Raw genomic sequence first — 72,089 nt, 5'->3', positions numbered from 1 at the left:
TGCAAAGGACTATCATAGGAGGCATAAGGTTTGTGAGGTGCACAGTAAGACCACTAAAGCTCTTGTGGGGAAGCAGATGCAGAGGTTTTGCCAGCAGTGTAGCAGGTTAGCTTCTGATCGTTGTTCTTGATTGTTTTGTGGCTGTTAACTAAGTTGATTTTATTGTTTGGTGATTTTATCATGGATGGGCTGGGTTCTGTTTTGTTTTTGGCTTTGCGCTAGTTGCCATTCTCGTCTTGCAATACTCTCTCTGTGTTGATGGTTACGAATTGGGTAGGTGTGTTGGTTGGGTTTTGGTAATGGAGTTTTTCCTCCTTTTGCAAGGACGTGTGTTGTGGACGATCTTAATGATCGGCCTAATGATCAGTTTTTTTGTTTTGCCCTTATAAGAACTTTATTCGGTGAAGATTCTTGGTTTTTTTTTCTGGCCTAAAGAGGGGATTCTTGGCTTCTAATCAATGGCTAATTTTGAATGACTGAAAGGGATATGACTGTGAAATGTGGCTTCTTTATGTGCTCTTTTCTTTTGGGGATTTAGTTAAGCATTTTTCTTTTCTTTGAAGGTTTCATCCACTTCAGGAGTTCGACGAGGGGAAGAGAAGTTGCAGGCGGAGGCTCGCAGGTCATAACCGGAGGAGAAGAAAAACCCAACCAGACGATGTGTCTTCACGCCTTTTGCTTTCTGCAAACCAGGACAATGGGAGCCCTGCAAATCTTGATATTGTGAACCTTCTGAATGTTATAGCACGTCTTCAAGGTATATGATCTGGGGTCATGCTTTACTTTTTGTCATCATTCAAGACATATAAAACAAAAAACTCTTTCCCGTTGCTGTAATCATGAGAGCTTGACAAGTGAATAGTTCCATTACAAATGCAACACATTATGTTTCCAATTGTTCCCTTTTACCCTAATGGGTTTCAACTGTTTATTAACATGAAGTTGTTTTGTTGCTAGGTGTAAATGCTGATAAAACCATAAACGGGCAGCCTTTGCCTGATAAAGATAGGCTGATTCAGATCCTTAGTAAGATCAATTCCACGCCTGCGTCTGAGAGCTCTGGTGCAAGTTTGGCTGTACCTGAAGGCTTTGACCTTAATGTTTCTCAAACCTTGCATTCTATGGAGCACCCACTTAAGCCCAACGGAAACCAGTCTCCCCCATCCACCACGGATTTATTTGCTGTTCTCTCTGCTGCACTGGGGACATCCTCTTCTGATGGTCTGGCTGTACTCTCTCGAGGGCTGAACAACCATAGCACTGATTACAAGGTTCAACAGCAACCCCATCTTGCAACCAAGCTTAATGCTCAAGAACAAGCAGTTAGATCTGATATACAAAAGACTCCAGGGTTCCCATTTCCTTCTTCTGGGCTCGAGAGAAGTAACATTTTACCTTCTCAAGGAAAGGGTTATGATAACAATGTTGAAGTTTCAAGGCAGGGTTTGTCTTTGCAACTCTTTAGTTCTTCCCCTGAAGATGATAGTCCTTCTAAACTGGGTTCCACGAGGAAGTATTTCTCCTCAGATAGCAGTAATCCGATGGAAGATAGGTCTCCTTCCTCTTCTCCACCTATTGTGAGGAAACTATTCCCTTTACACTCGGCTGCAGAGAACATGAAGCAAGAGAGAATCTCAATTTGCAGAGAAGAGAACATGGTGCTTGATGCCAGTCCCAGCCATGGGTCTAGTTCAGCTTTGGAGCTGTTTAAAAGTCCAAATGGGAAAGCTGAAAATGGTAGCCACTCAAATTTACCATATCAGGGAATGGAAGCGAGATCAGCAGTTTTTCAAGCTGGGTATAGCTCTTCTTCCGGGTCTGATCAGTCCCCTTCCAGCTCAAATTCTGATAGCCAGGTAAAGATTTTCTGTCTCCCTAGTTTTTAGTTCAAATTAGGCACCGGCGTTGATTTGGGTTGGTCATTCTGTGCTTCTTATTTGAAGCTCCTGGCCATTTTTATCAACTGATAGTTTGCTGTCTCCCTCTCTCTCTCTCTCACACACACACACACACAGTCTGAGCTATTAAATATTGTATAACTTATGTTACATGGATTTGTCATTGTTACTTGCAGGAACGGACCGAGCGAATAATATTCAAGCTTTTTGACAAGAATCCCAGTAATTTCCCAGGAAAGCTTGGAACAAAGGTGAGAGGATTGAAATATAATCCTGGACGAAACATCCCTTAGTTTAAGTACTTTATATGACCATATTTTACCATCTTTTCAGATTTTGGAGTGGCTTTCTCATAGTCCCTCAGAAATGGAGAGTTACATAAGACCGGGTTGTGTGGTTCTTTCGGTTTACATATCAATGTCTGCTACAGCTTGGGAGGAAGTGAGTGCAAACTCAACTCATTGATTGGCTACTCGCTTCAATAGTAGTAAAGAGTCATTTTCAATCTTGTGGTGGTTTTTAAGCATGTGGTGACTGTACAAGTCATACTCAAATCACTTTTTTCCTTCAAACTGTTCATTAAGTGATGATGTGGCCATCTACAAAACTTATGGGCGAGAAAATTGCCATAAGGCTTCAATCCGACACCATTTTCTCCTTCTTGAAAACTGATGACCTGTATTGGCTGCATTTTCTCTCTGCTAGACACCATTTTTTTTTGTTTTTTTATTTTTTAAATTCTTTCCCGAGGTTGTTCACTGGAGTGATTATGGGTAAGGTCCTCTAGATACTTCTTATATTTCTTTCATTTTTGTGTTTTTCTGGGCTGAGTTAATGCTACATTAATTAGCACATGGACATATTTTCCCTATATAATGAATATGTTGATTGATTGAAGGATGCATTTTCTTCTTTGCAGTTGCAAGAAGGCCTCATGCAACGTATACGCTTACTTGTTGAGGATTCCACCACAGATTTCTGGAGAAGCGGTCGGTTCTTAGTTCAAACAGACAGACAATTGGCATCACATAAAGATGGTTTGTGTCTTGTCTTCATTTCTTCGTCTCTCTCTCTCTCTCTCTCTCTCTCTCTTTCTTATGCTTGCGTCTATTGGTAGAATTATTTTATTTTCTTTTTCTTTTGAGTTATAGCTTGGTTGCTATAATAAGAAAGCATAATCAAGACTGGTCGTCTTTTGCTCCCATCTCTCAGGGAAGATACGTTTGTGCAAATCATGGAGAACATGGAGTACTCCTCAACTAGTTCTTGTGTCTCCCCTGGCAGTTGAAGGTGGGAGGGATACCCAACTAGTTTTGAGAGGTCACAACTTGACTCTTCCTGACACCAAGTAAGTGGAAGGAATTCATGTATATGTTATGATCTTTTTCCTTAAAATCACTATAGAAAAGAAGAGCTTTTTTTGCTTTGAATTATTCTCTTTTTGATAAATTGGCGGGAAACCATTACAGAATTCATTGCGCACATATGGGGAAATACATAACAAAAGACGTTTTGAAAGATAGTTCTGTTGCTGTATACGATGAACTGGATTCAGAGACCTTCAACTTCCCTGGTGATGGGGTACCCAATGTCATGGGTCGTTTCTTTATTGAGGTGATTTGCTTAAATTTATTTTCATTAGATCTCTATAAAATAATGTCTAGAGCAAGTATTGCTTTAAGGGGAAGTAATTGCATCATGATCTTATTCTTCAGAAAGTATTGCTTTGTAAACCTGTTGATCTACAGGTGGAGAATGGCTTTAAGGGGAACAGCTTTCCTGTTATAATTGCTGAAGCTTCAGTTTGCACGGAGTTGAGAACCCTTGAACCCGACTTTGAGGAAGATCTTAGAACAGTTAATGGGGATGATTCAACTTGTGATATTGGTTGCCCAAGGTCTAGGGAGGATGCCCTTCACTTCTTGAATGAACTTGGATGGTTGTTTCAAAGGAAGAACACCCCTTCAAGATTCATTGATATCAGATTCTCTTCTACTCGTTTTAAGTTTCTCTTTGTTTTCTCAGTTGAAAGGGACTGGTTGGCTCTGGTTAAGACACTTCTTGATATTTTTGTTGATGAGAACTTGGGTACAGATGGAAATTTGACAAGGGAATCATCTGAATTACTCTCTGAGATACACCTTTTGAACAGGGCGGTCAAGAGAAAGTGCAGGAAAATGGTGGATTTGCTTCTATGTTATTCCTTATGTAGAGGTGGTCCAAAGAAGTTACTCTTTACCCCTAATCTAGCAGGACCTGGCGGCCTTACTCCTTTGCATCTGGCTGCTTGTACTCAGAACTCTGAGGACTTGGTGGATGCACTTACCAGTGATCCACTAGAGGTAACTTCTGTCTTTCGTATTCTTTGTTTGTATTTAGATGCGAATTCAAAGGTCCTAAATGAAATATTTGTCCAAACTTGTTTAAAATAACAAAGAAAATTAGGAGGCTGCAAAAAATAGATTATCTGTTTAAAGCTTATGGCATTTTAGGTTTAAGCTGATGGCATTTTAGGCTGTAAAGAAAATAGTTGACTTAGAAAATGATGAGACCCTGAAGAAGCCGTAGCATGTGGGGTAGACCAAGCTTGATTGTACAAGAATTAAGAAAATCCGAGCCGGTTAAATGCTTTAGCCCCACAAATAAATGGTAAACTATTTCTTAGAAAAACAAATGAACTTGTAGTTCAATGTAATTGACCGTGTCATTGTCAAATATACAAGAAGTAATTATACTGGTAGGTATTCCTAACTCTTGAGAGATGTGGGTAGGAATAAAATGATGAGTCAGGTTTATTTCTTGGAATATGTTTTATGTTTTTTTTCTTTTGAATAAGTGGATATTTTTATGTTAAATGGAGAACATTCGAACCTGAGTTTTTGGCTGTTGATTGATTTGGACATCACTTCTCTTGGTACTCTTTCATATCTTACAATTGAAATCCTTATTTTTTGTGATAGAAACTTTCTGATATTGGTAGTTCTGAAGCAAAAGAAAATTGCTTGATACCCATATATGCTTTGGTGGCAGGTTGGTTTGAAATTCTGGAATACAGTGACAGATGCGAATGGCCAGACCCCATATGCCTATGCCCTAATGAGAAATAACAACCATTACAACAGACTGGTTGGCAGGAAGCTTGCAGAGAGAAATGGCCATGTATCTTTAACTGTTATGGAATCAGTTGCTCCTTTAGAGCCATCTTCTATTCTGTCTAAATCCACTTCGTTACAACCTCGATCTTGTGCAAATTGTGTAGCCATGGAAGCCTCAGGAAGACGATATAGAATGCCTCGCAGCCATGGTCTTCTACATAGGCCTTACGTGCACTCGATGCTAGCTATTGCAGCTGTTTGTGTGTGTGTGTGCTTGTTCTTGAGATGCCCACCAGATATTGGCTCGGTTGCTCCATTTAAGTGGGAGACTATAGATTTTGGCAGTCTTTGAAAACCTAATTACTGGAACTTTCAACAAGTAGCGGTGGTGATTTTGAGCTTGTGATTAATGGATAACTGTTGCTTCTTGGGTTTCTCAAGTAAATGAGATTGGAACATGCAAAGCGGTATAGTATAATGATTGAGGTATGGAGAAAGTGATCGAGTGTTTATGAAGGTGTCACTTTTAGCTTATGAGCTAATGTGAAGCTGTTTCTGTGTCTTAGGGGTTTTTGTTTCTTGGGTATTTCGTCTAGGCAAGCTTCAAAACCCATAAGGGTATGGAGGAGAGAGGATTAGAAAGAGAGAATAAGAAAGCGAAACCCAAGTTCAATTGGTTATAGTGTGTGCTCCTCAGATATTCTTCTGGTTGTATCGATGGAATTGTTAGAGATATGATATTTTAGCTTTGTTAAGATGCAAGGGATGCAAATTCTTGGTCGAGAAAACACCCAAATGGCTTTTTTCGTTGGAGCAAAGCCCAAAGAAAAGAAGAAGAAAGTGCTACTGAATCAGCCTGTGAATCTTGTGTCATGCATGAATTGAAGTCGAGAGCGGAGCAGCGGTTTCAACGACAGTCGTCCTGGATGGATGGATCTCACTAATTGGGTTTAGTTGGCGATTTACTGACTCTGGATTTTGTCGTTGTAGAATCAAATACCAAATATATAGTATTTATTCAAAAATGTTACAGGAATAAATATTTTGATATTGTTGTTGGCATAATACCATTGCTATTCTTTTCCTCGTTAACCTTCAATTCTTTTTGTCAAATGGCTTGAACATTGACCATGTCGATTGGTAAAATATGTGAGATCCAGTTCGTTGGTTGAACTATTCTGAGATTCTCTTTAAGAAAGTTTCAATCTTATATTTTTGAGATTCTTTTGGCTGCTTAATATTACTGATATTAAAAGCAGGGTTGACCTAGAAAATGTAGATCGGTGATAGTAAAAATCGCTGTCCGACTAATGACCGGTCAGGGCCCCGTGATTCTGGCTCAGAAAACCTTCGGAATCACCTTAGTTTTGAGGATCTATTTTTTTTTTTAAAATAGCCTGGTCTGGCCGTGCTTGTCCCTTACTGAGTTGGAGCCAGTTTCTTATTTATTCTGGGGAAATTATTCCAATACATTTAATTTAATTTAGATTACGTATTAAAAAAGACTATTGACTTGAAATAGTTGCAAATGGTTCTCTTGGATATTTGTTTTCCTATATTCTAGTGATTTAAAAATCAGATTGGTGACTTTGATCCGGTATTGTAAAAACCAGTTTGGATCGGTAAATTGGTGGTTTGGATTGTCGTTTTACTTTGTGGCAAGACGGTGAACTGATGAAAAAAACTTGCAAAAGTAATGAACCGGTTAAAACCCGGGCTTGATTGGCGAATCAACATTTTTACAGTAGCATATTATTGGTTCTTTTCTAAGCTCATATGATTATCTATATATTGACAGAATTGGCTTAGGTGATTGATTTTTTGGTCAGACTGAGTGATGCGTGTCTATCCTCTCTTTTGTTTTAATAAAATTGATAATTATATATTACAAGATCATTTATCTTTTTCATAAGGAGGTCACAAATGCTACTAGTTATGTGGAATTGGATTGCTGCAATCTAATCAATTACACAACCACCCATTTGGAAATTCGATAATAAGTTACACGTGCTTGTACCTCTTCTTATTAAAAGTAAATGATCTTTTTTGTATATTTTTTTTATAGAACTCACTGGTCTGTACCTCTTCCTATTAAAAGTAAATGGTCTTTTTGTATAGTAAATGGTATTTTTATATATTTTTCCATACAACTCACCTGGCTGGTTTTTAAAAATTTGTTGTATCATATTACCATACAACCGATGGATGAAATGATCGTCCTTTTTCTTTATTTTGTTTTATTTTCTCCCTCTCTCTCTTGCTTGCTTGCAGCTGACGCGAATAATGCGCAGGAGTTACGAGAGGGGGGAAAGTAATTGCGGCGTTTGCTTTATTTAGAGGCCTTTGCCGTCAGAGTCCACCTCACCATTTGTTGGACAGTGAACCCAGTCGGATGCCGTGTGGGCCCGTGGACTCACAAGCCCACTCGCACCCACTTTAGGCCGCCGTAGTTGACCTTGGTTCCAAATCACCAAGTCCTATGTCCTAGAGAGAGAAACTCTCTCTCTCTCTCTCTAAATAAGAAAGAGAGAGAAAACCACTCACATGGGCTAAAGGTCTGAGGAGAGAGTCGGAGTGAGAGAGAGACCCTGTAGAGAGAGGAAAGGCTTTTTATCTAAGACAGAAAACCGCACACTTGGGCGAAAGGACTGAAGGGCTTTGACTGAGATGGACGGTGCTGATTTGGCCTCAGAAGAGTTTATCGTTATGAGATCACGGGTGACGTAAGGCCCACGACAGGTGGTAGATAAGGGTTTAACGGTGAACACTGATTGGTAGCCGTCAAAGAGAGAGAGCCAGGAGGCGGGAGAGAGAGAATTTGGCGACTGTGAATTCTAGGTCGGTGATGATGACCAACGTGGCAAAACCTATAAATTAGAGTGGGGGTCCTTCAATTGGGACAAAGTTTGCAAGTCGGGACTATAATTCGGCTCATCATAAAATCCGAAATAAGTCGTTGGGAAAATTACATAAAACCTTTATACTTTCATGGCACTTTACCCACCTATTGATTTATTTATTTTAAACATATTTTCCCCGCAAAAGGACCGCTCATTAATTTAGAAACAAATGCCGGACCATGTCTTCCAAATTTTAGACTGCCATTATGAAGTGTCAGAACGCTGACCGTTCGAAATAAGCGACTTAAGTGCCGACCGCCTCTTTCAAACGTCGGACCATTATGGTTAACGTATGAGTTAAAAGAGGGGTATTTTAGTCTATTTTTTTTGTTTCCTACTTTTTGAGTTGGGGGTATTTGTTAAAAAATATGGTTTTGAAAAAAAAGTTGCTAAAAAAAGTTAGGTCGGGAAAATTAATTAAAAAGTTTATTTTTGGGGTTTTTATGTAATTTTTTTTTAAAAAAAAAATTGGATGAAATAATTGAGTAAAAAATAAAGATCGGTAAAAATGCTTCATGTAAAGATATTGCAAATATATCGGACTAGGCTCGACAAATCTAAGTAAAAAATTCGGATAAGTTAAACAATATTAGAAATTTTGAAATACATACACCCTATAAATTTTGAAATACACCTACTTAGTAGGTAACAAAAAAAAAAACCAAATAAATTCTCTTTTTTTTTCTCTCTCTATATATATATATATATATGAGTTTTTCATTAAAATACGCAAATTTTTACGATAAATACACCATATGAATACATCATATGATAACTATGGTTTGGTTAACTACGATATGGTGAGTTGGAAGCATCGAGATATATGATACCGACGGTACGGTGAGGTGGTAACCCATTACTGCAAAATGGTAGCAAGAAGCATCCGGAGTTGTGGACATTCGTAACATGCAGAGAGGAAGAAGAATAAAACCCCAATTGGAGCAGCACGCAGAGATGGAGAAGCAGCACATTCCGAGAGAGAAGCAGCATGCACAGAGGGAGCAGCACACACAAAGGAACCATGGGTTTGGGAAAATATAAAAACCTGTTTGTGGATTGAGTGAAAGAGAGAAACAATACGCACAGAGGAACTATGGTTCTGGGGATATGAAAAAACCCATTTATGGTTTTTTTTTTTTGCTTTTGTATTGATTTTGTAATATAGAATTTTGGAAACTCTTTGAACCCTACTACTTTGGATTGAATTTTTTGTGAAATTTTGTCACACCAAATTTTCGGAATTTTTTATTCGATGGTTTTCATGCTTGTTTGTTTTAATTTGATTCTAACTTAGGATAATTTGGATGGTTTGAGCTTTAATTTATGATAATCTGGATGGTTTGAGCCTTAATTTATGATAATCTGGATGGTTTGAGCCTTAATATATGATAATCTTCATGGTTTTATGCCATAAACAGTATTTCCATAATAATCACATAAATCTGCATCTATTTTAGATTATTTTTTTTTTGGAAATAATACGTTTTTTAGATTTGTTTTTTTGGGAAATAATACGTTTTTTTATTTGAAATCGTATAAAAAGATTTGTGAAGGTTAATTTTTATAAATAAAAGTTTAAAAGAATGAGATAAAGTGACGAATGGAGTGATGAAATACTTAAAAGTGTTCCTAATGCCATTCAAAAAAAATTTAAAAATATTCTACATGAACTAATACGAAGAATAAGGGTTTTATATGATTTTTTTTTTTTATTTAAAATAAAAAACACCGTTTATTTGCAAAACTATATTTGAGAGAGAGAAAAGGGGTTTAGAGAGAGAAAGTGTGGGCTGAGTACGTGCATCAGCTAATCACGGAAGCTGAATTTAGAGAGGGAAAGAAAAAGAATGGGTTGCTTACCTGCATCCACCTAATCCCAGCCGTGGGATTTGTTTGAAATGATTTGAGAGAGAGTTACTCTTCGGTTACCATTCAACAAATTTCTGCCCCGCCTCGCCCCTTTCTATGGGATAGGCTGCGAGGACACGTTTTCGTATAGTATGGACCCGATATGATACCAAATGTGAAATCCATCAAAAAAAAAAAAACCAAAAACCAAATCTATAAATAAATCCAAGGAATACTTTACTCTTAGAATTCATGGAAGTGTCAACCCTCTCTCTGTAATAAACATGTTTGAGACTCTAGCCATCCACTCCATAAGGCTCTAAGACTTCATAAAAATCACAGTCTGATAAAAAATAGTACCCTATTAGAGTACTAAGTGCATGCCCAATCACATTAATAGTGGATCCACCTATCTCAAGATGTTCATGGAGTTAAACCGATCCTTATATGTTAATGGAACAAGGCATGAATTCAAGAGAAGAAAAGAACCACAGTATACCAAAGCTGATCTCAATAACAAACTGAGAAAGCGTCAAACAAAACTGATTAGATGAATGAGATTGCGCAGATCAAAACAAAGCATACACTGATAAAAATGAACAAGAAGACCCCATTATCAGATTGAGAAACAGAGCAAACATTCAGATTTCAGAATAAACTACTGTTGCCAATTGGGTTAACATTGTAATGATTTTGAAGACGATACTTATGACTATAGAATAAAATTCAATGCACTCTCTTTATTTTAATAGAGCATGGAGTACTAGTTATCTATTTGGGAAAAGGGCAAGCTTTCTATGCTTCCCTTACAACATAGAACTTATATACTTCTTTTTATCCTACCGTCCATTAGGAATAGATGGTTAAGATGATCCAAATCACAATGTCACGTCTCTACACTATTTTATTTTTACAAAATATTTTGATATCAAATTTTTTATGCCTAACCCTCTCTTAAACTCGCACTTGTTAAAAATATAAAAAAAATGTTCTCAATAAAATAAAATAACCAAAATACTCTTGAAATATTCTAAAGGTATTTTCATCATTATATTTTATTGAAAAAAAAATTTTAATATTTTTTTTAGGTGAGACCCATTGAGAAGATGACACGTACCAAATTTTATATTCATACAATTTATAGAGAAAACCTAAAAATAAAATACTCTAAGACATCGGATCTAGATCAAACAATGAGTGGCTCACTTGATCAAAATTGGACGGTTAAGTGGATGAAAAAACGTATATCTTCTATGCTGTGGGGGAAGTGTAGAAACCTTGACCTTTGGAAGGGCAAATGGGGCACCAAGTTTAACTGATACATCTTGCCAAATCGCCTGTGCAACCACTTTCTTTCAGGGGGAATAGTGAAAGGCGTAAGGTGGTGTTATGACTTGCACCCCTTCTCGTAGTTTCTAAACACGTGAAATGTTATAGTAGGAGTGAAAGTCGGGTACTTCCCCATGTTACAAGGTTATCAAATGCCACCGCAATGTGTCATTTGAACCATCCACTTTCAAGATTTTGAAGTGCTCAATTTGTACTATTTTTAAAACTTGAAATTCATAATTAAAGATAAAAATAAATTTTCATAAGGATTTTGACACTAAAATAATAATATCTTTCATAATCATTCAGAGGTGTTATTAACTTCGATTAGTTAAGGTGCCAACCTTGTACAAACTTTACCCTATAAGTACTTATGTGGTTTATATAGGGCTTCAGCTTTAAATAACCAAATTAAGGTGTACCGCCAAATTTTGTTAAAAGATGTAGTGTTTCACTGCATGAAATTTTTAGATTAGTTTGAAACTATTCACATAAATATGAAATTTAAAGCTTTCAAAGTTTTTATGGATCAAGCAGATATATAAACATTTGAAAAGCTTGAAAATAGAAGGTCCAAATGATGGGATTTAAGGAGATTATTGGTGGGGATTTAAGGGGACCTAAGAGAAAATTGAACAATCTTAAAAAATATATATAAGAGAGAATTTTAGGAGGGGAACTGGTTGGGTTGTAGATCATCTTGGTATCCGTTTGGTCCTGACCAATTCTCATTCGGATCTAAAATTGTTGGGTTTTAAAACACTAATTATATATATACTTTTTTAGATGATCAGAACTCTAAACCACAAAACACACCTATTTCTTATAGGCTTATGCAACTATTTTTTTCTAGTCACCCCAATTGCCGAATAAATTTATTCGGATCAATAAATTGGTAGATATGGACCGGTACAGTAAGGGATCGATCCGACATGACCATCCAATAATTAAAATCCTCGTTCAAAGTTTCAGTGTTATGGTGATAAAAATAAATTGAGAAACTTATTAGAATATCTATATGAGATGAATTATTTAACATTTTACTATGTTTTGTATATTGATAAATTTCCCAAATATAAAATATATCCAACAATAACATGTATGGAATCTAAAAGCAAATTTATCAATTTGAAATTGAAAAATTTATCTTAGTCCCTCTTACATAGCAGCATGACAAGTAGAGCAATTTGAACATCATATTTATGTTTTACGTGTGAATAATTTGAATTCTATAAGGTTGCAACCTTAAACAATCTAGTTAAAGCGCACCAGCAAATTCTGGCAAAATAATTTGAATTATATAAGGTTGCAACCTTAAACAATCCAGTTAAAGTGCATCTACAAATTTTGTCATAATCCGAAAGTTTAGTATAAAAATTCTTAAGATTATCTTAAAATCTATTTTTATATCTAATTATAAATTTTTAAAGAGTAGTGATACTATGAGACCCTCCCACACCCATGTGAGTAGAACTCCAAAAAATCACCATTAAATTTTGACATAGATCTCTATAAAAGTTATCAATAAACTCATTCGCCCAAGTCTCACACCCATGTGAAAACTTTTCTAGAGATCTGTGTCAAAATTTAATAGTGATCATTTAAGGTCATACTCACATGGATGTAGGAGGGCCTCATAGTGTAATTACTAAATTTTAAACTTCAAAAATGGTTGAAATCAGGTAGATCTATAATCATATGAAAATCTTGAAAATAGACGGTCTAGATAATGTGTTGCAAGATGCACTACTTCTGAGAATCAAATTCTTTTTTCTTTTCTTTTTTTTATATTCATACTTCTCGATGCCGAGATGATCAATTAAAAGTTCTTTCAACATTAAAACAATCTTTTTCCCGATGGATATTTTAGGTACATTATTAATTTTACATTTTAAAGTTGTAACCTTTTATAGTTTTTTTCCTAATTTGGATATATATATATATAGGAAATGATTTTGTGAGACCCTCCCACATTCATGTTAGTAGGACCCCAAAGGATCGTCATTAAATTTGGCACATATCTAGAAAAATCAAGTCCCACACACAAGTGATAACTTTTCTAGATAGTTGTCCTAAATTTGATGATGATCTTTTAGGGTTCTATATACATGGGTGTGGGAGGGTCTCATAAGATCACCACACACACTCTCTCTATATATATATAATTTTAGTTTTTTATTTTATTTGATTGACAAAAAAAAAAGTGCGTCAACTTGGTTAAATTTGAACTCATAACTATTAATTTAAGTGAATTCATTCTACAATGGTATGTGGTCGCATGCCCTTCATTTAAGGGAACCATAAATGAGGATATATTTAAATGTAGTCCCTTTAAGAAGAAAAGAAAAATCTGATTTTAGGGATGGATTTTGGATCCAAATTTTGTATGCCAGTAATCCCAATTTGCACAATATAAAAAATAATGAAATGCATGCGTTAAAAATAAAATCATTTTCAGAGAACTAAGATAGCATGACTAGAAACATTCCAAATAGCAAATTAAAAATGATTTAATTTCTAAAGTATAAAATCTATTTATTTTTTCAAGTTTTATTTGTTGAGGTTATCAATTAGTGAAACTTTAGATCCAAAATCCATCTTAAAGACATCCTTTTTTGGAATGAGGCTCCACTTGAATATGATAAATTCCCTAGTTAATAAATTAAAACCCCCTCTCTTATTAATATGTTAAAAACCCCAAAATTGTATGATAAATTCCCAATAGAAAAAGAGAAATTTTGGATAACAAAGACATATTCCATGTATCCCCATGAAACTATATTTAACAAGAACGATCAAACTGACTAGTCAGACTACTAATGGCCTTGGCCAATTTGATCTAAAACAAAAACTTAATTTTGGTAAGTCAAAATTATTATTTGACCAACAAATTTTACCAATTCTCCCGGCTAAAGAAAGTTGAGAAATTTTTACATATATTTGCTATTTTCTCGTATAATTAAAAAATAGTCTAACCCTTTTAATTGGACCAAAAACTTCACTAATTCAAAGACCTGATATATTCATTGAACAACCAAAAAATTTAAATATTGACTTAACTGAGAGGACACCGGCCCTTTCACTTCATAGTCTAGAGTGAGGAACTTGGAATGCTGATCCTTACTTTCTCTTCCTATTGTGACGGGCCTAGATTGTAAATAAAATTGAAGTTTGAGACTAAAAATAATCTAAGAGTCAAAAAAAAAAAAAAAAAAAACAAAACATAGCATATCTGTTTCCCCAAATTACTATGGTCAGTGGAACTTAGTTGATAAAATAATGAACAACATTGTGATAAGGAGAATTGTTTGGTGCATCCAAGCCCGCACATGTACTGAGCGGGCTTGGAGATCTACACCATCCACCAAATAAACACCATCCACCAAATAAAGCGTAGATCTACAACACAAATAATAGTCTTTCCAAGAAAAAGTAAAATCAATGTTTTAAATGTTTTCTTCAAAAAATACCATTTTTAGTTTTTTAAATTTATTTAATTTTATAGATTAATAATATTCATGTTAAAGATTATATATTTCTCAAAAAATAAGATTAAATTCTATTTCAAAAATAAATCATTAAGGGGCTTGCATTTCTACATGTGAGCCCGTGGACTCATAGAAACCGTATCCTTGTGATAAAAATCAAATGGGTGAGGTTTCTATAAGGTTGCGACCTTAAACAAATCCAATTAAGGCGCATCACCAAATTTTATCATAACATGTATTTTTGGTGTTGAAATTTTTTAGGATTATCTGAAAATCTATTTCCATATCTAATTATAAAATTTTAAAGTGTAAAATAGTTAAAATGATGTAGATATGAACATTTTAAAAATAGATGGTCTAGATAATGTGCTGCAAGATGCATTATTTTTTAGATATAATTTTTTTTTTTTTCATTCATCTCAATGTCAAGATGATCAATTAAAAGGTTTTTCAACATTAAAATAACATTTTCCGATGGATTTTGTGGTGCATATGGAATTCTACATTTAAAGGTTGGAGCTTTATATAAAAACTTTTCCCAAATCAAATTATCTGAAACCATGGTTATTAAAGTTGCAGCTGACTTCGTCAAAGTTTCAGTGAGTTTCGGTAGAAACGAAACTCTTCCGAGGCCACAAGTTCGGTGACCCAAGAACATATCGAAATTATTAGATTTTGCTAGGGCTATTTTGGTCAATAGCAAGAAGCGAAAAAGTCGGAAAACCCGCGTGCTGATGTGTCGGCGTGTTTAATATGCCGTGTACGATCAACGAAGAAATCGATGAGTAAGTACGGCACCTAAAAGGCCCATTAACTCTGTTAATGCCACGTGTCATAATCCTAGGGCTTCAGGGAGGCGCATGGTCTGGTCCTGCGGTTCTGGCCTCATGATTCACTTGATAAGTGACAATTTGATAGCTGTAACGGGCCGTACGGTGATAGCAAAGTGACGGGTTTGGGTTCTCGGGACGGGATCCCAGAACAGTTGCGGGCCCTTTGGCGAAAGTTCAGTGTTTTTCGCCGAAAATTCCGGAGTGGTTGCGGTGTTTGGCCGATGGACGGACGGCAAGTCAGCTAGTCGGTGTAGACAGACCGTAGAGTAAAAACGGAATTTGGTCCAAAATTGGTTCGCTAGGTTGTTTCGGCGAGTCCACCAAACATCAATCTTGAGATGGATGTGAAATTGGGTTGTTGAAATTACTTAATTGATCAAGCTCAAATTTGGAATAATAATTTTTGAAGCTATTCAAGCTATCAAATTTTATATCAAATGGTTGTAAATAATTATGATTATTTTTTATAAGAAATAAATAATCTCATTCAAATTTTAAAAAATAATTTTTCGAACTTTGTGACACATCCAAACTAACAAATTTTACATCAAATGGTTGCAAGTAATTGTGATCACCTTTGATCAAAAGTAAATGATCTCGTTGTATACCATCTCTTTTTTAAATTGTGCCCATATTTATAATACATTATTAAAAAAGAGTTAAAGGTGGACACGTGTCATAAAAATAAAAAAAATCTCTAATCATATACAGGTTGTAGGACACGTTCCTAACTAAGGGTAGAGAGGGGAGGATAAAGAAAGGGAAGAGAGAGTATGCATAAATTATATGAGATATGAGAATAGAGAAAGAGATAATATCCTAATACAAGATTTTAGAAAATCAAAATTTCAGTAGGATTTATTTGAGAGAATGTGCAAAACAGAGATATATAATGAGTTATTTTAGGAGAAAGGGTAGAAAGATGGAAATAAAAAGAAAGGGAAGAGAGAAAGTAGACAAATTATAGGAACGACGAGAGTAGAAAAAGAGATAATATCTTAATACAATATTTTAGTATGATTTATTTGAGAGAATAAGCACAAGAGAGATAATGAGAGATTTTACGAGAAAGAGAGTGAGTGCAATAGAAATAGAATAAGAGATTTTAAGAGAGATTTTGAGAATAAGAGAGTATATGCAAGAAAAAGGAAGTGGAAGAGAAAGAAAGGGAAGAGAAAGAGTTCGATTTTCTAAAATATGAAAGAGTGAGAGATGGGAGAGACAGAAAAAGATTTCCTATATATCTAAGATTGCATATATATATATATATCTAAAAATTGTTTCTATACTCTAAAGGTAGAGAGAGGGGAAGAGGAAGAAGAAATAGAAGACAGAGAGAGTATCCCATGATAATATGCACAAGCTATAGATAACGAGAGATTTTAGGAGAGCCTAAAATATCGCTTTTATGGTGAGAGAGATTCACTTCTATTCTAATTAGGTTAAAAAGTCTTTTAAATAGGAGTCTCTCAAGCTATGTTTTATAGGTTCATGTTCCCCTCTTAACCTCTTCCTGCCCCTCTCAACCTCAACAAGTTGTAATTCATTTCTCTCTGTTTATTTTTCTATTTATCCGTGAGTTTCATAAATTTATTGATTTATGATTTTTATTCTTTATTTGGATTAAAGAAGTTATTATTTATTACATTATTGCCCATTTCTTGAGTCTTACCACTCTTCTTTGAACAGCCACAACTATTAGCAGAGGTTAAGTAGGTTATTTATCATCATAAAAAAAAAGATAGCTTCATCACCATCCTCTATAGTAATGCTTAGATTTTGATGTGATTTTATTTTCTCATTGTTTATAGTTTTTGTGGATAACAGCAACAAATTTCCATAAACAAATTAGGCCAAGAGTTAGACATCCAAAGCCTTGGTCTACGTCTCTCAAATAAGTTAAAAGCAACTTGAGAGATATCCAACCTACCGCTACAAACACCACCAATCGGTTTGTCATTCTTAATTTCCCTTCATTCTCTCTTAATTTCCCTAATATTTGCATATATAAAATAAATATTTTATAGGAAATTGTTTTGCAAACTTTTGTTAGGTAATGAATTACATGTTTAAAAATGGAACCAGAGATTCTAATCATTGTGTAATGGATTTTGTTTGGTAAAAAAATTATTAGTAATTATAATATTTATATTTTTTATCTCAAAGGTATGAATATTATCATTTAATATATATATATATATATATATATATATATATATATATATATATATATATATATATATATATATATATATAAAATATTAATGAATTATATATTTCGTAATGGAACTAGAGATTCGTCACGGATCCAGAGATTATAATCATTGTGTAATGGATTATGTTTGGAAAAAATTTATTAGTTAATATAGTATTTATATTTCTTATCTCAAATGTAGGACTATTATCTAAAAAAATTGTGTTAGTACTTTGCTTATAAAATAATAAATATAAATCATATATTTTTAATATTATGTATATAAATATATAATATTTTTAATATAATAAATATATATATTAATAATAAATAAAAAAAATGATATAAATAACATTATATAATATATAATAAAATGTATTTATATATTTTATTAGGGAAATGACCTTTGTGAGACCCTCCTACACCCATGTGTGTAGGATCCCAAAGGATCACTATTAAATTTGGCACGTATCTCATTTGGGGTCCTACCTACATGGTGCCGGAGGGTTGCATAGGATCATTACTCATTTTATTAACGTATATATTTGTATTATATATATCATATAATATAATATTTGTTATAATATAATATAAGATATGTATATATTATATATAATATAATATAATAATTAAATATCATATATAATAATAATATATTATATATAATTTAAATATATTTTACTTTAAATGTTTTATATGATATATAATAATATTTATGAAAAATTATGTAAATATCTATTTTAGTTCTGGTTATTATTAAAATACAAAATACTTTCTATTATCACTTATATGTCGTTTTTTTGTGGAGTTGATAATAACTTTTTTAAAGAATACGAAACTACTCATTGTTTATTTTTAAAAAATCGAGACCAATTATCGAGAAGTGAAAATTTGTGGTAAGGAGAGAGGATCACGTAGGTATGTCGGGTAGCTCAAGTTCATAGAGAGAGAGAGAGAGGGAGGGAGGTAACAAATCGTAAAAATTCAAAGGCTGTTGTTGTTGTCGAGTATAAAGTAGTTAAGTTGATCAGAGAGAGAATGGCTTTTTTGATCGAATTTAGAAAAAGAATGCTTCTCTCTCTCTCTGGTTTGTTTTATTTTCTTCTCTCTCTAAGACACGCAAAGAGGCGGGTCGAAGGTTTAGAGACCGGTGGGCATCCTCACCAAACACTAACAGGCATGCACCTCACCACCAGATAGATTAACATAAATGGGTCCTCCTTCTCTCTCTAAATTACATACACAATTACAAATCATTCATTCGTGCCTATGAGCGATTCTCTCTCTCTCTCTAAAATCACTTCCCCGTGCCCTCTCTTCCTAAGATCCTATTTCTCGCGGGGCAATGGATTTTTTCCTTTCTTTTTTCTCTCGGAAAGAACGATTGAGATTGCAACCCGTTTCTATGTGGGTAATCCAGATGCTGTTTTCGTTAAATCATTTAGACTGGTTTCCCAGTAGAAGAGAGAGATGTAGAGAAAAACTTTCGGTTTTTGAAAAACTAAAAACAGTTATGAAGTTCAAAAAACAGACATATTAGTAATAATGAAAAGTATTTGTACTTTGGTAATAATGAAAACTACAACAAATATTTACATAACTTTCCCTAATGTTCTCTCGCCATGAATTATAGAAAAAAGTGGATGGAGAAAATATATAAAAGAAGAACAGATCTATATTCATACCTATTGCATGCAGTATTTTTAGAAACCAGATTTTCATGGGTTTTGTATACACATGATTTAAAACGGGTCTCTCTCTCTCTCTCTCATTCTTTCTCTATACTATTCTTTCAACTTTCAATTTATTGTACAGGTCGTCTTCTTCCTCTAAGTGGTACCGTAAACTCTACTTTCTTGTGTGATCTTTTTGTTTTTTTCTTTTAATTATTATTTTTCTTTCTTTTTAGGTTTTTTTTTGCTTGATCCTTGAATGTAGATGATATTGTGTAATATGATTTTTTTTGTTTTTATGTACTTATTGAGACTCCTAATGAGGGGTTGGAGAGAATTGTTTTTGAGAGTACTAATGGATTCTTTTACAAATGAGAATTTATTTCTTTGTTTTTGTGGTTTATACTTTGATTAGAAAGTAAGTTATTTCTATAACTTTACTGTTGGTGTTTTCTTTGTTTCTTTTGTTTGATGAATGTTCGAGAGAAAGAGAATTGGTTTGTTTGATGAATGTCCAAGACAGTGAATTGGGTAACCTTGACTTATTTCACAAGCCTCTCTAATCTAGGAAAAATACCTCAACCTATTGCACATGCCTCTCCGAACTAGGAAATGGGGAGTGACTTGAGGAAGTATACGCCTCTTATACCAATGGGTCCGGGTACATCATTTAAAGTGACATTGCAAGATTTATTGTCTCTCAACATGTTAATCACTGTCATAGGCTGAACAACATAGAGGATGTGAGCATGGGGATGTAGGTTGAACAGTTCCACATCACTTCTCATGTTCAATATTCCCATAGTTGGAAGTTTTGCCCATTATCAATCACCACGACAAATGATTAATTGTTCAAGGGCCATGCACACTGTGGCAATTTCAGATAACATCTCGAAATTCCCACTCTTTCTTTTCATAACATCTCTCTCACATGTATTTGTCTAGCATTGTAACAATTTTATGGCAATTTTTCAATGCAAATTTTCGTCCACATTCTCTTTTTACCCCTATCAAGCTTTCTCGAGGTCGATTTTAACAGACTTTGTGATTGGAAGAGAAAATAAGAGATTTGATTGTTGGTGACAGTTGGAGAGATGATTTCATACTCTTTTAGGTTAAATGCCCTTTCTTCGCTTCTATCCATGTGAGATTTGCCTGGTTTGTATGTATAAGTATTTGTGATGTAAAAGAGAAAAGTTTCAAAGCATTGATATATTCTTTTGTAGAGGAGAGAGAGATGGGTTGGGTTGAGAGCATTAATGTGTTCCTTTCCCGATCAACCATATATCTAAACCCCTAAAGAGTGAGAGAGATAAGTTGGCTTGAGAGCATTAATGTGTTTGTTTTCGAAAGAACCATAGATGTAAACCCATAGAGAGTGAGAGAGATGAGTTGGCTTGAAAGCACCATAAATATGTATGATGTAATCCAACATGGATGGGGTTGGGTTTTAGAGATATTAAAAAGAAGTTTTTGATAAAATGCAATGACCAAAAACCCCTTGAAACTTTGAGAGGTATTTTAGTTATTTTATTTTATGAAGAATATTTTTTTTATATTTTTTACAAGTGCGAGTTTAAAAGAGGAATGGAAGCCCAATTTTTGGCGTCAAAATATATTGTAAAAAAATTTAAAATAAAATATTCAGAGACATGACATTGTGATTGGGGCCATCTCAGACGTCAATTTAGAATGGATGGTTGAATAGGAGGAATATAAATTTGATGCAGTAAGAAAAGCATAGAAAGCTTGCTCATTTTATTAAGGGATTGTATACCACTAGTAAGAAGCATGCGCGTTGTACTTGATAAAAAGAATTGATCATCAAGTATAAAAACATAGCATTTTTTAGATATAAAAATGTAAAAAGAAAAGTATGGCAAAAAAAAAAAAGGCATAGCGATTATTTTAATTTAAATTAATAACAGAAAAGTTTCTAATTTTCTATAGAGGATTTTTTAGAGACTGAGGGAGGTTAGAGAGAGATAAGGATCTTTGAGATATTATAAGGCAGTGTTTTAAAAAACGCCGAGTCGAACCGGATTCGCCCGGTTCGACTCGGAAATCGTGAAAAGGGGACCGGATCGCCTAAAAAATCGGAAATCGTTCGGTTCTAGAAAGAACGGGACGATTCTGTACAGTGAATCGCCGATTCACTCTACGTAATCGGCGAGTCCGAACAGTGAATCGGCGAGTCCCGTACAGAATTTTTTTTATTTTTTTTTATTTTTTTATAATCCATGATAGATTTTTTTGTAATACTTGATCGATTTTTTTGTAATCCCTGATCGAATTGTTTTTGTTTTTTTGTAATCCATGATCGAATTTTTTGTAACCCATAATAGAATTTTTTATAATCCATGATCGAAATGTTTGTTTTTTTTTCTTGTAATCCATGATCGATTTTTTTGTTTTTTTTTGTTTTTTTGTAACCCATGATAGAATTTTTTGTAATCCATGATCGAATGTTTTGTAATACATGATCGAAATGTTTGTTTTTTTTTTGTAATCCATGATCGAAATGTTTATTTTTTTTTTTGTAATCCATGATTGAATTTTTTGTAATCCATGATCGAACTGTTTTTTTCTTTTTTTGTAATCCACGATTGAATTTTTTGTTTTTTTTTGTTTGTTTTTTTTTGTAATCCATGATCGAATTTTATGTAATCCATGATCGAATTTTATGTAATCCATGATTGAATTTTATGTAATCCATGATTGAATTTTTTGAAAATTTGTGATTTTTTTTTTTTAATCCATGATCGATTTTTTTTTTGTAATCCATGAAAGAATTTTTTGAAAATTTGTGATTTTTTTTTTAATCCATGATCGATTTTTTTGAAAATTTGTTATTTTTTTTTAATCCATATTATTCAAAGAGAAAATGAGAGAGATGATGATTCTGAGGTCACCCTATCCCAGCCATATTATTCACATATCGAGTCCCAACAGCAACAGTGTAGGGATAAACACGAAATACTGTAAATTAAATGCTGAATGGCGGTTCATGCAGGAAAGAACATATCAATATTCGCATATTCATTCAAAAACATGAAAATTCTTAATGGAGTACCCTCATTTTTTATTAAATTCCTAAAAAAAAATATTTATAATGAATTTTAATAATTTTTTCGAATTTTTTTTAAGCTTTATTCTGACTGATTCACCCGATTCCCGATTCGGATCGCCGATTCGCCGATCCAAATCAGTTTTTTGGAAGCCCGATCCGAGTCACCGATCCGTTTTTTAAACCATTGTTATAAGGCGTGGGAATTTGAGGGGGAGAGAGAGAGAGAGGTGTGGTCTCCTGAGACTTACTCATTGTCACCTAACAACGATCCTAAAAGAAAAATGCAATCAATTAATTAATTTGAAACCATAGGTGAGGTTTAATTATTCTCTATTCGTTTTATTTCTTATTAATGAGAAGAATAAAAAATATAGTAATAATATATTTTTAAATCCAAAATTTTATGTGGAACTTGAAAATTTTGTGGAAAATTTATTTTTATTTTTGAAATTCAGTAGCTCATTAAAAAAGGAAAATGTGTTATAAGTTAACTTCTAAGCATCAAAATCAAAGATTTAAAGAGATAATAAATGTTAAAAATGCTTTGTATTCTAATATTATAATAAAAAAGGAAAGAAAAAAAATACAACAAAAATAAAAAGAATGGGCATAATTTTTAAAAAATATTTATGAGTTCATCATTTAAAAAATTTATAATAATTTTAAAGCATTACAATTTTGTATTTTCAATTACAAATTCTTTAAATTTTTTTAAAAAGTTGAAATAATATTTAAAAGCATGAAAACACACTAATTAATGTTTTTTGGAAGAAAATTTGAGATTTTTAAACTACAAAGAGAAATAGACAAAGGTAGTTATTTTAACATCCAACAAAGTAATTTTCGTGGAAGGGATAATATATATATATATATATATATATATATATATATATATATATATATTCCTTTTTACTTTTATGACTTCTTGAATTTTTTTTTTTTTGATATTGAATTCTAGTTTTATAGTAAATAAAACATTATCTATTTAAATTAAATTCTAAAATTAAAATAATATAATCTAAATAATAGTAAATTTATTTTTTCATAATGTGGATGATATTTATTCAACATTATAATGTTATTAGTGTACTTCATGGGTGCATACAATCTGTACTTCATGTGTGCATATAATTTTCATAACTTCGCTTTATTATTGATTATGATGATCTTCACATATTTGTTGCATTGAATTATTTTTTAAGGAAAAAATAGGGTTTTATTTCTCAAACTTTGGAATGCAACTGTGATGTCTATATTGCAAGACCAACCATGCGCATTTTACTTATTCTTTAGCTTTTTCAATTATTCTCCATAAAATAATCTTTCACCAATTTTTTTATCCCCAAGGTTAACAGAATATACACTAATAGATAGGGGCATGACATTCCAAGAACCTGAAACCTATCAATAGAAACACCCAGCCGAAATAATTAAAAAGACAAAAAATAACTAATATTTTAATACTCAAAGAAAAGTGTTGCAAAAACAAATTTAAACACAACTAGATGTAGGGAGACAGGATTTCCTAGAGAGAGTGATAGGGGGAGATTTGTAGAGAGCGATCATAGGAATGGACAGACAAAAGAGAAAAATAAGAGAAGAGGTGAGACTTAAGAGAGAAAGAGCAAAGGAATGGGGAATATATTTAGGAGAATTAGGATTTTCCATAGAAGTAGGAATTGATGACAGATTTTCCCATCCAACTCTATTGAGATCATAAGAGGGTAAGGAAACTATAGAAAAAAAGAATCATAAGATAGTAAGCATACTCTTCCTCTTGATGGGTATCATGATTCTCTGTTGATTTTGATGGAGTATGACGACAATCTGACAATTCCTGGTCAAGAAGCAAAAAATATACATTGTAATCTGTAAACTAAAAGAGCTGACATAGAATAATGTAAAAGTTAACATAATTATCAGATGGTTGAAGAATGCGTAAATACATCTAGGATTCGACTTGTATCATTGGGAATAATAGGCACTTCATATAGCAAGAAAAAATCTGATTCAGAGGGGTAGAGGAAGATGCAGTAATTGGAAGAGAAATAGCATGTGATTTGTCGATCTTTAAAAAAGAAATACGCAAAACTCCATTCTTGAGTGACAAGTGGAAAATTCATAAAAAAAAGGAAAAAAAAAATTCAATCGCCACTACATAATAATGCACCTATGTCATATATTAAGCATTGCAATCCTAGATAGAGCAATACGTAAAATATCATTGAAAAATCAGTGGCCCAAACAAACCCTTCCATGTTAAAGCCCCTGAACTCTGTTGTGCTTTCCAAATATATGTAGGGGATACTAACGATGCTGCTGTTAATGATTTTCAGTAGTAGAACCCCTATATCACGAACCCAAACCCTCACCAAAGTGTGATGATGAAGAACTACCAGGTGTTTAATAATGCTGCAAATATACCAGAACCACTTTCTTTTCTGAATAATATCATCACTTGGATGGTATTCATTACATTCAAATGTCAACTTTTCCATAAGGTAGATGCAAAGCATGAGAAATTTATTTTTGAAATAGGTCTAGATAGGAGATCCAAATCTTGGTTGAGATCCACCTGAGTCTTGCATGCATATATTTTACAAAATAAGAAGCAATGAATTAGTAATGCATAGATTTTATGAAATTTTAAAAACAATAATTACATATCTTAAGAAAAGCAAGGTTCTTTTACTTTTAAAAGATTAATGTGTTTTTTAATCTTCACAAAAATGTGAAGAACATCTACAACATATACAAAATACAGAGGAAATGCAAAAAACAAATAAAATAATTACTGCGACTTACCTTCAATATAAACACCTAAAAAATACAAACAACAACAATGGAAAAAAGTATATAAAAGGAAACACTATCATATACCTTCACTATGGAGTTTGTTAAGCTTCATTTAATGGGAAATAATACCTCAAAAATATTGCAATTGCAAAATTTAGACCTAAAAATATAGATAGTAACCTTTCTTCTATTCCAAAAGAGACTTATATGAAAGTCTTGTATGAAAGTAGGACTAGGGTGATTTCTTCTCTTCCAAAAGAGACTATATGAAAATAGGACTAGGGTGATCTAGTACAGGTCGCACTATTTTTTTATTTTTTTTATTTTCACCTACTATACAATGGTCATTTACAACTATTTCAACTCAAAAGAAATAAATAAAATAAATAAAACAGCCCTTACTTGCTGCCAATAAACAAACCAATACTAAAATAATATTCAATTAAAGAAACAATATTATGTAATTATTATTCTTATATTTATACTTTAATTTGATTATTTGACTTGAATTTTGATAAAATATAAATATTAAAATAGAAATAGATATTTTTTATATATGATTCATACATATTTATAACTGAGAAATAATGGACGGCATGAATAAAACTAAGAACGCCTCAAGATTATCTCAACCGATCTTAATAATTGACTGCATGAATAAAACTAATAACGCCTGAAGATTATCTCAACCAATCTTTGAAAGACCCCACACGGGGTCTTTTCCTCAAATAGTGCAATCACAGCTCTATGGTGCATAGGGGTAGTCTCTCGTATATATGTATGATCACTTTCGCACATATGCATGCATCACCCTCAATAATGAATTGCTTTCCTAATACGACCATCATATGCATATGTTGTGTGATTCATTTGAGCAACTCCAACCTCATCAAGGGTTTTCTAACTTGACTGGCCTAGTACGCAAAATCTAGTCTGAGTTATGACAAATAACATTTACATAGCATGATTGACATAGGACCACACTGTCACTCAATTTAAGTTCCATAAAATTCTCATTATCAGCTCTCATAAGGCCTTTAATGGCCATACTAACCTAATATTGACCCACATGGCCTTTGAAGACTTTACAATCTCTCTTCCTTACTTTCTTTCAGTCCCATCTCTCTCACTTGTTTTACAAAAATATTTGCAGCAAGCCACTTGGCTCATTAATCTGGGTAACTTTGACCTCATCAAGGAATAACCCATCAACTTTCATCGGTGTTTATTCCATGCCCAGGAATTAAGGGACTTCTAACTCGATTAGCCTAGCAGGCAAAGCCTAATCTAAGTTAACTAGTCTGGCAAGCAAAGACTAGTCTGAGTTATAGTAAATAACATTTGCATAGCATGATCCACATATGACCACACCCACTAAATTTAAGTTCCATAAAATTCTTATTACAAGCTCTCATAAAGCCTTTAATGACCATACTAACCCAACATTACACTCTTCCAAAACAAGCTTATAGAAGTCGATACGATGCAAAGCATTTGAGGCCATGCGATCAAACAATTTACCGTATCACATAATTAAGCACACAAAATCAGTCGTTTTCTTCAGCAATGAAAACCATATCAATGTAAGTATCTTATCATAGATATAAGAAAGAAGTTTATATATAGTCGAGGCTTTAAACAATCAAATTAGAGCCTACTTCGAAAATTTCACTAGAAATAATGGATTTCAAGTTTTGAAAATGGTTAATCTTGTTATTTATTTTTTGACTGTCAATTTTCAAGTTTTTATAGATTTGTTCGATTGTACTATCTTTGAAGCTTTACATTTTATAATTAAAGATGAAAATATATTTTAAGGCTATTAGAGAGATTTTCAGTATTGAAACCATATTTCTCGACCCTATTTGAAGGTGCACTTTACTTTGATAGAGCTTTGGCTCTATACAAACCACACCCTAGTTATAATGCACAAGACAAATTATTATTTTGGAGGAATAGAAGTAGATGGACGTGGCGCTTCCCTTCTTCTATGTGCATTGCTTCACGGTGTGGCGGCGATACTATTAGATAATACCGAATTATAGGTAGAGAGAGATCATCGTTTTTCTGATGAGCAAGATAGCAAGATAAACACTAAAGATAGGTAGATTACTATAAAAGAAGATTCTATATTTATCTTCTCTATGGGCGTGATAAACACTAAAGATAGGTAAATTACTAAAAAAAAAAAAAAATTATCTTTATCTAAAATTAGAACGAACTTGTTAAAGTGAGATAAATATTCAACTAACTACTTTCATGATTTTTTCTCATTCTTATTTTCTACTCATCTCTCTCTAAAATATAAAACTTATTTTTCTTTTTGATTTTCTTTCCATATTTTCTCACCTTCTCATTGTCTCGTATAGTCATCTCTCTCTCCTAAATATGGGAGCCTATTTGTCCCTTTGATTTCCTCTCTATCTTTCCCTCACAATTTCTTCTTCTATTTATCAAATTAAGATATAGAAACACATTATCTCTACCTTTTCTTAAAATCTTGTTTTAGGAGATTCTCTACCTTTTACACACAAATTTTAGTCCTAAAATCTCTCAAAAAAACAAAATTATCTACCTTTCACGCACAAATTTTAGTCCTGAAATCTCTTATTCTCTCTCCCTCTCCCTTGTGCGTACTCTCTCTTTCTCAAATTTTAAGATGGGTGCAATTGGCATACGGATGCCTCTATATAGAGGTACGGTACCCTTCAATTTTTATCATGGTATATAATTTTGATATAAAATGTTATTAGGATTATCTCAAAATCTATTTTTATATCTAATTATAAAATTTTAAATTTAAAAAATGGTTAAAATCAAGTAGATCTATAAACATAGGAAAATCTTGATAATGGATGGTGTAGATAATATGTTGTAAAATGCATTATTTTTTATACTTAAAAATCATTTTATTTTTCATAGTCGTACATCTCGATGAGGAGATGATCAATCAAAGGGTTTTTCAACATTAAAACTACCTTTTCCGACGATTTTTGAGAGGTATCCGTAGTTCTACAATATTAGGTAGCATCTTTATATAAACTTTTTCTTTATAAAATATGGAAACACTCTCTCTCTCAATTAATATATGAAAATAATGTGGAGATATATACCATCTCTTCCCTTTGGTCCTAAAATCTCTCATTCTCTCTACTCTCTCTTTATCGTGAAGATATATATTCTCTTTTCCTTTTTAGTCTTAAAATCTCTCATTCTCTCTCGTGTGGACTATCTCTTTATCAAATAAAAACATGAAAATAACCTCTATTTCTCTATCATATTAAGATATAGAAACAATGTGGAGATATACTATATCTCTTCCTCTAAAGTGATGTGCGTAGTATCTCTTTATCAAATTAAAATATGACAAATTAAGATATAGAAACAATGTGGAGATATATGCTCTATCTCTTCCCCTAAAATGAAGAATGCCTTCTAAATATAATTAAGATCATTTATTTTTGGTACAAGATCGTAATCGTTTTTGATAATTGGATGTGAAATCCAATAGACAAAAGTGTGTCGCAACATTTAAATTTTTTTTATTTTGGGCGCATCCTCCATCATCTAATTTCAAATTTAATGCTTAATAATAATTGTGACCTGTTGCATAAAAGTAAATAGTAAATAATCTTATTGAATACATTTCCTTTTATTAAATTGATCTAAAAATTTATTCCGAAGAAAATAATTACAAGGCTTGGGAGGTAAGTTTTCATGCAATTTTCCCTGAAAAAAAAAGACAATTACTTAAGGGCCAAGGGTCCAGCATCTTACTTTTATTTTTTAATACGGGCTTTTCGCGTGAGACAGGAAGGCTTAACGAGAGAGAAAAGTGTGAACCCTAAAGAGAGAAACAGAGGCAAATTCAAAAGTTTATCTCCTGAAGTTTTCTTTGTCCATACTCTATAACCATGGCTACCTCTGCTCCCGAAGATAGCATGTTCGAGGATGATGATATCGCTTCCATGTCGACCGAAGACATTATCAGGAGCTCTCGACTCCTCGACAACGAAATCCGCATCTTTAAGGTATGCTCTGTCTCTGTCTCTCTTCTCCGTCTATATTAGCATAGATCCTGGGCAAGTATTTAGGGTTTCTTATTCGTGTTTCTTCTGCATTGAAGGATGAGTTACAGAGAACGAATCTGGAGTTGGAGACGTTCAAGGAAAAGATAAAGGAGAACCAGGAGAAGATCAAGCTGAACAAGCAACTCCCATACCTTGTCGGTAACATAGTCGAGGTATTATTGGATCTTTAGCCATATTTGTACTGATTTAAGTAAAGTCTTTTTTTTTCTTTTTTTCTTTTTTTCTTTTTATGAATTGCTTTTTGTCAATTTTGTAATGTTGGAGATTTTTGATGGTGTTTTTTCTATGGTATTATTTTATCTGCAGATCATTACATTCGGAAAGATGATTATTCTTTCTTAACTTTAGCAGTGAACATGATTTTTTCTTTCTTTTTGGGGGTAGTTCAGCTATAGGAATTGAATTTGAGATACAGCAGTCGACATGATTGATTAATGAATGAATGGACTTCATGAATGTGGAGTGAAAGTTGAATTAGGTCAAGCTGACATTGATATGGGAAGTGTAAAAAGGGAATGTAAAAATTGGGAGTGTTTGACTATTAGAGATACCTTATGGCTGTTTAACATGAATGAATGAACTTCATGAATGTGGGGTAAAACTCGAATTATGTCAAGCTAACATTCAAATGGGAAGTGTAAATATTGGGAGTGTTTAATTACTGGAGATCCCTTGTGGCTGAGAAAGCCAGGAGAAAAGGTTCTATGAAAGACTGGCAAAATAGCAGGAGTTCCATTTTAAATTGAAGGAACTTAGGGGAAATTTAGTATATTATATCTAAAAACTTGGACTTCGTGGATGAAGTTGCCACTTTATGAAAAACGAAATTGACATATTCTGTCGTGTTCTCTGCAATTTTTCTAGGTTGGACCATGGTTGTTTTTCTAGGTTGGACCATAGTTTTCGGGTGCAGGTGTGTTCCCGGGAGCGGGAGCAGGAGCAGGAGTAGGAGCTGCCTTGGGTCCGCGGAACCGTGGATTGTTGGAAGCTAATTGTGGTTGAGATTGTCATCCTTACGATCCTTTATCAAGGGAGCGTGATCCTTGTCACAGGGAAGCGCGATTCCATGGAAGGAATCACAATAGTATGTTTTAAGGGATCACGAATGATGCATGGGTTCACAGTACCATTGGGCACAAAACTGAATCATTGCATATGAACCAGTGCCAAATAGAGAAAAAATCATATGCCACTGTGTCATATACTTGAGAACCGCGGTTTGAACCTGCTGGGAACGCGAATCACAATATAGGGATCCGCGCTCCATTCAAAATTCCTAGATGGAACCCCGGAATCGAGATCCTGGAGCGGGTCCATGACCTTTCCTACAAGGTTCCAGCAACTATGGGTTGGCTTAATTGGGGTTGCACTAAGGAAAAAGTGGTTACGGGTAGTGCAACTATTATTTAATACTTTACTATGTGCTGCCTTTATCTATTAATTAGAATGTGATCATGTGAAGTTCTCCCTTTTTTTCATGATGAATTCTATCCAATAGTTGTTTTTGTTTTCATTGATGTGTAACTATGTGGCACACTGGATTAAAGTTGGATCGGGTTCTTATTATCAAATTAGAAAAAGAAAAAAGTGATTTAGTTCTTTACACTGAGTAAGTTATGTGTTCATTAAATTAAGGATATCAATGTAGGCATGGTCTTTTGAACTTGATCCATTTCTTTTGTATTGTCAAATACTCAAACTTATGTGCAAGTTCCCTGAATTAGCCATGTTGATGCGAGGATTTGTTCTTCCACTAATGCTGGTTCTATATGCCAAGTGTTTGTAGGCTTGTGAAAAATGGTGTGCCCACCATATACTTCTCTAATATTATGTTTACTTGTCTCAATTCCTTTTTAGGAGTGTAGATAGGTTAATCATGATCTATTCACAAGCCATTTTCCAATGTAGTTTCATGCTGCTTAAACTTTTGGGAGCTAAAAAATGGGCAATTCTTTTAGCAAACTTCATAAGTTGTTTTACAAAACAAGAGCTGTCTTTGATGATGAAGCCACTTAATGTCCGACTTAGGAATTAGGCTTGGATTGGCCATGCCATTGCATAGAGTTCATCTGTAACTCGGGTGAATTGGCTCATTGAGTCATAATCCCATTGACTTTAGGTTAGCTAAGAAAATTTGTATAATAAGAAGATAATGTTGAAAATCCAATAAGTTCAAAGAATTAGAAAAAAAATTCGGATGGAACAATGGCATTGTCTTGGGTTTTCTAGCAAGCTACTTAAAATTTAGAAGCAATGTCCAGGTTGGCTTTTTCTGGATGGTGAACCGAAGCAGATTTGGGTGGTATTCTTCAAGTGGCCTATCAGCAGACGATTTGAGCGGGTTGGAAATGACCTGCTTTTGGTTCCAACTTGAAAACTTGGACCCCCTTATGAAGTTTATAGAAGTAATAAGGGGCACAGAATCCTGACAATGTTCCTTTTGTCGTTTATGCACAAATGCACAATATAACTTTGTCGTTTTAGATTCATTGAAACCTGATCCTCCAAGGTTAAAGGAATTTGTTCGAATGTTACTGGAGAAGCAATGGATGAACATGCCAAACTATTAACACTTAGTTTAGCTGAAATGAAGTTTTACTGCTTTACTTGCATTCTAATGTGTTTGCGAACTTCATTTGTGGAATTATATGATATGCATGTTAATGTTGCCCTCCTCAAGTAACACACATTTCAACATGATGGTGAGGTTTCCAACCGATGGTAATAACATCTATATCATAGTTAATAGCTTAATGTAGCTTGAAGGGTACATGCAGTAAGACTAATTGATTAATCATATGCAAAAACAAAGAATACATGTCACATTTCTCTTAGCTGCTGATCAAGATGCTCCAATTACTCAATATGTGGAACGCAGTGGTCCATCCTTGGTTTGGACCCCTATCTTCAAAAGAAACCTTACTGACTCTGAAACCAACACTTTCAACTCCCTCCTTTAGCTGCTTCCCCTATCTTCATTCCCCTGTGTCTAGGGAAGACTAAATCATTGGGGTCCCCATCTCCTCGGGAGTCTTCAATATATCCTCGTTCTACTCATTCCTGCTTCCCTCTTTGACCGCCTCCCTCTCCTTAACAAATTCTGGTCCATTCCTGTCCTCCACAAGGTCCAAGGATTTGCATGGATCCTACTTCAAGGAAGGGTCCAAACCCTGGCCCAACTTCAGAAGGGCGGTCTCTCCTTCCCTAACCGCTGCATCTTGTGCCTTCAAGAAGAGGAGACTATACCGCATCTCTTTATCCCCTGTGCGGTGTCCTTTTCCCTGTGGTCCTCCCTCCTCCAACTCTTTGGCCTTCAATGGGCCACCCCTCCTTTCCTCTCCTAGCTTTTTTCAGCTCAATCCTCTCCTCTTTTCCCCGCTCATGGTAGAAAATAGTGGTGCATTTCAGTGGTGGCTCTTTTGCGGTCTATTTGGTTAGAATGGAATGTGAGAACTTTCCGCAGCCTTTGCTCGACACCATTTCCCTCTCTTTGATTCCGTCCTATCCTTGATTTCCTTATGGGCAAAAAATATTTTTGCCTTCTTTTCTCTTCCCTTATCACACTTCTGTGATAGTTGGCAATGCCTGTTGTCCTTAGGTTCCCCTTCGCCTCAGATTAGGGCTGTGTGGAAGCCTCCCCCCTTGGGTGTTCTCAAACTTAACACAAATGGATCTTTTCTTGGGAATCCTGGCCCTTCAGGCTTTGGTGACAGCCTTTCCACCTCAGAGGGTGTCTTCCCCTCGTTCTCGGGGCCCTTAAGAATCTTAGATTCCGCCAGAGTTGAGGCGCTGGCTTTGTTCGAAGGTATTAAGAGGGTCTCTCAACTTGGCACACAATTCTCAGGTGTGTGGGTCGAGCGTGATTCCAGCGGGATCATTCTGTGGGCATCTAACCTCAAACAGTCACCTTGGCGCTTTTCTTCCACCTTTGACCAAATTACCTTCATGTTTGGAGCCATACTGCCAGTTACCTTCAAGCATATTCTCTGAGCCGCCAACACAGTAGCAGAGAGCGTTGCTAAGGATGGAGCTTTAAGTACTTTTCCTACAGTTTTGTTTTCTGTCTAGTACCTCTCCCCTATCTCCTCTATTGTTACGACATCTCTATCCATTTCTCTCTCATGTACTCACTTCCACTATTTCCCCTTTATTATGTAAATAAGAAATTTTTGAGGAGGGCGGAAAGGGAAAAAGGAGAAGAAAAATAGAAAAAGAAACGTGACCAAAAGACAAAAAAATTGGGGTAGAAAAGGGAAGAGAAAAAAGGGAAGAATAAGGAAAAAGAGGTTCAGGTCCACCATTGCTGGTCACCCCCTCCCCCTACCCTTCCTTCGTCTTTCTTCTCCTATCAGCCTCCCCTTTACCTTTCTCTTTAATCCCTGTCTCATTTCTCTCCTTCTTTACAGGGTTTTCCTACCTCCTTACCTCCTCTCTTATTCCTTTCCTTTCTTTTCTTTGCTGATCTCTCTTTTCCTTTCCCTCCCTCGTACTCTCTTTTCCCTATCTTAGAGCACTAGACCTTTCCCCTTTCTCTCTCCCTCTCTTCTTATCTCTTTAATCCACCCTTCCTCTCTCTTTCTCTTTAACCCCCCCCCCCCCTCCTTTTTCTGCTTTTGTTTTTTGTTTTGTCTTTTCCTTTATTTTTGCTTCTTTCTCCCATATTTTTCCTTTCTTTTTTGGGACATTTTTATTCTCCTCCTGTCCTTTGTATTCTGAGCACCCATCTTGTGGGCTGCCTTTTTACCACTCCTCGTGGTTTTATATACTTTATTATACGATAAGTCTATGAATTAAACTTTCACCAAAAAAAAGAAGAACAAGTGTCACATTGTGATGAACACTTCTTGCAGGAGCTTTTTTTGTTTAGTTGCTGTTATTCTTCTTATTTTATAGGTTCGAACATTGGTAGCAGCGATATTTTTGGTAACAGTAAGATTAATTTATTTGTTCAATTTCACTGTATATATACATTTTAAAAGTTGAACAATGGAAGATAACCCCACCATGCATAAAATAATGATGAAAGGGGAACATCCATCCATGAGTGTTTCTTGCCATAATCTGACATTTTTTGGTAACAAACATCTCTCCTTGCGCTTTTCTTGCCTTTAGATTGTGATAAGTCTTATGCATTTATGCTGTAGGTTCTCCTTTGTACTGTAGGAAATCATGTATATGGGTTCTTTTTAATGAATTTTTTTACTTGCCACGTTTCTTTTAGATCTATTTTTCTCTAGGTTAAGTTTGTTACATTATAGATTTTATTATGGACATGGAAATTTGAAGAAGCTTGGAGGATATTCATAACAGCTTTATCTTTTTTAGATTTTGGAAATGAATCCAGAGGATGATGCCGAAGAGGATGGTGCAAATGTTGACCTAGATTCTCAGAGGAAGGGAAAGTGTGTTGTACTTAAAACATCAACACGTCAGGTGTGCAACATTAAATCTTGGGCTCATATATGATTGCTTTGCAGATGAACCTCTGCTACCATGTTCCATTATTTTTTGATGTCTTATACTGGGTTCTATTGATGCCAATATACTAGTGTGGCTTTTGTTGGGTTCTGACTTCGTGCATCAAGGAAAGTAGTCTAGTTCTGTTGCATGGATGCTTCATTCAATTTTGGAACAGTAGACTGTAGATTAATTTATTTTTGTTTGATTTGCTGACATCATTAAAATTTTATGTTGATTTATTGTGTTTCAATTATTTATGCAATATGAAATTATGAAGAGAAAGGTTGCGTAAAGAGTTGTGTAACTGATTGCAAATGTTACTTGAAGCAAATCTTCCTTTTTGTTTTTTTTGTTTTTCTAATTTCTTTTCATGAGCTTAGAAAACTTTGATACTATTGTATATGGGACCGATAGCTGCAGAGCTTTTTATACTTAGTTGTTTGATTGCAGACCATATTTTTACCTGTTGTTGGGCTCGTAGATCCTGACAAGCTAAAGCCTGGTGACTTGGTTGGGGTGAATAAAGACAGTTACCTGATATTGGATACTTTGCCGTCTGAGTATGATTCGCGTGTTAAGGCTATGGAAGTTGATGAAAAGCCTACTGAAGATTACAATGACATAGGAGGTCTTGAGAAGCAGGTGAGGTGCCATTGTTTTTTGCTTCTCAGGGAACCGTAATGCCAGGTTTTTGGGACCTATGACGCTAGAAAATTTTGTTTGTTTGTGTGTCTGTGTCCCTCAAGAAACTATATTTCTATGCCTTGAACCTTTAATTGTGTGGCAAACTGGGAATGAAAGAATTACCTTCACGTGTGTTCATTAGTCATCAATTATTGGATGGTTGAGGTAATGATTACAAACATCTGCCAATGGATTGACATCATTGAAATTGCGTAATTTGTTGGTTGTTTTCCTCCAGTATTAGTTTTACTACATTTTTGTCCTGATAAAAGAAATCTCCTCGTTTTCTTTGGGGTAGTTAATTTGGGCTATTTCTAAGTGGTACAAAACATGATTTTTTCGGCAGATTCAAGAACTCGTTGAGGCTATTGTTTTACCTATGACCCACAAGGAAAGGTTTCAGAAATTGGGAATTCGTCCCCCCAAAGGAGTTCTTCTCTATGGACCTCCTGGAACGGGAAAAACTCTAATGGCACGGGCATGCGCTGCTCAGACAAATGCTACTTTTCTGAAGCTTGCAGGTCCCCAATTAGTTCAGGTAATTTTTTCTTTGTTAACAGCACTTGGTGTTGCTGCTTTCTTGTCTTAAATAGTATTTGTTGATTTGCTACTGTATTCCGAGGACCTATATGCTTTACACTTCTTTTATCATCTAAAGGAGAACTTGTCGATCTTATTACATAATGTGATTGTGAATGTATGCCGGTTGGAAATATATGTCGTATTCTCTGGATTTGGCCTATACATCTCTGTTTCTTTGGTTTGCCATTACTCTTTGGTTCTTTAAACTCTGGGTTCCAAGGAATTCTTGATAGTTTGCAAGTTTGCCAAGCCCTTCCACTATATGGGATCATGAACCGCACTATAAGTTACTATTTGGATTGCACCTATCATAGGTCTAATTCAAGGGAGTGAAGCAATTCAATGGAATGTGATTACAGTGGATTGATTTGAAGGGTTTCTGAGACTTTTGGAATTGGCATAATTTGAGAGTATTGCATAATTGGAGATTCCTGATTGGGTTGGGTGTAGAAGATATGTTTCACATATGCTAAGTGGCAATCCTTCCCAACTGAGAGAGGTCACCATAGTAGTGGGTATTTATTGTGAATGGGGAGAGCACTTGGGTAGTCAGATAGCCGGATACTTAGAGAAGTTTGAAGTTTTACCCCCTATGAGGGTATTGATTACTGAACAAATTGTAAATAAGGTTTGGTGTGCCTACCTTGTAGTGAACACTTGTTCACCGTGATTCGATCCACTTCATCTATGTCTTGTCCTACTATTATAGTAGATTTAGCTGCCAAAAAAGGAATATTTTCTGGTATCTTTTTGTCTCTTGTGTTTGCCGACTTGTTTGTGGTGGGCCGGTAATTTTTTAAGCAGACTTGGTGCATGTTGTTACACCTTTTAAATGCTTCTTGCTTTCCTTAAACCTACTTAAAGATAAACTTCTTTATTCCTTTCTGCTTGCGAAACTCATCAACCTGTATTCTTTACTTGGATGGAACTAAACTTTTCTGTTTGGTTCATTTAGTTGACTGCAAAATCAAATATTCACTGGACTGTATTAAGTTTTTTTTTAATTATATGTATGCTGCAATTGGCAGTTTGCTTCTCCAGCACAATTAACATGCTTGTTATTCTTGCTATGTTTTTGGGTATTAGGTTTGTTTTGATTTGGTGGTCGTATTTTTTAGTAGCATTTCTCACAAAAATCCCCTCATTATCACATTCCTTGGTCAATTTCCGTCGTTTTCTTAGATTAGTGCTTAACTTCATTGAGTAGTTCTACATGAACTTTAAAATTCTGTGACAGAAGTTTGAAACTTCATTGTACTGCTATGGTTGAATAGTAAATTGTTGATGTCAAATGCCTCAGATGTTCATTGGTGATGGAGCAAAGCTTGTGCGTGATGCATTTCAACTTGCTAAAGAGAAATCCCCATGCATCATTTTCATAGATGAGATTGATGCAATAGGAACAAAACGATTTGACAGGTGTGTTGGTTTTGCATTTGCTGTTGCTATTTGAATATTTATATCATGGCTTGTTTACTCTCCAAAGCTACATACATAGAAAATGAAAACTGTAGGGGCAAGCTTATGGTCTTATGGAATCACATTGCAATATTTATTGTAGTTTTTTCTTAAGTTAGGGAACTACACCTTGCTCTTCCATGTAAATTGTGTGCATTGCCTTAATTTTATGGGAACCACTTCTTTTTGTTTGCTGTGGTTGATGGAACCTGGAACCTGAATTTAATCATGGAACACTCTTGTACTATGGCTGTATTAATGCATATTTGTATATTCATTACTGTTCCAGGGGTGATTAGCTGTCCTTTTCTTTTATAAACCATTGGAATGAGGACTAGAATTCTATTTTTAAGATAACATAACCCAATTAGATGCAAGGGTTTTAGTACAAAGACGTCAAGAGTATCACAGCTGAAATTTGTGAATGACAGGATTATCTGTATCCCATCAGTCTGTTAACTGTTCTGTGTTTCTGGTGAGTTTTGAGGGAGCATGTCAAAATACAAGCCAGGTTAAGAGGCCGTGTCTGATAGTGGACTATAGCAACTGTGGTTGTCACTAGTCCCTTAGTTATTGATATCTTAAAAAAAAAAAATCGTTTTCATGCTTGATTGAAGAGATCGAGTTTCATCATTACATTCCTATTGAGAGGTTCTCCTCCTTCCCATGATACTGCCTTTGACCATAGGATCTGTTTTGTAGATATCTATTGCTGGAAACTTACTGGAAAAAACTGGAAAACCTCTGCAAAACCCTGAGCTTCTGTTTTCAGTGTAATGGTTAGTCAATCAAGTGCTTCCCAGAACAAAGGCAGAACCAATGTGGGCCTCATGCTGTCAGGGGGGCTGATACGGCCATGCGGCTTGATGCGGTCCAGATGTGTCGTGTCACCCCTATGCGGTTAATATATAAAAAAGGTCCAAAAAATATCAAAAAATAGGTTAACACATGAAAAAAAAATGGAGGTGATGGTATTTAATTTATTCATTAGCTCCAATCCCCTGATAGAAGACATTAGAAAGTATAAACTAGAAACTTGAAAGTAACTATATAGAAGGCATTCAAAGACTTTGTATTATCATAAACATCAAAAAAACAATAATTGCAATTGCAAACTTTAAAGTTGCAGACTCCAAATATACAATTACTAAAAGTCTGTGAAGCGTTCAAGAGTCGAGACAAAACATAGAAGATAATAGATATTAAAAGATAATCTAATGAGTTCTCAACTCTCAAGTCTCAACCTCAAATCTCAATCTGACAAGTCATCTAGGGAGTCTCCATGTGCATGTGGATCTCTAACATCTAAGTGCGATGATATGGGGGCATCAACATCATCGATATCATCCTCAGTGGCCCCCAAATATACTTCATCTTCCTTGGTCTCCTCTGAGTCAGCCTCCTCCTCCTCCTCGACCTTTGGAACTTTTTTTCTTTTGTGTTCTAGTGTTAGGATGTACTTCTTCTTCAGCCCCTGCTGCGAGTTCGACATCATACCAAGTGAGACCTCACCCTCAAACACATGCTCTGCATGTGGATCCATAGTCTACTCACATTTGCCCTCACCATCAAGTCATACAATCGAATTGGGGTGAGATCCATGTGCCTTTTGCACCTATTGCGAAGGTGCTCATTATATCGCACATAAACTAGATCATTCAACTTCTTCTGCTCTAGGATATTTCTTTTTTTGGTATGGAGCTGTGGCACAAAACAAGGAAACAAACAAAAGGAAGAGATCTTATTTTCTAGTTTCTAGTTTCTACTCATCTTAGATTTTAGAACATCAAAATTTGAAATCCAAGAAATAAGGATTAAGGATTTAACATGCTCAAATGCACTCCAATTACTCATTCGCAACCAGATGAACTACATGTGAGATTGAACACTTGAACAACGAGACATTGTAGATTTGGTGTCTCGCTTACATATAATGCCCACCATGTAGCTGCATAATATTTTAAAATTTAGAAATATTTATATAATGGAACTGTACAATTAAAAAATTGTAAAGCAAAAGAGAAAAGGTACTCTTTACCTTTTCGATCACCTGGATATGTAGTGTCCCTGTTTTGAATAGCGATGTGTCTCCTAAAGTTTCCCAATGCACAGTTGAACTTGATCAAGTCATGGCTTTGGATCTCATCTTGGATAGCTGGGTCAGGGACCAATCTCTCAAGCACATTTAAGTACCCACTATTTGTATTAGAGTCAATGGACAAGTGCTTGTAGTGAAGAGATGAATTCAGAAATTAACCGGCTGCATGGAGGTGCCTGCGAAGCTTGGTTATCCGATCTCTTATAAGCAATTTCAAGTATAACTTTGCATTTCGTTTCATTATCCTTCAGAATCTTTTTGATCTCTTCTCTTGCTGTAGTCATTGCCTCAAGTATGTAGCCCATGGCAGGTTTCGCTTCACCATCAACCAATTGAAACACTTTCACTAAAGGGCGAGAAACATCCAATGCATGATACATCTGGTCCCATAATTATGTATTGAGAACAATCTGCTCAACCTCTCTCTTCTCGTTGCTTTGACCACTTACTTTTATTGCATTGCTTTGAAGTAAACATTGTCCTTAGGGCATTTCTATGCTTGCATATGCTCCTAAGAATGAGAAATGATGTGGCAAATCTAGTGACACCTGGTCTCACTATCTCTCTCTTCTTTATAAAACCCCTCATGATGCCAAGGTGTAAGGACTATGGTATGATTATAGATAAATGCCACAACAAACATAGCTTTTGAAATCACCACAAAAAAAGATGGATGTTGTACCCATTTTTTTAAGCATGAGATTAAGACATTGCGTTGTGCAAGGAGTCCAAAACATATGTCTCCTCTTCAAAGTTAAAAAATGCCCAGCTACAACATAATTGGCACCATTGCTAGTGACAATTTGTACCACATGTTCCTCTCCAACAAATTCTACAATCTCATGCATCAAGTCACATAAGTATGTAGGATCATGTGACTTGCTTGATGCATCAATGGACTTAACAAAAAAAAAAACCTGATCGACAATTAACAAAAAACATTAATGAATGTCCTAGACTTTCCATCAGAACATCCATCACACATGATGCTCCACCCGAAATTTCTCGTACCCTTCTCTTTGTGAAATCGGAATTTTATTCACATCAGACAGAACATCCTTCAAAAGAGGCTTCCAAAGCTCACGTAATATGGGAGACTTAAGTCTTGGACCAAATTGCCCAATGACTTGGACCAGATATGCAAAAATATCAAGGGTTGTAGTATTGAAAGGAATATTGTCTATATAAAACCACTTTGCAATGTACTTACCTGCCATCTTTATATAAAACCACTTTGCAATGTACTTACCTACCGTCTTCCTCTCTTATGTCTTGTATCAATTTTCAATAGTGGTTTCTTTTGTTTTTTTCCTCCTCTCCTAAACCACAAGTTCGGGTCAGGGGTGCAAAATTGCGTCCATTGGCCCCTTAGGGAGAGGTCTTTTGTGTGGAACACCAACATCAATATTTATAATGCTCTCCTTTGGAGTCACTGTTGCCTCATAACATGTTCTGAAATATCCTCATCATCTTCATCATCATCAAATAATTGAATTTCATCCATTATATTCTTTGTTTCATTTTCTTCTTTTCTTTTTGTATTGTTAAGCTATCTATGTATTCTCCAATTTCCCTTTCAATCTCTTTGGTTGCTTGTGGGCATACTCAGTTGCTTGTGGGCGTACTCTGACATTCCTAGTAATACTGGCTATGTGTTCTTTTGTCGGGATATACCCCCATATAAGTATTTCCACGAAGGGTACAAATAACATGATTTCAGTGTTTTGGATTTTTGAGTTCTGCACAGTTCCAAGCCAAATCCTTGTTACTTGAAGATCATGAGGACATTGGCCACCGCCCCGCCCCCCCCCTCGGCCCCAAAAAAAAAAAAAAAAAGGTGTCAGGAAATGAAAACTTACCAATAAATCGAAAGAGAATTTTGATATCTTCTTGGCCTTTGAAACCCTCTATGTGTTGACGAATCTATGCCCAAACGTCTTCAAATCAATGCCTAAGCTAATTCTGATTGATAATCCAACCAAGATCCAAAGTAATCCGACAAAATTTCGAACAACAAAAAATTTCGCCCAAATTTTTGTTTTTCTGTTTTTGATGACAAAACAGTCATTATGGTTGTTTTATGTCTTTGGGGGGGTTTCGTATCCCCAAAACCCTTTCTTACCCTTTTCGTCCAGGAAGGGGGAAATTGCCTAACTGCCCATGCTCGTGGGCATTATTTTTGCCCACGAGCCTGGGCAGTCTATGCGGGCACATAAAACGCATATGCCGCATGGCACATGATGCGGCTGCATAAAGCACTATGCAGCTGCATTGTAAAACACTGGCAGAAACAATGGGTTGTTTTACTCTTGCATTTTTAAATAGCTGTGACTTCAAAATAAATGAGTAAACCATCTAGTATGTTCCCATTATATGTGTTGTGTGATATTGTTTTACTTGTTTTGGTCATAAATGCCTATACTTTCTTCATGTTGGCATTTGAGAATTTCATGCCTTGATCTCAAGTCATTTTGTTGCTCATTGTTTTTGGAAAACTTCAGTTTGCAAAGTTAAAAATAATAAAATATTTCATTATGTTGAACTAATCAGTCCCTGTTTCATCAGTGACATTATGTTGAACTAATCAGCTTGTATTTACTATTCTTTTCTGTCTGGGACATCAGTGAAGTGAGTGGTGATCGAGAGGTTCAGCGCACAATGTTAGAATTGCTAAATCAGCTTGACGGTTTCAGCAGTGATGACCGGATAAAGGTTAGATTTTGGAAACTTATTTGTCCTCATAACACACTCGTAGTTCCGGTTTTGTTTCGAGTTGGGTCTGGATTTTTAAGTTCATTAGGAGCCTTTTACTTTTTTGATCTGTAGCTATATTTAACTAATTTAAGTAAGTACAATATATATATATATATATATATATATATATATATATGTAGGGAAAAGTTTATATAGAGCCTAGGCTCTAAACAATCAAATTAGAGCCTACCTCAAAACTTTCACTAGAAGTGGTTGTTTTGATGCCCAAATATCATCAAATTGACCATCTCAATATCAAGATGAATGGACATGAGAAAAAAATGGATTTCTAGTTTTGGAAATAATGCATTCTGTAATGCATTTTTGGACCGTCAATTTTCAAGATTTCGAAGATTTCATAGATCTGCTAGATCTACACTTATTTTTGAAGCTTTAAATTTCATAACTAAAGATGCAAATATAATTTAAGGCTATCATAAAACTTTCCAATATTGAAACCATATTTCTTGACACTATTTGAAGGTGGGCTCTAATTTGATTGTTTAGCTCTTCGGCTCTATACAAACTGCACCCATATATATATATATATATATATATATATATATATATATATATATATATATATATATATATATAGGGAAATGTACAATTTATGTTTTCCCCTTTACAACATTTAATGCCCCTTTGATTTTTGAGTATTTGTGGGTATGTAATCTTTACTCATAGTCAAATGTCAATGTCGTGCAGTAAGTTGCAAAAACGAGCTATATAATTGCTGTTCTACGGTGGCTACTGTTCTATGGGGATGGACGTTATGTGAATGGATCCCCTTTTTGTTTCTTCAACTTTTTTGGTGAACACATGTAATTACATCACTATTTTAAATCTGGCAAACATTTATGATGAATTTAAATTGGCGAAGATGGTGTGTATAGTCTCAAGCTGATCTAATGTATCAAACTGGAATAGTCATTGGGATTTTGTGATGCAATTTCTGATACATCAATACCATTAAAGCAGTACCATTCTGCACAATAGGCCCCGGGAAATGTCTTCCAACTGGATCACCCTCAAGTGGTCTCAAAACACGAGAAATCCGTATTTCCTCTAATTTCCAGTAGCTAATATCAAAATATAGCTTGACATATATGAAAAACTTGCTGTCTGGGACTTCATTTATACTGGGTCTTGAGCCTCAGGAACCGAGAGATATCTTACCATTCCAGTTTGGTAATTAAAAGCATACCATCTCTTTGGTTATGTTATCTATCATTTTGTTTCTTATTGTGTATCTATGTGGGGATTGCTCCTATATGTAAAGATTTGTTGTTCTTATATTCCCACTCCCCTTATTAAGCGCTTATCTGGTGCAGTTTACTGGCTGAGGGATGCTTCTTAGCATTAAACCAAGTCCTAGATGGATACCTCATTTTGTTACAAACCTAAAATGTGGGAATAAATGAATGGATTCTTATCATTTTGTTAAACCTATTTGGTTTTTTTTTGAAGCTGTTATTACCTTTTTATTAAGAAAAGGTGTACAGGTTACAAAAATGGCCTCCCACAGGCCAGGGCTAGTGACCAAGAGACCCACTTAGAATGGGCTATACCAAAGTAAATGGAAGAGGGGTTTGATAATCACAGAAGCTATACATCTCAGTTAGTGATATAAAAAAAATGGAACCAAGAGCTTAAAAAGGTGCAAAAGTGGTTCCAGTAGATGCTGCATGGCTGCTAGCTCCTTGTCTAGCAAGTGTGCTGTTGCGTTCGCTTCACACCATATATGCTTCCATGAGACGTGCACATTCCTACAAAGGTGCAAAATTTCATTCAAAAGTGAGCAAGTCTCCACGGGCAGTGGGCAGAACCTGATGCCCAAGATATTACGTTTCCGGAAGCACCTCTACAGTGAGGGTAGTGCCCCAGGTAGGGTCGGAGTTCTTGAGGCCTTCTAGGAGTGCAAGGGTCCCTGCAGTAGTGGAGTCGGCATGGCCGATGAACTTGGAGTAGAAGGGAATCTGTCTTTCATGGTCCTGAAAGATACTCCCAAGATTTCAACCGTATCTGTTCTGGGCTTGTTAAACCTATTTGGCTATAGTAACATTTTGTTTCTTATTGTATATCTGTTTGGGATTGCTCCTATACCTGCAATTTTATTGTTCTTTAATTTCCACTCGTTTAAATAGGCGCTTCTCTACTGCAGCTTACTGGTGCCACTGCCATATTGGCAGATTGAGGCTTCTTCTCATCATTAAACCAACTCCCAAGTGAATCCCGCACTTCATCGCAAACCTAAAGTGTAGGAATAAATGTACAGATTCCTCATCATATTGAGATTTGCTACTCAGTAATCCTGGGCATGATTCTTTAAGTGCTTATGGATAGCTGAATAGGTTGTCTAAAAGTACCACAAGAAGAGCATCTTGGACACTTCTATCACATTGCGCCTGAGGAAATACCTAAATTATAAATGGGTTTTTCTGAAGAAGCATAAACATCACTCTGTACTTGCTAGGACATTTTGAAGTATACAACATTCAATTTCCCCAAGCATCCTAATGAGCTCAAGGCCTGACTTTCTTTTAGTTGCATTCATTTTGAAAGGAGTAGAGCACTCTGCTTTTGATCTGGAAATGTGCAGCATGAGTCTCTTTAACTCTTCTCTAGCAGTGTGAAGATTCAATCGTGGTATACACCAGAATTCCTTCCAAATTCAGTTGCAGGCTTGGTCTGAACATTTCTCCAGGTGCATTCGTTATGGAAATGAAGTGTGGAACAGTGTAATTGGTGTTCCGGCTAGAATAATGTACCATGAATCCAGCGGTTTTTTTTTACTCAACCGAGGCCACAACTGAAATCTCTTTGAATTGGAAAAAAGGGCTTTATCTCAATGCTCTGATCATGAGATGATCAATAGCGCTGTGGCACTCTTGTGCCTTTACATTATAAAAGGGTTCCGTGCCCCTTTCCAAACATAATGTAGAACACTTCTTGTCAGCAGCAATTTTACACGCGTTTATTTGGTTTGAGGGCTCCTAAATGTATTGACTTGAGTATTCCAAGTGTGCCCTATTAATATGTCATCAAGCTAAGGCATTGTGGTCTGGGCTATTGAAATCTAATTGTTTTCCAACTTTTTATGCCAGTTATTCTTTTCTCAAGGAAAGGATGTCATCAGGAAACAGCATTATTTAGTTTCTATTTTTTTATCTTTGCTTCATCTTTGAATAGCTTTTGGTAGTCTTTGGCATTTATATCAATACTAACAGATCTGCCATTAGAGTCTAATTAAAAGAAGAAACACTTTTCTTTAATCTAATCATGTTTCTTGGGTAGGTTGCATCTGTCAATACGATGTACATTTCTTTGTTGCCGGAAGTGAAACATCTATAACAACAGGAAAAAGTTTATATGTATCAACCTTATGCTAGTGAAGTAAGGTGCACCTCAAAAATCTATCGAAAAAAGTTGTTTTGATGCTGTAAAAGCCTCAAATTGATCATCTCGACCTTGAGATGTATGGATATGAAAAAGGAAAGAATTTCAAGTCATGACAATAGTTCATCTTGTGAGGAGGCCCATTTTCAAAATTTTCCAGTTCCGCTCAGTGGAGTCACATGCAATGGTTTAAAAAACTTCAAAATTCTCTTTCTCAGACAAGTCTTTCCTCCTGGTCCCATTCCAAATACAGAGTTTTAAGGGAATTAGAAGCTCTAAGAGCCCATGTTTCTACTACTCAGAAAAATTTGCTCAATGGCAGCATCCAGTAAATGTTTCCTTATCCAGCTAAAAGCATTCTGATGCCAATAAGAGTTTACAACTCTTAAAGTTTCCAACTCTTAAAGCTTGTTATGGGTGAAGTTTATATAAGGCATCAACCTTAAACAATCAAAGTAAGGTACACCTGAAAACTATGCCGAGGGATATAGTTCTGATGCCGGAAAGCCTTGCAATGGCATGAAAATCCATTGTCACACCAAATTATGAAATTTAAAAGCTCAAAAATGGTGCAGACCCAGTAGATTTCCTGTTAAGAAAGGGTTGAATAAGAGCAAATCTGCCTAGGATGGCTGATTTTGACTAATTGGCTTACAAAGATTTGGACTGGCAGTGAATAATTTAGAACACTTGTCTTGTCATGCCAAACATTTTTTTTGTTTGTTGGGAAAGCGAAAGGGCCAAGGGTAAGGGTAAGGGAAAGGGAAAGGGAAAGGGAAAGGGAAAGGGGGGATTATTCTGGAAGGATTCAATTGTAGTGGTTTTTTTTTCTCAATTCTTATCATTGCTGTTCTTTTAGATCCTAATCACTTGGTCAGACTGGGATAGAGGACTGAGGTTCCAGACTGTGTATCACGTCATGCATTCTCGTTTTCCACTTGGGTAGTTGATCTTGTTCTATGAGTTTGTGTTGCTCATTCCTCTAGTTATTTGAACTTTGCCTTCGTGGGTCATGGGACACAGAATTGCCCAAATCATTTGGGGCGCCGATTATCATGATTCAGAGGCAGAGTCTTTTAGTGAATGACGAATCTCTTTTTTCACTTAGTTAGCTGGGGTTTTGCAAGTACCCTACCCATTGTATTCGTTGAAAGAAGATTGTATACAATTTTTTATATGACCATATGTTCGACTAGAGAGGGGCATGGTGTCCCCCTCTATTTTAGTGAATGCAAAATAAAGCTTGTATTTTTACTTTCTTTTCTATAATAGTTCCTATCATGACCGAGATAATATTGGGTTACAATGAATTGTGCCCACATAATCTGTGCCCTGACTAGTATTAGAAAGTTTTGTCCTCAGTCCACTCCTTTCTATTCAAGACCATAGTCAAGTGGTGCCTCCACTTACCTAGTAAGAGTTGGGACTCTTATCTTCCTTACTTTCTTGAGCTCTAGGGAGCTTATGTGCATGAATTTCACTGTATCTTCTTCAAAGTCTGGTTGCCTGCCTCCTGCTTCCAAGCCTGCGATTAGTCTCTCTGAGTTGGCTTGGTGGTTGCTGGGGTACATAGTGTGCTATTTGGAGAGGTGGCGTTCTGGTGAGCGTCACATGTAGGATACTATCGCTGAGTTATGTGTACTGGCTACTCTTTCTGTGATTCTTTTTTTAATTGGATTACTTTTGGGGTTGAGCGGAATCATCGAGCAGGTTGTTGTTCACCCCTGGGGCCCTATGTTGGTTTCATCTTTCTCCTTGTGCAAGGCTCTCATCTCTTTGGGTGGGGCTTTGTGCATATAAGCAAGTGAATTATCAATAGATGGAGACAATTCTGGCCTCGGGTGCATTGTGGACTTTGAATAGACTTCGAGTGTACAACCATCTGTGATGGTTTTATGAAGGAAAATGTTGATTTTACAATATGCAGTTGCTACGATCTATAAGGTTTGATGAGGTGGCAATGATCTTACACTCAGACAGGTGCGCGCGCACACACTTATATTATGAAAAGATCATCTCATTTACACTCTTTTAAATAGATCCAAGTTGGTTTCTTTATGGTCCCAGATCAGTTTTCCTTAATCTTTTAGCAGAAGAGCCAGACATTTCCTTATATCTCAGTGTTAGGAGAGTGTCAAGTGTCAACTGTTACAAGATTTAAGACATGGTCGAGGTTTTTGTAAGGAAACTCTATATTCTGTATTGATTTGTTTATTTTTTTCATTTGTTTGGTCCAGGGTTCAGATGACGAGCCATGTACAAAACTAGGGGCTCCCAAACATTAGGCTGTAGTCAGTAACTAACAACACCAATTTTCTTAAAATCTGAAGGGGTTAATTTGTGATTCCTGTTCAATGGTTTTCAACTGTTCCACAAGCTGGTTGAGGTGAGATTAAAGTATTTCCTTAATCTCAGCTAGAAATTCTCTCTTTTGTCTTTGTCTCTGGCACAAAGAGGCTTGTGCAGATTTACTGATGGAACTAGTTAAGCTAATATGCACCATTAATTCGATTGACATCAGTAATTTGTATTGTTGGTTATGGTGTTTGCTGAAATTTTTAAAACAATTGTTTAGAGTTGCAAGTAAACATATATATGATCCAAATTTTTCTTAGATGGAGTTATTAACCACTTGGAGGTTGTGAATGGTCCTCATTAGTTTTGTACTGATTTATATGGGGCATCAAAGGAGTTACAATATTTTGATGAAATTTATCTTTTATGCCATTAGACAAGAGTTCAATATTTTTTTGTTGATATCTTTAAATAAAAATTATCTGCCTTATTATCTTTCTGGTTTGCTCCCGACATTCATACGCAATGTGGATTTTTTATAGGTCATAGCAGCAACCAATCGAGCAGATATTCTTGACCCGGCTCTTATGCGTTCGGGTCGTCTAGATCGCAAGATCGAGTTCCCTCACCCAACTGAAGAAGCTAGGGCCAGAATCTTGCAGGTGTGTGGCTATTTGGTATTAATTTGTTTGGGAAAAGCTCACTTTTTGCCACCAAATTTTCAGCAAACATAAAAAATATGATCGGTGTATTTTGGATCATATAACTGCCACTTAAGTTTATATTTTCCTATATAAATGCCACATTTTTGGCTTTTCTAATCCTTTACTTTCGAAAATTTTCTTCCCTTTTTCCAAACTCCTTTCCCAAACCTTTTATTTCTCACTACTGAATTCATGAAAACCAAATGCTTTTCTATGCAAGCCTAACCAAATCTCTCGAAATCTACTCTCTTTTAGGCACATGTTTTGTCACCCTCCAGTTCTCTCCCCAAATCCAGAAATCCTATGCTTCATCCAAACCAAACCCAAAAACTTGAAGACATTCCTTCTCATCTCTCTGTACTGGAATCCAAGAACTGAATGCTCGCTGTTCTACCCAACAGCAAACCATGGATTCCTCCACCAAAAAACAGCAAACCATGCATTCCTTCACCAAAAAAATGTAAAAAGAAAAGAACAAAACCAAGCTCTCTCTCTCTACTCATTTCGTAAAGCCCCATCTCTCTCCAACCCAAACCCAGTTCAAACTTCAAAGTGGAGTCTCTCCATTCCCCCCCCACCCCACAACAAGATCATCTCTCAACCCAAACCCAACTGAAAATTCCTACGTAGTCTACTCTCTCTCTCTCTGAGTTACTTATGATCCTACAGTTGGTTTGTAGAGAGGGAGATAAGGCTTTTGGATCGGGTATGGGTAGATAGAGAGCACCTATAATTTTTTGGATTGGGGTGATTTTTAATTTTTATTTCCTTTTTTACAGTTTTTTTAGGGGTGGGGGTTGTTTGGTTTGGGCTCTTTCAGAGAAGGATAAGTTTTTTGGAAAATGGCATTAGAGAAAGAGAAACTTTGGTGGCAGTTTTGAGATTCAAAATAAGGTTGGCAAAGCTAGGTTTGCCCAGGTTTATTTCTCCAAAAAATATATAGTTTTTCTCCTAAAAAATGTTTATCTGGTTATATTTGTTTCTTTCTGTGGTTTGTGTAGTGTCTTCTTTAACTTTAAATCATTGCAGATACATTCGAGGAAAATGAATGTGAATCCTGATGTGAATTTTGAAGAGCTTGCACGTTCTACTGATGATTTCAATGGAGCACAGTTGAAAGCTGTTTGTGTCGAAGCCGGCATGCTTGCATTACGACGAGATGCAACTGAGGTTTTACTCTGTCATACATTGTATCTTTTCTTTCGTTAGCTTTTAAATGGCCTGCAATCATTTAGATTGGCTTACATTCAGCTGCCATTTAAATGGGGGGAATTTTTCAAAATATACTTCACTTTTCAATTATTTAAATCAAAATAAAAAATCGATGGGTAAAATGTTAAATAGTTAATATCTTCGCTGTATTTTTACAAATTTCCCTTAAATTGTGTACGGGCTTGCATGGATGGCTAATTAGCTGCTGCAATTTCTGATTTTTCTTGTTAGAAAATACTTTAGTGTGAGAAGTAAATGATTTTTTCCTTCTTGATTCCTATGCTTTTATAGAAGGCTCTTAATGATTGTGTAAATTTGATTCAGGTTATCCATGAAGATTTCAATGAAGGGATCATTCAAGTTCAAGCCAAGAAGAAGGCGAGCCTAAACTACTATGCGTAGTTTGGAAAAAAAATGTTCTCAAGTACTGCTGTCTGAGAGAGCATTGGTTTTCTAAATGTTTCCCCTCATTTTCTATCCCCAAGCACACCTGCACATGCACACATATATTATCATCCATTCGCCTGGACACGGGCATCTATCTAAAGATCAGTAGAAGTTGGTATCAGTAGTGACTGATCATTAAATGTAATTGATCTTTTAATTTAATATAATATAATAGGTCTTTCGAAAATAATGTAATTTTTTGTTAAGATTCTTTACGAAAAGGGTATTTATGGTTTTGAATTGTGGTTTTGGGGCTCCGTTGCAAGAATGCCACAGCCAACAATGCCACAACGTTGTATCACCGTCCATTTCTCATTTAAGATGTTTTGATGAGCATGAATATGATCTTGCATATCTACTTATCTATGCATGTTACTGGTAAAAATGATGGTTAATGTGATTGTGTTAGAGAGAGAGGATGTGTTTCCCAAACTGGTATGCGAGCACAAGCATTTTTTTGATAATGGTTGGCATTTGCAAGTGGTACATAGGTTAGGCTTGAGTTCTTCAAAATCTGGATGTTTTAAGCGGTGACTTTTCGTCATCTGGCATGTTGGTTGATGAAGACAATGGGGATTTAAGCTATAAAATTTAGGTAGCAACTTTGAGTATGCTCTTTTGTAGTTGACCAACACATGATGGGAATTTAAGCTAGGGAGTTGGTGAATGTTACGTACTCAAATATGGATTATTTTATTTTTATATGATTCTATGCACTGGGAGACCATTTATTTTTAGTACAAGGTCACAATTATTTATAGCTATCCGATGTGAAATCTGATAGTTTGCGTTTGTTACAAGGTTGGAGAAAATTTATTTTGAACTTTGAACTTGGTCAATAGCTTAAATGTAACCATTTTATTTCACGTTCAATGGTCAAAGATCAATTGTGAACATCTAGTATCCAAAATTAATGGGCTCATTGCATCTTTTTTTTATATTTATTTTTTATTTTTATTCACTGATAAAAAAAGTGGATTTTATTATGCGGTGGCATTAGGTCGACTTTGGCATAGCTGATCAAGATCAGTTTTCGCAAAATCGAATCGGAACAGTTAATCGGACATGGGATTGGAAGTGGTTTAATCGGGCCTAACATTTAAACCGGCCGATTCAATTGGTAAAAAAGTGTTGAAAAAATAAATACAAAAGACAAAAAAAAAATCTACTAAAATATGAAAAACATTCAACTGATAAAAAAGTGTTGAAAAAATAAATACAAAAGACAAAAAAAAAAACTACTAAAATATGAAAAACATAAAAAGAATGATTAAAACAAAACATATTCAAATGTAGTTGAAAATTAGTAAAAAAAAATGGATTTTAACCAAATTTATATTTTTCAAATGCTATTTTTAAATTTTTTAAAAAATATGAAAAACTATAAAAGTAAGTATTAATGACCAAACAATTTTTAATCTTGACCATAATGTAAATAATAATTTAAAATGCATTACAAATCAAATTCTTTATTTTTGATAAATTATATATACATTTTTTTGAATTTTTTTTATTTTAAAATACCGATTGATCACCCTACGCCCAAAACAGGAACCGGCCAGTGGCCGGTTACTATCTAATCGAGAGGTTAGCGGTTAGATCGAGCGTTTTTGCAAACAATGATCAAGACATTAATATAAATTTAAGCAATGATTTTAAAAAGATTATATCCTCAGTAAAGTCATATCTTTTCTTAGTACTTACGATCAATTTTTTTTGGAGCCTATCTTTGACTTTTTTTAAGTATTTCATTTGAACTAACTCGTATTGTGTAAAATAGTAAAAAACAAATTCCCAAAATGCGCTGCAATAAAAAAAAAAAAAAAAAAGAAAAAAAGAAAAAGCAATTTTCTCTCCTCGACTTCTCTTCTCTTTCTTTCTTATCCCATTGCTGGGAGTGTAAGTCAACTTGGTATGCAAAAGGTTCAAGCCCAAAGACTTGGTTGAGGATTCCCCTCGTGTTAGCACATTTTAGCTTCATCTTGGACAATTTGGGGTAATGGAAAGAAATATAACAGCTGATTTTTTGAAAACAAGGGGGGCCTCTTTCAATTTTAATAAGAGAAAATGGGTAGTGATCATATCAAGGACTTGTTCAAATTCACAACTTAAAGGGGCTTTTTTTTTTTTTTGGGTAAGTAACTTAGAGGCTATGGAGTGCCTTGTACAAGTATCATTGAAGTTAGATAGATGCACCCACTTATTGATTTCAATTGGTTCCTTTAAAAAATTAAAAGAAACAGAGAAGATGATCTAGGGAGGCATGACATAGAACACATTAATTTTAAGGATACTATAAATTGGACGATATTGCTTGAGTTTCATTTTCTATTTCTTTTTTATTATGTACGGATTCCTATTTTGTTTGAGACATAGGAAAAATATCATCAGACTTGGCAAACATTATTCTACACTTGGGCAATAAAAGCGATTAAACTCAAGCTGCTCCCTCTCTCTTATATATATATATATATATAGAAGATACCACAAAACGTCTATAGATGAAAATGAACAGTGATTTCGCTTATTCTCATTGCCATCTAAAGTTCATCGCACTGTCACAATTGTTCCATAGTGTTTCATTTTTTTTTTACAAATTGGAATGAACTTAAATTCTGAGCGTGCGTTCATAAAAACTAGAAAAATTTACGAAAAATATCAAAAAAAATATTTTACATGAAATAAATTGACCAAAATACTACCCAAAAAGTTTCATAGATATTTTGATCAATTGTTTTTAACAAATTATTTTTTTTATATTTTTATTAGGTGCGTCTCATTAAGATGTAAATACGCTTCAAATTTCAGATCATTCTAATTTATAGGAAACAAATGAAAAATAAAATACTACCAAACAATTGTGACTATAAGATAAGCTTTGGACGATAATGATGATAGATAAAATTACTGTTCATATGCAATGAGCTTTGGACGATATGATGATTGATAAATTAGTGCTCATTTTCACTTGTAGACATTGACAATGATTTTTTTTACTTGTCAAAAAAAAATTCCAAGAATTAACATCTAATCATTGACTTTAAAAAGAGTCAACATTCCCCATAAATCCAACGATTGGTCTTCATTCTTCTTATGAATTAATGAAGATGCTTCCGCTAGCAGCCAAAGTTGATAAAATGGGAGAGAAGGAGTTGAAAATAGGGGTCCACCACGGGCACTTGCATAGAGAAGTCTATGTGGTAGTGATGCAAATCAAGATCGGGCGGTCCCACAAAATTTTAATTTTAGTTTTATTAATTTTTATTTTTAGAGTTAGGGGTGGATTGTTTATTTATTTTTTTAAGATCAATTTTTATGTGATTAATTGAGATTTGTTTTATATTAGTTTGATAAAGTTTATATTTTGAGAAGTATCTTTTCTTTATTTTTAATAGGTCCGTATCTTTCTATCACGTCATCCTTTAAATTTGAAGAAATAGAATGATATTTTATATTAAGAAGATGGTTATCTTTGAGGGAGATATGAATTTGGATTTTGATTTATAAAAAAAGTGTTTTGGGTGAAAGAGAAGTGTTTTTTGTGGGTGTTGTTTCTTTTCTTGAATTTGGTCCATGTTAGAATATTTGGATCCACATATTTGTTCTTTCTACTTATGTTTTTCTTTTCGGTTTTTTATTTCTCTTTCTAAAGTGTGGCTAATTTGCGGGATGGTTTTCACCGATAATTTTATATTGTGTCGAGTAGAAATTGAGTGGCATAGAGACAAGTTAAAGGAAGAGTACATGGTGTGAAGAAGTATGTGATAGGGAGAGTTATAGGGTTGATTGAGTGATTGGTAGAGGGCAATCAACTGGTGTAATGCGGTAGTAGAGAGAGCGGTAGCAGAGAGAGATATTTGTCAACATATTGTCAAATATCTTGCTAGTTCTTTTTCACGTTGTGATCTTTAGGAACCATCACCTTTTTTTTACCAAATTTTGCATCTCATTTCTTGTGGTCCCCTTTTTTTTTTTTTGTTTTTTTTTTGTTTTTTTTTGATCCCTCTTCACATGTCATGCAACTTTATTATTTTAACATTTTATAAGTTTATTTTAGGAATTTTGGCACAAATTTGAGCCCAGAAAAACTCTACGTCTCCAAATTGAGGGGGGATATTACCAGAAAAAGGTAATTTCACATGGATGTCGACAGTAAAGTCTACATGAAAGAAATATCGACATTGCTATTTGTACTATAAGGAAATGACTATGAGGACATGATGCACAACAAAAAGAGAAATTGTGACTGAATTTAGCGGATAGAAAGTAATATAATATATTAAGTGTAATGGATAGGAAAGTGTGTGTACTTATTGAAGGTGCAAATTATAGACGAGTTGTACTTATTCTCACTTGTTTCATTACCTTATATGTAGCAATTTTGAAAGCATCACCATTTGTGCATGATTTGCCATTAGTCATTTTCTATCTAGTCTCATTTATCTAAAAAATTTACACACCTAAATCCAATAGAAGTTCTTTTACTTCGAACCAACTTTTTAAATTTGATACTTTTGGATAACAAAGATCCGAGAAAGAAGAAAACATGCATGTTTGATCTTTTTTTAGCATCACCATCTGAGTATCAACAACTTTCACAATTATCTTAACCTTTTATCATTCTGCTGCTAATTCTAAATCATGCTAAAATGGAATCTCGTTTGAAGTGGATCTGAATATAGTGAGTGCTTCATGCAATAAAATTTTTCTAGAGAAGGGCAGTGAGGGGGTTTTTAGAGAGAGAAAATGGGAGGCTGCAAAGAGAAGGGCAGTGAGGTGAGGACGATGGCAGCTGGTGGTGGGTTGGAGGACGCGGCAGCCATGTTCCTGCCTGATTCGGGTGGTGAGAAGGGTGCGACAGTTGGCAGAGAAGACTGAAGGGAATGGCTGAGGGGCAGAGAGCAGGGAGAGAGAAGTGAGAGAGGCGGAGATCAGGGAAGGGGAGTGAGAGAGGGAGTAGTGAGGTGGCGGAAATGGGGGTGAAGGATGGTGGAAATGGGGTAGCAGAGTGGCTGAGAGGAAGAACAGTCTAGAGAGAGAAACAAATGAGGAAGAACAGTCTAGAGAGAGAAACAAATGGGGTAGCAGAGTGGCTGAGAGGAAGAATAGTAGGGAATACTATCATTTCTCCACACTGTCTACAAAAAATTTTCCTGTACTTTGAGTACAGTACATGGCACACCTCCAACCACACAATTTCACATCTAATGACGATGTAGGGAGGGGTTGTTTCCTGGTAAACTCTCAGTCCTGGTAAACTCTAAGTTTCTTCCTCATTTTGTTGCACCCACGCATGGCTTGTAGACCCTTTAATCCACGACAGCTCTTGCACTACTTCCGTCATTGTAGGCCTTTCGTCATCACTCAATTTCAGGCATTTAATGGCTACTTGAGCAACACCTTGCAGTTGGTGGATGCTTCCCTCACTCAGCACATTCACCTCCAAAATCTCCTCAAATTGGCGATTTTTTATAGATGATAGGAAGCGATTCGAAAGATAAGCATTGCATTGAGATCTCTCCTTGGAGAAGGGCTGCTCCCCAGTTAAAAGCTCAAGCATGACGACCCCAAAGCTGTACACATCGCTCCCGGCCTTAAACAATCCTGTTTGAATGAATTCTGGGTCTAAATAGCCCAAAGTTCCTTGTACCAATGTTGATATTTGGGTTATATCCATTGGAACAAGCCGTGAAATCCAAAAATCGCCGTACTTATGGTCCAAAAGAATGTTATCTGATTTCACACTCTGTGGAAGATTGGAAAGGAAGCATAAGAGTGCAGGTAAGCAAGGGCTTCTGCAGTTTCTATGGCTAATCTTAGGCGATTTGGCCAAGTGATTCGACTTCCAAAGTCACTCCTATGGATGTTCTTGCTAAGTGTGCCAATGGGTATATATTCATACACGGCACAGGGGTCTCCAAGGAACATCCCAAGAGCTTCACTATATTCTTGTGATTGATTTGAGAGAGTATGAATACCTCATTTATATATTGATCAATCAATCTCTGATCCACCATTTTAGGGTTCTTAATGGCCACCATTGTGCCATCGACCAGGGTTCCTTTCTTTGTACACAGTGCCGAAGCCTTCGGCACCTAAGATGTTCGATTCACTGTAGTTGTTGGTAGCCATTTTAAGTTCTGTCTGTGAAGATTTTCAGGGCGTTTTTGCCTTCTTGAGATGAAACTTGTTGTAACAAGAGACCTCCATTTTGGAGGTAGTACTGTTCTCTGAGCTTCATGAGCTTTACCTTCTTGATGAATAGACAGGTACTAACACCAAAAGCAAGTAGAAACCCAACACACATGCCCACGCCTGCTCCAAAATGTTTAAGCCAGAGAGTTCCATTCAATCATTAGAGAAAGATAATGAACATTGAAATGCATTGAGGTCAACAATTCTGTCATTCCGAACCATGGGTGATAATCGGGTCAGGTCCACTTCTGTACCACAGTTCTAAAATCAGCAGTTCAAAATGAATCTTGGCTAACTAGATAGACAAAAATCGATTTATTTACTATTTTGTTATAAATCTTATTTATATAAAAATTGAGATGTGCATGCATTTAATAAAACTCACCGAATAAAATTTGGAGAAACTGCTTTTGAAATTTGAGCTTAGTCATTTGAACAATTGCAACCACTCAATTTCAAATTCAACGATCAAGATTAATTGTGACCTCTATATATAATGGAATATACTTAAAAACTCTAATGAGTGAATTTCTATAGTATTTGTTTATGGCTTCTCACCATCCAAAGTCCATCATATGGTCATGATTATCTGATAATATTGAAATTTTAATAAGTTTTTAACAAATTATATTAACCTAATATTTTATGGGTGTATGTGCCTTAATAAGGAATACCTAAATACTATATTAGAAAAATCCAAAGCAATAAAACAACCAAATTACCCCAATGAATATTTCAATGGTAGTTTTGTAATTTTATTATTTGAGAATTATTTTTAAGTATTTTATTTAGGTGCAAGTTGGTTAGATGCACACACGATCCAACTTTTAGATAAATTATAATTTGTAAAAGAATTACAAAAATTCAGACACCTTCAAACAACCGTATGATGAACTTTGGATGTGATGAGCTAAAATGTTAATTGGCCTGAGCCATACTCGGCGCCTCACTCGTATCGATATTGATGGAAGGGAAAGAAGGATTAGTTTCCAACCTAAATTAACTTTTAACAGAGGAAATGGTTGTTTGAGAGGTGTGCATCTAATCTCCTTTCTATTTGCCATCACCCGTGCTTCCTTTGGAACATTTGCAAGTATAATCAGGGACCGTGTTAATGCATTGAGCTCCAATCACACAATCATGATCCCCTCTCGAGCACTGATCGATATCTGCCATCCATAGAGTTTCATATGATGAAAGGTCATGAATGGAAAAACCTTTACATGAACTACTTCTAGCTTCTAATACATGCATTTTAGGAGGATTGCAGTTCCTCTGATTTTGGTGGGTTACATTATGATCTCAATCAATAGCCTAAAAATCTCATCCGGAGAAGGTCTCATTTGTTTGTTTGTTTTTTTTTTTTTTTCATGGTTATTTTTTTGAAATTGGTAAGGAACCTAAAAGCTAGGGAAATATTTTTTAGAAAGGAAATTAATTACATATTTAACTTTAAATATCAAGAAGAAGTTGTGAAATTCAGTGTTGTCAAATTCGCTTTGCTTCGGCCGAAGAAGTCGATGCTTTCGGATTTTAGGCCTAGACCAAAGTGAAACCCGATGTTGTCGTTTCGATCAAATTCAATTTGCTTCGGTCAGATTCGGGGCTGCTTCGGGCGGATTTAGTCGAAGCAAATAAGTATTATATAAAAAGTATATATTTTTTTTGAATTTTTTCTATTATTTTAATATACTTCATATATAACTATTTAATTTATTTATATTAAATTTTTTAAAAAAACTGAAGCTTTCCCCAAATCGGTCAAAACACCTAACAGCTTCATTTTTCTCACCAAATCGAAGAATCCGATTGGGACCGGGCCATAGCCATGAATGGGCCGGCCTAGCCCTAGTGCCTAAGGGCCAAAGAAGCTTTAGTCCCTAAAGGGCTAGGCCCAAGAGGCGCTAACGCTGTCTCGGTTGGCCCGAGCCAAACACAATCCAGTAAAAAAAAAAAAAAATAAAAAAAAAAAAGTAAGAAAAGAAGGTTGGGCTAGGCCAGGCCAAGAGAAGGGCTGGTTTGGACATGCATTGTCGTGTCCCTAACCTAAGCCGTCCTTGCTTGACTGGGCCCTCGAGCCACATCTTGTGGCCCAACCCTAAGTTTTTAGGGCCGCTTCGAGCTGCCAGGCTTATTGCCAGGCCTAATTGGACATGAAATGTTCCACATGGATAATAATTAGGGAAAATTATGGATACCCCCCAAAATGAACTTGATAGGCATTCTACCCCAAATACTTTTAGTACCACACCGACAACTCAGTCATTGTTATTTCTGGCTTAACCCCTCAATAAAAAAATAAATGTTTTGAAGACTAAACTACCCTCTCTCTGTCTTTCTTTCTTTCTACCTGTCATCTTTCTTTCTCTCTCTACTCACCTCCTCTCTCTATCCGCCCACCTCTCTCTTTCTCCACTCAGTCTCTCTCTCTACCCGCCCTCTCTCTGTACCCAACCCCTTCTCTCTCTAATATTGGGTGGAGAGATAGAGTAGTTAGAGAGATGGAGGGTAGGTAGAGAGAGAAAGATAGAGAGGGCGCGTAAAAAGAGAGAGTGTGGGGTAGAGAGAGTGTGGAAGGGTAGTTTAATCTTTAGAATATGTACTCTTTGACTAGGGAGTTAAAAGCAAAATAAAAAATAGTCAGCTGAGTTGTGGGTGTGATATTAAAAGTATGGAGAGTAAAATGTCTATATCGGTCATTTAAGAGAATATTTATAATTTTCTCTAATAATTATCTACACAAACTGAGGAGAGAGAGAACGCACTTACCTTGGCATCCTCCATTCAGGTATGGGTTCCCCTCATGGCCCCTGATGCAAGGACACAGATACCCGAAGCCCCTCTCAGAATCGTAGTACTCCGCGTTCTGCCCACATACATATCGAATGCCGGTGGAATTTGCAGTCGGCGGGCACCTCCCCTTCCCTTCCCTATCGCCCACTCCAGCACAATCGCCAGATCTGCTTTGTCCAGAAAATGGTGAAGATCCGTTTCAATGAATTTGCAGTTCTCAAGCTCTGCAAGGAAGTCATACGAGCACCAGCTGTAGTTCCCACTCAATGTGTGGTTCTTCAAACTACTAGCAAACACACGGAGGTGCTTCTTATGCTTGGGCAACGTTGTTTGGCAGCACCCGATTCCAGCACATAACCCGTTCACCACGGTGCTGTGGTTCGCACACAGTGACACACACCCGCTTGTGAAGCTCACTGTCTTTAACGTACCCCACAGCGTCGCATCCGATGGTTGTGAACACAGTCTTATTTGAAATAGTGTAAGGTCCGTTTCCCCTGAGTTTCACATAGGCGCCATTGTTGTTTCCATTAGTACAACTGTAGGCAAGTGTCTGAGTGGTGTTTACTCGGACCTCCTCAGCCTTCACGAGCGAGATGTTGAGTACTTGGAGGTTTCCCTTTCCAATGAAGGGCTTTGGTGGTATGAAGGAGCGATTGCAGGTTATGTCGAAGGCCTCCATGAAGCAACCCTCGTGGCCCATCCCGAAAGGGTATGGAATTTCTCTGTCTCCACATCTCTCCTCGCAGCCAGGCTTTGCCATGCTCACCAATGCAAAGACACCAAAGACTTTGAGATGAAGCACCCCCACAGCCCATAGCCATAGACTATTTTTCGCATCCGTGGTCCCTCTATAATATCCTAAATACCTCTTATTTTGGAGGCACCGGTGCTTTGAGTGGTTGACTCCTCTTAGAGTCTAATAAATTTTCCCCACTAAGTTTCAGTACTTGCAAAGCTTTTTTATTTTTATTTTTTTATTTTTATTTTTTTTAAGGTGGTTTAGGTATGAAAATCAACTTAAGATATAGCTTTGCTAATATCAACTGCTGACTACCCAAATCCAAACAAGTTTCGTATTAGAAACAAAGGTTTCCACGTTGTCGAAACCACATTGGGGTCTATTTTATAGGGCAATTGTGCTCTCTCCAGGGAGAAAGAGGGAGGAAGATATGGGCATGCAGTGGTTTTTGTGCGACTCAGGAAAGTGCCACTTTTTTTCCACATTTGTTGTTGCTTTCAACCTTTTTTTTTTTTTACTTTTATTGTGCGCAAAAGTTAGGCTTAAATTCCCTCATTATCCTAGACTTTGCTTTTGAGAGTCGTTTTTATGCCTAGACTTTGCTTTTGACAGTCGCTTTTTATGCCTACATAGGAAAGTAAAATTTTAATTTCATGCTAAATTATTGAACCAAAATTACCCATTGTTTCCTAGAGGGAATTTTAATTTATTAATGGGTTATGTACTTTCCTCCACAATTCTCACAGGAAGAAGTACGACCACCATATGGACACGAGTGTGTTGGTGTATTCTTTTATTCCTTTCACATGACTTCAAATAGGGATGGTTCTATCACTATCAACCATGTGATGAAAGTATTTTTTATATGGAAAATAATAACTCATATACAATAGTAGGAGTTGGAGATGTGAGAATCAAGATGTTCAATCTAGGCATATACACAATCTCGAGTGTCAAGACATGTTTTAGGTCTTAAAAGGAGTCTCCCATCCTTGAAAAAGTTTGATAAGCAAGGTTTCACGTTTACAGGTGGAAATAGAATTCCAGAAGTTTCAAAAGGAGAGTTAGTAGACAATTTGTATAGACTTGTTGAAAAAATAATTTTGGGAGATGTCGATATTGCAGAGGTGGACTCTATCGCGACATGGTATGTGCATTTGGGTCACATGAGTGAGTGTGGACTCAAGGTACTTCTCAATAAAAACCTTCACCTTGGTTTAAAATCTTTTTATTTAGATTTTTGTGAGTCATGCTTATTTGGAAAGCAGAACAAATTGTATTTTGCTTTATCCATCACTAAAAGTAACGATTTTTTGGAATAGAATCATTTGGACGCTTGGGAATCACATGTTGTTTCTATGGGGGGTACTGCAGATTTTGACACTTTTACTGATGATTTTTTAATAAAAGCGTGGGTTTATATGTTGAAAAAGAATAAGATGCCTTCAGTTGTTTCTAAAAATTTAAAGCCTTATTACAAAATAAAAAATGTCTTGCATTAAATGTTTAAAAACTGATAATGAAGGATAATTTTGTTATGGTGAATTTAATAATTTTTGTAGTAATATGAGATTGCAAGACAGTTGACAGTTCCTGGAACACCTCAGCAAAACAGTGTTCTGAAGAAGATGAATCATATCATTATGGAGTGTGTCATGTATATGTTGAGTGCTGTTAGGTTAGAGCAGTGTTTTTGAGCAGAAGCAATTCATACAACTTGTTTCCTAATTAATAAATCTCTCAGTTTTTCTATTGACTGTAAGACATCAAAAGAGGTTCAGACAGGTAAGCATGTTGATTATTCTTTCCTTTGTGGTTTTGGTTGTAACACATATTCTTTGATTTCAAAAGAGATGAAAAATCCAAAAAGTGTGTTTTTTTTTGCTATGTTGATAATATAAAGGGCTTTGTGGGATCTTATTGACTACATGATTATAGTTAGCTGACATATTATTTTTCATAAAAATTTCATGTAGAAAAAAAAAGAAAAGAACCAGATACAAAAATTATTGATATAAAATGCACCTATAAGAACCAGCAAAATAGCGTTGAGGACCCGTTTGCATGGTCTCACTCAACACACGAGGGCTTCCAATTTGCAAAGGTAATATAAAATTACTAGCTCGGTACAAATGGTTTGAACAATATTGGCTTTTTGCTTTTGGACTTTCCTTTGGTAGCTACCCATTTTCCCACGTACCATTCCCAGGCCTTTTGTCTGGCAAAATAATTCGCTTGGGCCAAGCCATCTTTTCTAGTTTAAATTTTATTTGTGGATAGTTTTAATTTGGGCGCATGTCCACGAGAGTTGATTAACGACTTTTTTTTCTCGAGTAAAAAAGTTATTTAAAAACATTTATGAAGCTCGGGTTCCACCTTAACATACATAATGGGATTATTTTCACAAAAAAAAGAAAAAAGATTTGAGTTCAACGCTTAGATCTAACATCTAAAATTGGACAATTTATGTTCAATTTTAAGACATTTCATTCAGGTGCTTTTGAAAAACACACTCCATATATTCTTTCCTTACTGACGTATTCTTTTCTATATTCTCTCACTCTAAATATCTAAATCCATTGTCTCTTATCCTCTCTCATCAAAAACCTCTTCGTTTTCAATGGACACTTCATCCTCATCAAACAAGGATCTCTATCCCTATGTGGTTAGTGCAGGAAATTTTGTGCTTATTAAATTGACATAGAATAATTATTTGTTGTGAGAAACTGAAATGCTTTCACTGATTGAGACTCAACAACTTTTATGATTCATTAATGATGACTTTTTAAACCAAATCAAAATTTTTCCTCTCCTGATGGTAAGAGCAATTGAAAATCCAGATTACAAATCATGGCTACAAACCGACCGACTTCTTAAAGCTTGGATCATAGGGACACTATCAGAAGAGTGTATCGGCCTCATTGTTGGCTTTAAAACTTCCATAGAAAGTTTGGAAATGCATGAATAATGCATATACATGTAATTCTCAAACTAGAGAGTTCCAACTTACTCAACAACTCCAATATTATAAGAAAACGATATTGACTATCGGAGCACATACGCAAATTCCAGGGTATTTGTAGTGATTTGGAAGCTTTTGGCAAACCTGTATGAGGTGAAAATAATGTATTTTGGCTTTTTAATGGACTTGGACAGAAAGATGAGAGTTTGCTACCACAATGCATAAGTCTCATATTCCTTGCTATTATGAGATTACAGCTCTTCTTCAGAGCCATAAAATTAGAAACCAACTTCATTCTCTGAAGAACACTCATATCCAAATTAGAATATGGCTTTTCCTGGACAATAGAGAAATTTTGGAACTAATAGAGGTAATATGAGATACAGAGGTAGAGGCAGAGGCAAAAACAAATTTAGTCGTCTAACAGCTTTTCAACTCTTGAGGATGTGGGTTTGTTCAAATAGGCCACAATAATAATGAGGAATAGGGTGTACCCCAGAAAAACCAAGGAGGTGATGATGCATCTCCAATCAAAGTTGTCAACAAGATCCCTAGAAACAATTTTCGTCTAAAAAACCCAAGGAAAAATGTCAAATTTGTAGAAAATTTGGTTATACTACATGAAATTGTTGGCATCAGTTCAATCATACATACCAAATAGAAGATTCTCAAAACCCATAATAGTTTATGGACACTGGTGCCTCAACTCATATGACAGGAGACCTAGGTAAAGTGCAAAACCTTCACCTTTATAGTGGTACACATACATTTATAGTAGGCAATGATGAGCAATTGACTATTTTACATGTTGGTGATGTAAATATTGATGTTGAGTTTGAAAAATTTAATATTTCTAATGTTCTTTTGGTGCCAGAGATAAAAAAGAAGTTATTATATATAAGCTAGTTTACAAAAGATTTTCCTTTGTATTTTTGAGTTCCAATCAAATGGTTTTCTGATAAATGAAAGAAGCATAAGGATACTTCTAATAAGCAGGAGTAGCTAGGGCGGACTGTATGCACTTGAGGATGTGAAGCAAGTTTTGTTTTCTCATCATAATAAGAAGATGTATGACATCAACGGCTCAAAAATCCTCAAAATAAATTAGTCGTTATATAGAATCTACACAGTTGATTAGTGTGGATGAATGTCATAAATCTCATTCTGTTTTTGCTAGATGTTAGATGGGAAAAGTTGTAATTCTCATTTAGTATTATTGATAAGACCTCTACATTACTTCTTTTTACCATTCATTCATATTTATAGGGTCTTGCTCCCATTTATCTAATCAAAGTTATCACTTTTATGTGATGTTTGTGAAATATTATACTCATTTTTTCTTAGATCCATCATTTGAAAAGAAAATCTGAATTTTTTTTAGCATTTGTGAAATTTCATTGCATATGGTGGAAAGGAAATTTGAAAAATGAATTCGAATTTTTCAATGTAATGAAGGTGGTGAGTTTGCTAAGAAAGAATTCATTCCTCATCTTAGTGATAATGGAATTATGTAATACATATCATGTCCAGGTGTTCCAAAACAAAATGAGATAGCTGAAAGGAAACGTAAAAATATTGTAGAATTACATCTTACAATGTTATTTCATATAGGAATTCCTAAACAACTTTGGATTGAAACTTTCCATCCTGCAATCTTTGTAAAACACTAGGATTCTTGAATTTTGTTTCTATTAAATCCTCCTTTCTCATCCGGTCTTAGGACTGGCAATGGAACCGAAAATGCTCCACATACCCCCATATAATACAACACTATTATGGACATTGTTGTCTTGAGGGATTGCTCTCTCCATGAGAGTTCTAAATAATTGGCCAGAGTCAGCAGAATTTTTTTGATGCCAAATTTTGAATTAAAAGAATAGGTGGGCACATGTTTCTTTTATTGCCAGGGTGGTAAATCTGAAATGTGAAAAGTTTGACACATAATACTTTTTGATGCTAAATTTTGTATTACACAGAAATGGATTGCCAAAGTGGAGTTTCCCCTTGCTATTTGAGCTTGAGTCTTTCTAGTGTTTTAAAATCCAGATGGACAAGATGGATCTGCTGTTCATTGGACCCATCCCAATTGGGCTAAAAAAAAAAACAAAAAAGCAAATAGTTGTATAGAGCCATCTTTCCTATATTTATATTTCAATTTTTATTTTTATAAACCATCAATAAAACTTAGGAAAACATGGATTTTTTGGTAAACTATTTGGGGGTGGATATGCTTTTAGGAATTCTAAACTTCCGGTGAATTACTTTTGAATCATTTTTTTTTGGTTTCAATCAGATTGAATTACTAATTCACCGATTTTGAATCTTTCTCTGCCTTCAACCATAGATATGCTGCTTTCAAAGTTTGATAGATTTGAAACATTGATTCAAATGATTTATTAGATCACTGAATGAAATGAAACTAATTCATTCTTGAATCAGGCAATTCTAAATCATTTAAAATCGTCTCTTTATTGGTAGCAGAATCTTTATCTTGATTCAATTCTTGAACTTTAGAAAACAACAGAATTTCTCAAAGCTAATAATCATTCCAGTTCTTGAAAAGTGACAATCAATCCCCAGAGACAATAATTTACATTAATAGCCATGGATACAGTAGGGATTCCCGACAACTGACTTTACACAATATTGTTGAATTGATCTAAGAACTGTTAGGATTTCCATCACTAGGGAGGAAGTATTGTGACTTAGTGAGGCCTCGATAACTTCCTAATTTTGGTCCATCCATGCATCTTGTGAAGACCCTCTAATCCAATTTAGTTCTTGCACTACATTCTTCATTGTAGGTCTTTTCTCTCCGCTCAATATCAAGCATTTCATAGCCAACTCTGCAACATCTTGCAATTGCTCAATGCTGCCCTCCCTTAGAACATTCTCCTCCAAAATCTCTTCAAGATGGTTCCCTTTCAAATGGGATATAAAATACAAAGCTAGATTTGCATCATCTTGAGATCTCTCTGAGGAAACAGGCTTTTCTCCGGTTAAAAGCTCTAATAAAATAATCCCAAAACTATAAACATCGCTCTTAGCTGTCAGGTGCCCGGTTCGAAAGTATTCGGAATCTAGATACCCAAAAGTCCCTTGCACCAATGTAGATATCTGGTTTTGGTCCATGGGGACAAGTCGTGAGACCCCGAAATCTGCTACTTTTGCAGTATAGTTATGGTCTAACAGTATGTTGGATGACTTAACATCTCTGTGGAAGATCGGCATGCAAGCTGCAGTGTGCAGGTAAGCTAGTGCTTCGGCTGTTTCTAGGGCTTTCTTAAGCTGCCCGGCCATGTTATTCGATTTTTTGGGTCATTTTCATGGATGCGTTGGTGGAGTGTCCCATTGGGGATGTACTCATAAACCAACATGGGAACAGGAGTTTCAAAGCAACAACCCAAGAGCTTCACCACATTCCTGTGGTTGATTTGAGTGAGTGATGACTTCATTTATAAACTGATGTATTTGGGTTTGATCCACCACTTTAGCCTTTTTAATGGCTGCAATTGTGTGGTCCTCTAAGGTTCCCTTGTACACAGTGCCATAGCCTCCACTACACATTTGATTCTTCAAAGTTGTTGGTGGCCTTTTTTAGCTCTTTGGTTGTGAATATCCTTGGGGCCGTGATGCCTTGTTGACTGGACACTTTTTGAAGTAACAATAGACCTCCATTTTGCTCAAAGTAAAGCTTTTGGAGCTTCATCTTCTTCATTGCTAGGTACGTCCATATGATAATTGCGGTTAGAAGCGCCGGGCCGATTCCACCTGCTCTCAATGTTTCGCATAAACGTTAAGGTTAGGATATTTTATGTAGCTATCATGAGAATGTTAAGAAAGGGATTGTTTAAAAAGAGACCATTTACCTTTTGTACAAGAAGTTCACAATTATTTTTGTCCCTTCGATTTTAAAATTGATAGGTGTATGAGTGTCATTAATTAGACACAAAATTTCAAAAACAAAATTCTTGGACTTCATGACTCACCCCAAGCCATCCAATTTCACATGAGTGAGAATATTTATGACCTCTTGTACAAAAGATAAAAGTTACAGTTTATAAGGAGCTTAGGCTCTAAACAATCAAATTAGAGCCTACCTTCAAATAGTGTCGAGAAATGCGGTTTTAATGCTAAGAATCTTTGTGATAACTTTGAAATATATTTTCGTCTTTTTTTATAAAGTTTAAAGCTTCAAAAATAGTGTAGATCGACAGATCTATGAAAAGTTGAAAATCTTGAAAATTGACAGTCCAAAATTATGTTACAAAATACATTATTTCCAAAACTTGAAATCCGTTTTTTTCTCATGTCCATGCATCTTGATGTCGAGATGTTCAATTTGAGGATATTAGGGTATCAAAACAACCTTTTTTAGTGAAATTTTTGAGGTAGGCTCGAATTTGATTATTTAGAGCCTCTGCTCTATATAAACTTTTCCCAAAGATTTCCTAAAGATAAATGGTCTCTCAGCAGAGACTCCTGTTAAGAAAGTAGACCTCTGTTGAGATTTTGTTTTTGACTCTAGCCCTCCCACTTTTTATAGAGAGGCAGATGGACCGATTTGTCCCTATTTAAAAATCTAAATCCTAAAGCCTTCTCTTCTCTTATCTCTCATTGTTTCCCCATGGTTCTTTCCTCCTCTCACAATATCCCTTTGAAACCCACACATTATCCCTTATTCTCACATTCTCTCCCTAAAAATCCAACTCATGCTCAAATTTTCTCGAAAAACCCAGTCCGGTCTCTATTCCTCTCACATTATCTCTTTAACAACATACATATTTTTGCATCCTCTTATATTATCTGTCTAAAATTGAAATCAAAGAAGAATAGAGGGAAACAGAAGAAGCGTAAATTTCTTTTTTCAGTTCTTTAGAGACTCCAAGGATGCAATTTCTCTCTTTTACTTTTCTGATTTTATTCTTAGAGAGAAAATGTAAAAGGAGGGAAAAATAAGGTTGGTTTTTCTAGAGAGAATGTGAGAATGGAGAAGAACAAACGAGGTGTTTAGAGAGATAATGTGAGAGGAAGGAATAATGAGTGTGTAAGAGAGAGGGAAAGAGTTTAAAGCATTGGGTTTTTAAAGAGAGTCCCAAGAGGGAAGAAAGAGACATGAGAAAGAAATGTGTATAATGAGAGAAAACTCTAATGTTTTATTTTTAAAAGTGATTTACATACGGATTTTAAATTTTTTACATAGAAGGTTGGTCAACCTGTTTTTTATATTTTTTTTCAAAATTGCCCTCGATCAATCCGAATTTGATTTTTATTTTTTATTTTTTTTGTTAGTAGGGAAAAGTAGTCCATTTATGACTTACCTCTTCATTAAAAAAAAAAAGAAAATAAAAGGTAAGAGAGCGAAAGTCAAAAATAAAATTTTAAAAAGCTAATATCTTAAAAACAATATTTTATAAGGTTTTTTTTTCTTAAAATCCGCTAAAATAAATGACATATCAAAATGCGAATGAGAGAGAGAGAGAGAGAGAGAGAGAGATCTTTTTAACCGAGTACAATTTTGAGAAGAAAATGTGAGTCTGCATCCTAAGGCTTGCTTGCTTCTTTCCATCACCTGGTCTCCATGTGGGACATTTGCACGTGTAGCTACCAATTGTGTTACGGCATGTTGCTTGGGGGACACATTTGTAATTTGGATATTTGTTATCTAACTTCGAGCACTCGTCAATGTCCGCCATCCATTAAGGTTAGTATGATTAGGTGATCCACTGATTTAAGGACGAACACAAATACTATGCTCCTGGAGGAGCAGGGTTTACAGCTACTCTCTCAGTAAAAAAACATATTTGGGAGGATGTTTTCAATATGAAAATTTGAAAACCACTGAGGAGATGATTATTCTCAAAAGAAAACCAAAAAAAATAAAATTTATGAAAATTAACTTTTATGAGATTCAGATATTGCCCTCTAAAAAATGGATGTTCTCTATTCAATCCCGAGACGTTAAATATTTTTTCCAGGCATAAAGGGTGAAATTAGGAAATTTTTTATTATTAAAGTTTCTAGGCATAAAGGGTGAAATTAGGAATTTTTTTATTATTAAAGTTAATCTAGAGACTGAAGAGTTAAAATCCCAAAAATGGGATCCTAAAATTTAAGAATAGCTTACAATGAGACTTTTTACTTTTGTTACAAGATGGTCACAATTAATCTTAACCATTGAATGTGAAATTGGTCGCTGCATTTATTCTATTAACCAAGTTGAAAGTCCAAAATAAGTTTTTTCGAAACTCTCAAATCTTGACTATGATGTGGACATTTGGGAAGCAACCATGGAGTTAGGGAGACTTGTTTGATCCCAAACTCTCCAATCATGGATATGATATAATGGTGCGGTTTGTATAGAGCCGAGGCTCTAATCAATCAAAGTAAAGCACACCTTCAAATAGTATCACGAAATGTGGTTTCAATATTGAAAATTTTTGTAATAGCCTTAAAATATATTTTCATTTTTAATTATAAAATTTAAAACATAAAAAATAGTGTAGATCAAGCTAATCTTTGAAAACTTGAAAATCATGAAAATTGACGGTCCAAAAAATGCGTTACAATATACACTATTTCCAAAACTTGAAATCCATTTTTTTTTTCACGCCCATGGGTCTTGATATCCAGACGATCAATTTGAGGATATTTGAGTATCAAAATCACCTCTTCTAGTGAATTTTTTTTGAGGTGGGTTTCAATTTGATTGTTTAGAGCTTCGACTCTATACAAACGTTTTCCATGATATATTGGTTAAGAAAATAAAGACTTGGAACCAAAAACTACTCCGAATTACTTCACCTCCCTCTAAACGCTTGAACTGTTCATTTTGATGGATGGACAATTTAAAGACAAAAGTTACCTTCTGTGCATAGTGGGACAACTCTAAAAGGTGAATTTAGTGAAATGTTTGTAGTGGCAGGCCTGGCATGGGTGCCTAGCATCAACGTCCTTGGATGCACATGGACGGCAGATGGTGGTCTGGGTATCCTCTTCAATACTCTTTTTAACTATAAAAATATTTTTCCTAAACCAAATATGAAACATGACTCGAATGGCTGGCCAATACTCTCCATAACCGACCATCACATAGTGATGCCCAACAAAAAGCTGGCCCTCTTTCTTGGGTAGTTCAGTGATAGGATTTGAACTTGGAAAAGTCATGCCCAAGCCGATGAGAGAGCTAATGTTCAAGCATGGCATCCTTTGATACAATTGAACAGGGTCGTATATGTGTGTGTGCACGCGTGTGTATGTGTATAGAGTCAGGGACATCGTCCGGTAGCGTACCGTTATGGTAAGGGTTCCCCTCGTAGCCTTTAGTGCAGTTACAGACGTAACCATATCCCCTCTCCGAATCAAGACTTATTGAATTCTCACCACAGGCATAGGGAATATGAGATGACCTCGCAGTCGAACACGTCTCGGTCCCTATCGCCCAATCCACCACCATTGCAAGATTCCCCAAGCCCTCCAAACCTTTAAGCAAAGACCTATTGAAAGTGTATCCCTCGTCCTCAGACAAGAATGCATAACTTCAATTACTGAAGCTCGTGGTCTCATTGAAGTTCATCAGACTTCTAGCTGAAACATTAGCCTGTGTCATATTATTGGGGACTTCAACTTCACAGCAACCAGACCCTTTACATGAACCACTGTCGATACTGCTTTCATTGGCACATGTAGACGAACATGAAGATCCATAGAACTCATACTGCACAGTCACGCTTGTATCACAACCGATGCCTACGAGCACTGTCTTCTAATTCGAAATAGAGTAGGGTCCTCGTTCTGGGAGACTTACGGTACTATCGATATGGTCAGTATCACTACAATAACGAGCGATGAATGGCATGCTGTTAACCTTAATGTCCTTGTATGTGACGCTCAGAAGCTCTATATTAGTGATGCCTAAGAACGGCTTTGGAGGAGCAGAGGATTGATTGCAGGTTATCTCAAATCCCTCCATGAAACAACCCTCTTGGTCCCTCATGCCAAACGGGTAAGGGATTTCGATGTTTCCACACTTTGTCTCGCATCCGTGTCTTGACCCACTGAGCCTGCGAGATCCCCAAGAGGAGTGCTGTGAAAGCCGACAAAATCGATACCATCGTCATTGTTTTCACGTTTTCTTGGTAGTTCAGCCAGAAGATTCGAAACTGAAATGTGGTGTTGCAATCGTCAACAACTAACCAATCAAGCGCAAATCGATTTCCAGATTCTCATGGCCTGTTCTCAACAAAGCCTGAATGATTCAGTTTTCTAGTTTCTTTTTATAGAAGATATGGACTTGAATCATCAACTTCAAGGTGGCAACAATTATTGATTTTGAGTTCAGCTGCGGGCTGCAACATACTTTTTAGACTAAGCAAAGGATATATTTCCTTAGTGAGTTACTATTACAATATAAACTGTTGAGTTACACTTTTTTCCCCACAAAAAAAAGCACTGTCAATGTGTTTACTATTACAATATAAACCGTTAGAGTTTGATTTTTTTTTGGAAGCTTGTTGTTTACTACCACATAAAAATACCAAGCGCGCTTATAGCATGCTCATGTGGGAGCATACTGCACAACTCCCTTGGGCAAGATAGTTGCTGGGGAGGAGTTTTTTTATCCAAAATTTTGAGATACGTAAATTCCACTAGATAATAATTTTCAAAGAAAACATTGAATTTTGAGTTCTTGAACGTCTAGAACTTTCTTTCTAAAAGAATGGGACAAGAATCATTTAGAGAGGGGTTCTTGAGTTTACATCCCCAAAATTTGGGGTATGAAAATGGGGTTGTCTACAAAGAGACCATTTATCTTTTGTATATGGTAGTCATAATCATTTTTGTCTTTTAAATTTCAAAATTGATAGTTGTAAAAGTACTATTGAATAGACACAAAGTTCCAAAAAAAAAAAATCTTGAAGCCATCCAATTTGATATCTAATGAGCAAGAATGTAACATTCATATACAAAAGATACAATCCCTATGAAAACTATGCACAGCATGAGCTTTGCTCGAAGGAGTAGATGGACAATAAATGCTCCTGTAGGAGCATGAAATATTTTGGCTGAAAACAATACAACAAATTTTT

General features: G+C 35.3%; 4 protein-coding genes and 1 pseudogene across 5 annotated transcripts in view; 2 read left to right on the top strand and 3 right to left on the bottom strand.

Moving 5' to 3' along the window:
- The window catches only part of LOC18439694 (Squamosa promoter-binding protein-like (SBP domain) transcription factor family protein), a 7,077-nt gene extending 992 nt beyond the window's left edge, over positions 1 to 6,085 (top strand). Inside the window, exons 1-10 of the mRNA XM_006849852.4 lie at positions 1 to 105; positions 564 to 757; positions 958 to 1,856; positions 2,075 to 2,149; positions 2,232 to 2,339; positions 2,818 to 2,935; positions 3,111 to 3,246; positions 3,368 to 3,512; positions 3,647 to 4,240; positions 4,929 to 6,085. The exon at positions 1 to 105 is cut by the window's left edge and continues 992 nt beyond it. Coding sequence (XP_006849915.1) covers positions 1 to 105; positions 564 to 757; positions 958 to 1,856; positions 2,075 to 2,149; positions 2,232 to 2,339; positions 2,818 to 2,935; positions 3,111 to 3,246; positions 3,368 to 3,512; positions 3,647 to 4,240; positions 4,929 to 5,345 — 2,791 coding nt within the window. The 3' untranslated portion in view covers positions 5,346 to 6,085. The remainder of the gene's footprint in view (positions 106 to 563; positions 758 to 957; positions 1,857 to 2,074; positions 2,150 to 2,231; positions 2,340 to 2,817; positions 2,936 to 3,110; positions 3,247 to 3,367; positions 3,513 to 3,646; positions 4,241 to 4,928) is intronic.
- Positions 6,086 to 28,930: 22,845 nt separating this feature from the next.
- On the top strand, positions 28,931 to 50,495 carry LOC18439693 (26S proteasome regulatory subunit 6A homolog). Its single transcript, XM_006849851.4, has 10 exons — positions 28,931 to 29,155; positions 29,251 to 29,367; positions 34,541 to 34,648; positions 35,126 to 35,317; positions 35,706 to 35,897; positions 37,242 to 37,360; positions 42,122 to 42,209; positions 48,488 to 48,607; positions 49,679 to 49,819; positions 50,186 to 50,495. Exons 1-10 carry the CDS (start codon positions 29,039 to 29,041, stop codon positions 50,261 to 50,263), a joined length of 1,272 nt encoding a protein of 423 aa, XP_006849914.1. The 5' UTR covers positions 28,931 to 29,038; the 3' UTR covers positions 50,264 to 50,495.
- Positions 50,496 to 55,568: 5,073 nt separating this feature from the next.
- Positions 55,569 to 56,325, bottom strand: LOC148782667 (Protein kinase superfamily protein). The gene is made up of 2 exons (XM_088862559.1): positions 56,287 to 56,325; positions 55,569 to 56,054 (listed from the first exon to the last, which is right to left on the bottom strand). Exons 1-2 carry the CDS (start codon positions 56,323 to 56,325, stop codon positions 55,569 to 55,571), a joined length of 525 nt encoding a protein of 174 aa, XP_088718685.1.
- LOC18439691 (wall-associated receptor kinase 2) lies at positions 56,225 to 60,103 on the bottom strand. Its single transcript, XM_088862557.1, has 4 exons — positions 59,613 to 60,103; positions 59,273 to 59,492; positions 56,559 to 56,623; positions 56,225 to 56,464 (listed from the first exon to the last, which is right to left on the bottom strand). The coding sequence occupies exons 1-4, from the start codon at positions 60,057 to 60,059 to the stop codon at positions 56,336 to 56,338; spliced, it is 861 nt and encodes a 286-aa protein (XP_088718683.1). The 5' UTR covers positions 60,060 to 60,103; the 3' UTR covers positions 56,225 to 56,335.
- A 5,429-nt stretch (positions 60,104 to 65,532) lies between these two features.
- Positions 65,533 to 71,546, bottom strand: LOC18439690 (wall-associated receptor kinase 3-like; annotated as a pseudogene). Its single transcript, XR_016052675.1, has 2 exons — positions 70,294 to 71,546; positions 65,533 to 66,771 (listed from the first exon to the last, which is right to left on the bottom strand). The product of XR_016052675.1 is annotated as a wall-associated receptor kinase 3-like (transcript).
- Between the last annotated feature and the right edge of the window lie 543 nt (positions 71,547 to 72,089).

Source organism: Amborella trichopoda, chromosome 3 (genome assembly GCF_054954075.1).
Source record: "Amborella trichopoda isolate Santa Cruz 75 chromosome 3, AtrichopodaSantaCruz75HAP2 v2.0, whole genome shotgun sequence".
Lineage (NCBI taxonomy): Eukaryota > Viridiplantae > Streptophyta > Magnoliopsida > Amborellales > Amborellaceae > Amborella > Amborella trichopoda.
The sequence above is the reverse complement of the archived record's forward strand: the minus strand, read 5'-3'. Positions and strand labels throughout refer to the sequence as shown.

Bases quoted from the DNA above. Each gene is read 5' to 3' on its own strand.
- LOC18439693 (XM_006849851.4), top strand. From the start codon at position 29,039: ATGGCTACCTCTGCTCCCGAAGATAGCATGTTCGAGGATGATGATATC. The intron at 42,210-48,487 runs GTTAGATTTTGG...GATTTTTTATAG, and splicing joins GCAGTGATGACCGGATAAAG to GTCATAGCAGCAACCAATCG. The intron at 48,608-49,678 runs GTGTGTGGCTAT...AAATCATTGCAG, and splicing joins CTAGGGCCAGAATCTTGCAG to ATACATTCGAGGAAAATGAA.
- LOC148782667 (XM_088862559.1), bottom strand. From the start codon at position 56,325: ATGGTGGATCAGAGATTGATTGATCAATATATAAATGAG. The intron at 56,055-56,286 runs GTATTCATACTC...AATCTTCCACAG, and splicing joins TTGATCAATATATAAATGAG to AGTGTGAAATCAGATAACAT.
- LOC18439691 (XM_088862557.1), bottom strand. From the start codon at position 60,059: ATGGCAAAGCCTGGCTGCGAGGAGAGATGTGGAGACAGAGAAATTCCA. The intron at 59,493-59,612 runs GCATAAGAAGCA...ATTCATTGAAAC, and splicing joins TGCCAAACAACGTTGCCCAA to GGATCTTCACCATTTTCTGG. The intron at 56,465-56,558 runs GTAAAGCTCATG...AAAACGCCCTGA, and splicing joins CCTGTCTATTCATCAAGAAG to AAATCTTCACAGACAGAACT.